General features: G+C 38.4%; 1 protein-coding gene across 1 annotated transcript; it reads left to right on the plus strand.

Moving 5' to 3' along the window:
- Nucleotides 1-25,150: 25,150 nt before the first annotated feature.
- Nucleotides 25,151-36,949, plus strand: LOC137296858 (chitin deacetylase 1-like). The gene is made up of 2 exons (XM_067828732.1): nt 25,151-26,042; nt 36,000-36,949. Exons 1-2 carry the CDS (start codon nt 25,151-25,153, stop codon nt 36,947-36,949), a joined length of 1,842 nt encoding a protein of 613 aa, XP_067684833.1.
- The last annotated feature ends 23,999 nt before the right edge of the window (nt 36,950-60,948 follow it).

Genomic DNA, 60,948 nt, shown 5'->3' on the forward strand with positions numbered 1-60,948 from the left:
CAAGCAATGATATTCTCCAAAACTCTTCTCTTGCTTTAAATTCTAACGACAAAATATCAAATTCAGCATTGCGTTTCTTCTTTCGGAAAAATCAATGTGAATTCAGCAGTCAACTGTGATTAAAAATGTGTTTACCGACTTTTCGCAATATTTCCTCGGCAAGGATAAACAAAGAATGGTTGTACGGCTTAGCTCACACGTGAAAACAGCACGAGGGACCTCGTTAAGGCTTTCAAACCCCATCCGACGTTCATCTCGTAACCTTGGCAGTGAAAAGAGAGTATGCACGTCAGTGAGATGACCCCAAATCCTAAATGCACGAGACAATTGTCCAATTGTCAATGTGCGCCAATATGTTAAACATTCAGACGGTTCCTTGTATTAAGAACCATGATAACAGACAGGTGAAAGAGCACCAGCATTGTTAAAATAAATTGTTAAAATGTTGAACATCGTGCTCTTTTATGCTTAATGAACTTTACGTTATTCGTCTTTCTAGAAAAACAATAAATTTCAAAATACAGCAAAAAGTAACTATTTTGATGTTTGAACATTCAGAAAAAATATAGACATATTTATGTACTTTATAAGGAGGAGAAAGTTATTAAATGCCGAGTACATCTCTGAATGGTCAACATAACCTTGAAAATATCCTAGCACCATTACTTTTGAAGTTCAGTGTTGCTGGGCATGAACACCCATTCAGCGTGTATGTAATCTACTTTTGGTGTCAGCGAGACTCTTGTGTTAACAATGCCTGGAAACGGTTTCTCAGTTTGTAAATCTATCGACATTTCGACAAGTTCTTCTTCAAACACAGAAAACAATATCGAAAAACACTCCGCACTAGATGTCTCTGTGGAGGCAAACTTTCTTGTTGCAAGACAAACTGACCTGTGCTGTTTTTGTGTTTGAGTGTAGTTCGCACCCTATATATCACAACACGTGCCGAAGCTGCTGTGGGCGTCGAGAGCCGACGTCTTCACATTCATGTTTCTCACTAGCAAATGTCGTCATTAAAGCAGGCCTTGTGATTTATGCGGTCACCTCATTATGTACTAGTTCATTAAAATTTGTGAACAGAAACCTGTTCTTGCTTTAAGGATGAACCATATAGATGGGTACATTGAAACCGTTTCAACATATTTTCTGATTCTGAGGGTTATAGTAGAGTGGCATTTAAATTCCACGTGATAATACAATTTTGCAGGTATCATAGCCATCCCCTAAAAAAATAAACTGAAAATAGCACTCCCTAAAATTGCGATGAGCGCAGCTTGCTGGGTTTCTTAAAACCCATTACCTTTTGTTGTGTCACGACGATTCCTATACAATTCCCTTGCGATACTAGCACAGAGACGACAGATACTTTACATCATTGCTTCAATATCAGACACCGAGTGCAAACATGTTCTAATCCCCATCATCTAATCCCCTATGTACAGCTGGTGACACTTAGTCTCTTCTAACAGGAATAACTTCAGGCTGGGATTCATGTACGACATCCCACAGACATGAATACATTTCCGGAATAGAAACTAACAGCTTCCAAGGCACGAGAGAAAAGGATACATACATTTGACGATATTTGGCCAGTTTGTTTACAATTATAAAAGTCTGTATTATTTTTTCCTTAACCCAAAGATTATGAACTCAAGTGCTACGCCTAGAATTCAAGACAAAAATAATCTGGATGCGTGATTCACATGTTTTATTGCACACCAAGACATTGCAGAAGGTGTTGATTGAAAGAGACGTTCATGCCAACGACAGACATGCTTCATTATTGAATCCTACAGGTTACCTGCTCTTGGTGTGTCATTGTAAACACAAAGCATGAATGTTATTTTATTGTTATTATTTATTCATGAGGCTTAGTCACGTCGCCCACATGCACGTGTAAGCATGCTCGTGCTACAATATCATTATTTACTGACATTTTTTTTTATTTTAGACACAACGGATCTATTTTAATTCGTGATTGACTTTATTGTCTGTATTACGGGAGGTGTGTTTGACCTGATCGGTCTTGCGGGGTGTGCCATCTCAGTGTTTTTATAAACTGATAATTTTTTATTGACAAACTTAGTAGGAGCAGTCAATTTAGTCATTGCCGGAAACTGGCAGTGTCAATCCTGAATCTTGTCAGTGCTAACGAAGAGTTCAAAAAGAAAAATGAACAGTTCGTGTCTTGCGCTGCCCCTCCAGTCGTACTTTTCATTGTCTTATTCACTGCATATTTGACTAAAAGACATTTAAAAAGATTACACCAAACGTCACATTTTGTTGTGTCAAGGTCGCTCCTGACAAAACAATATTCACTGCGGGCATTTGCTTCGTCAGTCCGTTGTTCAAGGATTCCAATTAACCTTTTCTTTTACTCTTCCGAAAATGTTTGCCTTGTTTTGTTCTTCAAATAATTCTGGGATGACGATCAATTTGGTTGGTGCTCACTTTGTTTGACTCCAGAGATACGTATCTACAGGTTTAGTCACGTGCTTGCAATTCTCTGAGAGGCCACATTAAAAACGACAGTATGTAAGCTTCTGCTAGACATTGTCACTGTGCACCAACGGTCCATCTGTAGTAAACACTCACACGATGAGTGCACGGAAAACTGAACGTGTGTCTGCGTTGGATTGTAAATCATAAAACTGAAATTGTGTGTTTATATCTTATTATGTGTGTGATACATATTGATAGGCAATGTGAAATTCTTTTCTCAAACACACAGTATCTGTGACTGCAGATTGTCACATTTCCATTATCGCAAGTACAAAGTAATTTGGAAAGCGATATGAATAGATGTGTGAAATTCAGACACCAGGAGTTAAGCGTATCCTGCTTTACTCCTGAATCAACTAATGTGGACCAGATAATCCCGTGATACAGCAGTTCGTTTACGTTTTAAAGCTATACTTGATTTTGTTGAAGCTGAAATACATATTGTCAGTTGGAATAACGTCCACTGTATTCACACAATTCTCACAATTTCTCTAAGTAATTCCCATATACAAACTCCTTCCCGTGACAACAAAAATAGCTACTTCATCACAGCTGAATACGTATCTCGACTGCCAAAACTTCTTTTAATGTTACACCTGTTTCGGCGCCAATTGTTTCAGTCCCTTTGGTCATTTGCTTTGATTCTTTGACACGTCGGTATTTGACAAGTGGCCTACCCCAATGACCTGACACACACTGAAATTGATTAACCTCACAGGAGTTCAATACCCCCAATGTGTTAGATATAGTCCAAGGTCAAATACCCATCTCACAACCACAGCGAACCTCCTTGGAGATTGCCCATGATGTGTGTCAACTGTTGCCAGGTGTAAAAAAGGCTCAGAGGTCAAACATTTGCATCTTCTTTTAAAATTGATTCATTCCCCCATCATCGCCATGTGCAACTGCCTCCACAACGAAACGCGGGGCAATTTACACTGCGGAACGATTTGTCCCATGTACGACATTAATGCCTTGAAGTTACATGTCCGCGTTTCAACTTTTGAAAGGTTTGTTTACACAACTGGATCATTATTTTCGATTTTCTCACACACCAGACTTGATGCATTACGGTTTGTATTTAAATACACTAATTAAATATTTTAAAACGTGTTTAACATTTTGGGTTTTTTTCAAATTCAGGATTTAGAGACATAAATCGTGAAATAATATATACAATGTTTACATATTTTTATGGCATATAAACTATAGTATATATGTCCACGTGAAAGAAGAAGCGGTTGGGGTAAGAGTTAGCTATCAAAACAGATTCCAAATGGTGTTAAATGCATGTTGAGCGTGCGTGAATCACATCAACGGTTGCTGATATGGTGTCCTCCATTCTGAGAACTCCCAGCTGTGCAACCCGCTAATGAATGGCAGAGTGCACATAGGTGCACTTTCATATCCCTACAATGAAAGTAGGTACAGCCCATTTATTGTAGAGTACCCACAGGATGCACAGTTCATTAATAAATTGTTTACCACACAGGACATTGTATGTTGCAGAGCTATTATTTTCACTAATGTACATCGATAGATACAGAAATGATTAAACAGATCATCAAAGATGTTACTTACACAAAAGAAATAGTTCATTTAATATTGTATTTCTACCGAAAATATGAAATTATGACAACATATTTACCTACGACAGACGAAATTGGTGATGACACCAGGTGTTCGTCAAAAGAAGTAATCCATGCATCCATTAATATCATCAAAACGTTTATGATCGCAACTGCACTATACAATAATACCACACAATCATTGCCAGTTTGGGTTGTATGTTCATATGAATTAAATTCAGAAGAACATTATAACGCATTCTTTCCTTATTTCGTTTTCTCACCTTCGTAATATGTCATTAACCGCGTCCGTATAAATAAAATAAAAATATATAAATTCAACCAAAACAACGCCTCTTTTTCCCAATGTAAGGTATTTCACGATGATAATCGTCGGTGCCTTTGGTCCATAAAATGCTTACAATGCTGGATTCGTCACCCACAACCGTATTGTGTACGACAAACGTGTTTATATGCATGATGTATACGTCAAATCCTACAGATGGGAATGTGCATGTTAATCTCCATATCACATGAGAGGAGATCTTCAAAGGCTCCACGACATGTAACGTCACTGACGTTGCACTCGGCTCCAAGAAGAATCTACCAAATCCAAGAACAAGTCACATATGAAATACTACAAATAGTCATACTTGACCGCTAACTTTGGTTCTAATGGAGGCCGGGGATATGTCAACAATACGAAGTAAATATAAACAGAGAGAAAGCTGTTTTGGGATTCTTTTTTTCTTTGGTCTGTAATATTACGTTGACGTGCTCCCCAACAACAAATTGTTTTTTTATGTGCTGTAACCACTGGCATAAATTTGGTTATAACATTCTTTTTAAATATAACCGTTTATCCCGTCTTGCAGTTGTGACGGATTTATGAGTTTAAATAAACAGATGCTTCGGGAGGTTGAAATTGCGTTATTTATCTAAGCTATTTGGTTTTGCATTACAATGTTCACAAACGGGTTTATGTTGTAAAAAGCATATCAACATCAGAGGGCGAAGAGTATTTACCTTATGCTTTTTGCATCCCTCGTCGATTCTGGTATATATACTTTGATTCCGTTCTGTAGCACACCGTGTATTCGCGAGGAGAATCTTCTTGTTTAACGCCACGCTCAGGAATATTCCAACTGTTACAGGCGGCGGTCTGTAAATAATCGAGTCTGGCACATACAGTCTAGTGATCAACAGCATGAGCATCGACCTACATATCTGGGAAACGATGCCATGTGTCGCCTTTCGCGACAAACATGAGCTGACCAGTTCTACCCGGATGTTCCCGTGTCTCAAACTCAATATACTTTGCTAACTGAACACCCACAGCTTACGACAGATGGATTGCAGAATGTAGTTAATTACGTGCAACCTCATGTATAGAAGTGTTTGGATGTGACATGGTGTTACCATGACTGGTTGCTTCCACTGACGGTGTAACTGGATTACACAAGTGTTTTCTGTACTAACTGGCAATTTCAGCATATACTTCAATGGCCATATCTGAAACGTTTACACTGACACAATTATGCATTAAATATGTACTGTGATGGCACCTTGGTGTTTGCAACATTTATTGATGACACCATGTTTTTGTAACATTTACTAAATACACCATGTGTTTGCAACATTTACTACGACCGTGGTATTGCAACATTTACTGATGACACCTAGTGTTTGTAACATTTACTAAAGACACCATGTGTTTGCAACATTTACTAAAGACACCATGTGTTTGCAACATTTACTACGACCGTGGTATTGCAACATTTACTGATGACACCTAGTGTTTGCAACATTTACTAAAGACACCATGTGTTTGCAACATTTACTGATGACACCTAGTGTTTGCAACATTTACTGATGACACCTTGTGTTTGCAACATTTACTAAAGACACCGTGTGTTTGCAGCATTTACTACGACCGTGGTATTGCAACATTTACTGATGACACCTAGTGTTTGTAACATTTACTAAAGACACCATGTGTTTGCAACATTTACTACGACCGTGGTATTGCAACATTTACTGATGACACCTAGTGTTTGTAACACTTATTAAAGACACCATGTGTTTGCAACATTTACTGATGACACCTTGTGTTGGCAACATTTACTGATGACACCTAGTGTTTGCAACATGTCATGTAATGACACCGGGTGTTTGGAACATTAACTGTAATAACACCAGGCACTTGACCGAAATCACATGGACGTGTGATTTCCGATGATCATTATGTTAGTAACACTCACTGATCTGACACCGGGCGTTGGAAAACTTACTAATGTTTTTAACATTAATTGTCATAGCATCGGGTTCTACTGCACTTACTGAGACGACACATACGTTCGTAACATGCACTATTATGACACCGGGTGTTCAAAATACAAATAAAGCCGTGCAAGTCAAGTCAAGTATTTTTATTCCGTACGTAGGCCACAGGCCCATATACAATATACACGCAATTGTTACAAATATAAGTTAATTATTACAGGGTATACATATTAATGGTACATGGGGATTGTATTAACAGATTCTTGTCACTATAAATATAACATTGTGATATAAACATATATACACACAAACGTAAATATATGGTTAAAATGTACGAACCTGTCGTTTGAAGAAAAATTATTGGAGTTTGATTGTCCTGCTTTTATAAGCATGATAAATATATTTACATAAATTTCTTAAAGTTGTTTCATTGTTCGTTGATAACAGAGACTTAAATTTATAGTAGTTTGGTTGTTTCTGATATATACATGGCAAGTATTTTAATCTTAGTGCGTTATATTCAGTACATATAAAGATGAAATGGTACTCGTCTTCTACACCTAGATTACACAGAGGGCAACTACGTTCAGCAACCTCAACATTCAACCATCTACCTTCATTATACTTTAGCCTTAATAATCCACATCGGAATTTGGTCAAAATATTTCGAAACTTTTTGTCCAATATACATGATAAATATTTTTCTGGAGTTAACAGACTTTTAAACTCACGGTACATATGGTATCGTGAACTGTTATTCAATGTACCGTTCCATGATTGAAAAAATATATTGATTGCAACAGTCTTGAATCTACTTAAAAATAAAGCTGCGTCACCAACTGTCTGGGACATGCAGACGTAACCAAACCCATGTGCAAAAAGTATTTCTCTTATATAAGAAGCATATGTCTTGTAGCCACAGTTATCGTAATACACTTGCATTTTGTACACTTTCAAGGGGATTCTGTCTTCATGCATATGAATAACCTTTACCCAATATTTCACAGTTTTACACAATGCGTTTATATAGAGAGGATATCTTCCACATTCGCCATATACAATAGCAGTAGGTGTTTGAGGGCTGACATTCAAGAAACGTTTGCAGGCTAATAAATGGACCGTTTCTATTTCATAAAATCTATGCATTCCCCAGATTTCTGCTCCGTACAGTAATATCGGCTGTATCTGGGCATCAAAAATTTTGAAGTACACACTGGGGTCTATTATTCTAATTCCATTTAAATTACTTAATACTTCCATTAAGGCCCGCTTGCCCCTCAATGCTAAATCAGTGATGCAATTTCTCATTTTGAATGTTGACGAAAATACAACTCCCAGATATTTATAAGTACTTAATGTTGTTATTGACTGGCCATTTAAAAACCACTTTTCATTCCTTGCTAAGCGCCCTCCCCTTCTAAAAACAACTATATTTGTCTTGTCTAAATTTACCTCTAGACTTGAATATTCAGAGTAATTGTGCAGTATATTAAGTTGATTCTGTAAGCCTGTAATTGTATCAGATATAAGAACAACATCATCTGCAAACATAAGTAACATTATTCCTAATAGGTCGGGAAATAACTGCACTCCATATTTGCCATATCTAGATATGTCATCTGATAATCCATTAATGAAAAAGGAAAACAATACGGGGCTAAGAACACAACCTTGCTTTAAACCAATTGGACAATCAAAATATTCAGTATACCCATTATAACCTCTAACACAGGCTGTTACTGAACTATATATACTCATGATAGCAGATAGCATTTTCGGCTGAAGACCAGATTTGAATAAGCACTTGTATAACTTCGGACGGTCAATTGAGTCAAAGGCTTTTCTAAAATCAATAAAAGCAACATATAACTTTTTCCTTTTCTTAATTAGACATTTTTCTATAGCACCATGTAAAGTAAAAATATGATCAATCGTAGAGTACCCTTGTCTAAAACCAGCTTGTGTTTCGGGAATTTTACTCTTTATATTTGCCCAGGTTCTGATGCGGACATTTAAAATGGACGTATATAATTTACTTAATATGCACAGTATTGAAATCCCTCTGTAATTATCTGGGTTTTTGCGATCGCCCTTTTTATGTAAAGGAATAACTATTGCTTTCGTCCAAGCCATGGGAAAAACGCCTGTATCAAAAATCTTATTAAACAATACCTTTAAAAAGGGCATAATAACATGCTTCGATGATTTCAACAGCTCAGTAATTACACCATCACTACCCGCTGACTTGCCATTTTTCAGATGGGAAAGACATGAACATATTTCCTCATCAGTGATAGAAGACTCAAGAATATAGCTATCAATATCATTTAAAGGAATATTCACATCAGGACAGAAAACATCATTCTCAGTGGTATCGTCAGCTAGATTTCTAGGTGTGAACAACCCTTTAAAATGATTATGCAGTAAAGATTTGTCTAGTGGACAACGTGGGCTCTTTGTATCATTCAGACTTCTCAGCTCTTTCCAGAACGCAGAAGTGTTATGGATGGAAGATTTTAACTTAGAACTTTTCTTTTGCTGAAATGAGACCTTAGCTTTTCTACATTCATATTTATAATTATTCCTCAGTTCACAGTATTTACGTCTACTGATGGCTGATTTAGTGTTTCTATAACGCCTAAGTTCTCTTTTAGCCTCTCGCTTAGCATACTGACATCTGCTAGTATAGAATCCACCTTTAGATTGCTTATAGGGTGTATTTTTAAACACATCTGCCGATTTCAAAACGTGTTTGACAAATAGATCAAGTGCGTTATTAACATCAACATTAACTAAATCTACTAAATCATCAAGAGCCGGTAGGCGCTCACACAGTGTGTCTAGAAACGTTTGTTCATTTTCTGTGTTCCATATATATTGAGTTGAACCACTATACTCTCTAAAACCAAAGGCCAAGAAGCCACTCGTAACTAGGTCGTCGGTTGGAGCTTCACACTCACTGGGACTGAATGACATGATTCTAATTGGAACTGAGAACTGATCATGAGACGTGCCCGCTGTGGCTAAGGCACAACCGCCATACCAACTTCATATGGATCTGACATTGTATCCGTGCTAATAATATTGGTAATGACGTAATGGGTGGCGGTGGGGGTGTTTCTACCTGACAAAACATGTAATTAACACTGTATTGTTACCTGTTTATGCAGTGTTAGGTAATGACGTCAATCTAAAATCACATTCACAAAACTCATGACCTATAAGTTGTCACTAGCTTATTTCACTGTATATCATGTTTGGCCTTCCGTATTGGTATATGTCATCTCCGTAATAAGAAGATAGACAATAAAAGTGCTTTCACCGTGTATAGCAGCTTGACTCCTGAGAGTTTTTAGGACGTCAGTCCTGCCCCACAACGAAGCACATGTGATACATGTGGTCTCGACTTAGGCAAGGTATTTTATCAGAGTCACTTGGACCAATCAAAACTCGACATTCTTACATGAGGCTAGATAAGTGAGTTTGTTCAAACTTTCCTCTGTTCACCCAGCAGAAAATGGGTACCCGGTTGGAAAAGGTCTGTGACTAAAACCTTCTAGCACCTAAGAGGCAGCTTGGGCCATCCGTGATCATTTTCATTTTATTATTTTCTGAATCATTAATAATTTTGTGAAACGTACGTTATAAAATTGTAGACGTTAGGTCACATGGTAATGGGCTTTCTGTTATCTAAACACTGCAAAGAATAGTTTACCAGTGCAAAACTGAGATAACAACACTTTCTTAATTATTCACGTTAAAATGAAAATTCACTTAGATGGGTTACAGGAAAAGGTTTGAACAGCTTTGCCTTTGTAATATATCACAGGCACCGAAAAGAACAAACGTGACAATGTTATACGGAAACATTAGAGGGATTGCCGTTAGTAAATCTATATAATGCAAAGAGGCTGCGTTCATCTCGTACCTGTCACAATATTTGTAATTAACAGGTGCGCTTAAGACGAGACGGACAAACACAAGGGGGTCATCTTCTCCGGACCCACGTGAAACCCTGTCTGTATAAACCACCAGTACAAATTTGTCCAAAGACGGAGCGATGGGCAAGACAATATGAAGAAATAGATATTTGTGTCGCTAGACAACAGTGCAGTGTCCTACCAGAAGCACGTGGAGTATGTCCAAGAGTCGCACTCCTGTCAACCAAGTGGATTAACACAATTAGGAATAAATATCTCGCACCCATTTCACACCAGATAGTAAATGTAAGGAATGTGGCTGATGACGGTGGTGGTTTCTGAGTAGCCTGAATTCACTTGTGTTTTTATTTACACGTAGTGGAGACTGTTCGGACATTTTGCCGTTACATACTTCGGCCAGGCTTCGATCTAACCTTTCCGTTCAGGGTTTTAGTGTACGAGGTGCTTATTCGTACTAATCGTTCTCTGAAGACATGACACTAAATTTTGAGGGCGTCTTGCCACAAATTGATTAAAATATTTAAGTTTCTCGTGCATAATTAATTGAAAATAGTTTTAAAATGATTCATTGAGGTCTAAGGTATTTGTCTGGACCAGACTCGAACATCGTACAGCTGTAAAACTGATGAAACAATTATATACCCTTGATACATTCACAATTGTACAACTGACTTCTAACAGAAATTTCTTCTGGATGTGGAAAGGGTTTTGTTGCTTCTGTTTTCATATCTAACGAAATATACGCAGATTTATTTTCTTATATGCCTTCATGAGTAGACAAACCATAATCATAAGAAATTATCGAGGTGGTCATATGGGTTACACAACCTAGATTTAGTTAACAATGCTATTAGATTTTGGGAGCAACGCAAATCATTTCGAAAGGAGTATCCTTGCAGGATAGCGTTATGGTTCGGGATGACGTTCAAATATCAAATTGTTGTGCACGGAAGTGAAAATAACGAAACATTTCATAATAGATGTGATGGGCGCAAAGTAATAAATTATTTTACTGTTTATTTTTCTGAATGATTTATAGAAAGTCTTTAAGTCTGTAGACAACCCAGGTAACATGAAGAGTGAAGGTTGTTGCGTGTAACATGGTCTTAACATTATCAAGGCTAGAGCACAAACGGTCCCTGAATTCAATGAAGGAGATTCTAAGACTATGAAAGGGAAAAGAGTGATGAAAAATGTAAAAGAATCATTATGATCACATAGATGATGACACTGGTTGTTCGCGGAGAGTTTAAGGTGTCTCTACCAATACATTTCAAACTCTGCTGAAAGAGTTCTTGTGCGATTAACAATATTATAAGCGTGTGTTTTTGAATCACCATCAAATTCATCACAAACAGTGTTAAGAGAGACTGCTGTTATCATGAACAAAGTCAATCTTGTCACCATACGTCAAGCAAGGACGCATCCGTGAAGATCCAGGTTAGAATTGATCTTAAGCAACACATGCTTGTCGTAAGGGGCGACTAACGGGATCGGGTAGTCAGGCTTGATGACTTGGCTGACACATCTCATTGTCTCAACTACGTAGATCTATGCTCATTTTGTTGATCACTGGATAGTCGGTTCCAGACTAAAATATTTACCGACGCCATGTTTCTCAGTGCAGCGGCATAAAACAGATGACTTCAAAACTATTTATAGCAAAGTCTGTACTCCGAGAAAATTCGGTCCAGTCCTAACTTTAAGCAATGCGCCAAAATAATGCACGTTGTCTCCATGAAATGACCAGTGGTGCAGAAAAGACTTTATACGTGAAAAACGTGTACTTTCTTGATTTCTTGACAGTTGAACAAATAACCGAAAACAGGTTGGGATGCAACGAGTCTTGGGCGTGATATACCCAACCAGCGACATCTAAACAAAGATGAAGCAAAGTTTGCTTCCAATTTGTCAGACAGCAACCTGCCACCGAAGGATACATCAGGCCAACAATTCCTGATCGTGATCGGCATTTCATCTGCTGTGAAACACTGTGGTCAGCAGATTTGGTTATTGTGACTTGACATTTGACTGATCAGATATGTCCTGTCGATGTTTTATTTGCTGCCAGATGTCAATGCCAGACCACGTCGCCCTTAGGATGTCACCTGGTATGTCCGACGAGAAGGCTGGACGCTTGACTGACCCTGTCGCCTGATGGATCCCCGGCGGGGTGATCTAGACCGCCCTGGGGCGGTCGGGCAGCTTAGTGATTAAAGCGTTCACTCGTCACGCGAAAACCTTGGTTTGATTCCCCACATAAGTACAATGTCTCCAGCTAAAAACGGCTACTGCTAATAACGGCGTAAAACCTCGCTCTAACTCGCACATCTAATATATAAAATACTTTACTTTACATCTAAGCTCACTCACTCAGTCGCTCTCTGTCGCCTGTGTCTCCAGCCCGGGAGTGGCAAAGTAAGGAAGAATGCACCTCCGGCGGAAAGGGTCAATGTGCCTGTATGTATCTCCCAACACGGTGGACCCACGAGACATTGTTCTACACGACAGATACTGGTCTGAATTTCTTTAACCCAGTTCCTTTATATTTATCATTTCATTGCGCATGTTATTTATTTAAAAGTCACAATTTATTTACATCATTTGGACGTGAATGTTAAAAATTAACTGAAGTACCTATATGCCCCTGTTCATTGGATAACCGACACTGACTGTTCTCTGTCGTTCACATTCTGTAGGTCGTCTCTGGTACTTGTTGCCAAGTCGTTACAGGTATAGTTCGTGCTCCGCAGTCCTTCCTGGTACCGCGCCAGCATCTCTGGTTGTCTGTATCCCCTTAGGATGAGCAAACCTAACTATTCGTGTCATAATATCTACTCTCCCTGCTGGTGACAAGAAATCTAACTTTGGTTATAGCATGATAAATATCGTTCGGTCTTTTTCCTCGTAGATTAACAGCAGCAAAATTACCCGATATTATGGAATAATAGATATTTAAATTATTCCATTCACTGGTTATTATGGAATAATTGATACCTCAAATTCTCCTTATGTATATGGAGTAAATTCACTTGTAATTATGGTATGATACATATCTCATGTTGCGACTATTTTGCAGCGGAATTCACTCGACTTTATGAAATGATAGGTATCAAGTTTTATAGCTCGGCACCATAGCTGGTAATAAGGGGTGAGTATAATTGTCTAAAACGCGGTTCAGCACAGTAAAGCAATATCGGGAATGATTTTCTGTAACGTATATAGTCTTCTCTAACGACCCACTGTAGAGAAATAGTACATAATCGCGGACATTCAAATATTCTTAAGAAATATCATACATATTATAAACAATTACAATGGTAAGACTACAGTATACCGGATACCTTCCGCCTTCCAAGTTTACATTAGGTTACGGTAAGGTGTAGGTTTAGGGTTTGAGCTGGGGTAAGGTGTAGTGTCAGGGTAAGGTGTAGTGTCAGGGAAAGGTTTGGGGAAAACATTAGTGCTGAGGGGACTTGACACTAAACAATATGGTAGGTAAGTGTCTGGTTTTCTATAGGTGTACCTTACAAATTTTAGCAACATACTATTGAATCGTGGTAGATTCTTCTGTTGTTGTTTTTTTGTTTTTGTTTTTTATATTTACATTTTGTTTTATTTTGTGTGCTTTTTTCTGCTTTTTATTTCCAAACAGAAGGGGTGTTAGGGTAAGACAGAGGTTAAAGCTTTCGGTCATCACGCCGAAGATGGGGGTTCAATTTCCCATCTGGGTACAATGTGTGAAGCCCATTTCTAGCGTCATCAGCTTGAATGTTAATAAAAGCGGAGGAAAACCATACTCATTCACTCAAGCAGAAATGGTTTTTCAAGACCTATGAAGGTCCCCCCCATACCCTACCCCCCCCCCCCCCCCCCCTTACACACACACACACACACACCACCACCACCACCATCCCCGGACCCATTAAACCATGCCTCTCACTCCACTAGTGGCAAACGCGCTCGCAAAGAAATGATTTAAATGTTTTAACCCTTTTTAACCCACCAAGCTGTCCTCATATCCATTACCGCCACGAGGGCCTATGAAGCCTGGTCAGTCAGTTTTTATTTATTTAATTTTATTTTATTTAAGTAAGACTAGTACAAAAATGTGGAGGTCTGCATTTGTTTCGGGTTAATTGGTCACATTCTCGTGCTTTCACCTATTAATTCAGAATAGGAAAGGAATAGGAAAATGTCACTTAAACTGATGCATTAATAATGCAGAACTTCAAGCGAAGTTTGAGGGATAAAAAGTAAGATTTTAATTTTTTGTTGTTGAAATATCTTAACGCAAGCACATTTTGCAACCTGTGGTGAAAAATCTAAAAAGCATCATTTTTATAATAGTTCGTGTATAATGCGCATTTCTCCATGCACAATGAATGCTCAAACGCCCAAACAACCTGATTGTTATTTTCCCTTTTATGTACTGTACCCTTATAGCTACAGTACTCCTAATGCACATGGCGCTTCATCTTGGCGCTAGTCGTCGGGAGGTTGAGAAAGCCATGCACGGACAAATCACCTTATGTACAAAATAGCCTATTTGCATTGTATTAACAGTATGAATATGGCACGCTAACACTGATGACCTTCTCTTTCTTTTTCAGTATGGTGGAAGACAGGACAAACCTGGGAAATTCTTGTTTACCCAGGTACCCAGGAGATCGTGCCTTCTCAGTAACAGCTCCTACCTTGTGGAACACGGTGCCCCTCGACATCAGAAACAGTGACTCTCCCAAAAACTTTTAACAGAAAAAACTCAAAACTGACTGAACTGAAGCAAAGTGACTACTATCGTGTAAAGCACCACTGAGCAGCTGCATATAGGTGGAAATAGGGGCTTTATAAAGCAAGTAGTAGTAGTAGTAGTAGTAGTAGTAGTAGTAGTAGTAGTAGTAGTAGTAGTAGTAGTAGTACTACAGAACTGAATTGGACACCTCCTCCTGCTGGGTGCAAACTCTGGAAACCACTGTCTAAAACGCCGTACTAAACTATCAAAATAGCAATAAAACATTACTGTTCAACATTGTTGTCTTTTCGTGAAGACAGTACTACACATCAGTAAATCTAAAATGATACACGATCAGACCAAAGGAACAATGTTACAGGGACCCCTCTGCGCACCTGAATACTGCATAGCATCTACTCTTGGCAATCTCTCCAAATGACGTTGATGCAGTGACCTTTGCACACATTCTTATGACATATGCTGGACAATAGTTGACATATTCTGTCTTCCCTTGATGGTCAGGCACAGCATCGCCTTCTCTTCCCTGGCTATATATAATCGGAGACCTCATTCGAAGCAGAGAGTTGCTGAAACAGGTTTTATGTTCGTCCTGACGTGAGCACGCTTCGGAAGTGGAACATCTCTCCAGCTGAGGTCGTATAAGCACTACAAATACAACAAAGAGTCTTCTCATTACTGTTGCCTCTCCACTCGTAAGGACGCGCGTCTTCCAAAATACACATGCTGCTACGTCTGCAACATCGACGCCACCGTTTGTTGAGGTGTAGTGTAGACCCATCCCTGGCTTATGCTTTGCAATTTTGTCGACATACTTGGTAGAATGTATTGTGCTCAGAGGACAAACGCATCTCTTCATTTTTCACTGATAAGAAACAATCGTGCTCTTGCTTTGAACCCTAACAGAGGGTTCCCAGTCTTTTTGACTAACTCTGGTGGCTGAGAACGTCTCCATGCGTAAGGACGCAAAAGACACATACTGCTACTTCTGCAACATCGACGCCACCGTTTATTGAGGTGTAGTGTAGACCCATCCCTGGCTTATGCTTTGCAATTTTGTCGACATACTTGGTAGAATGTATTGTGCTCAGAGGACACACGCATCTCTTCATTTTTCACTGATAAGAAAAAACCGTGCTCTTGCTTTGAACCCTAACAGAGGGCTCCCAGTCTTTTTGACAAACGTTGCTGGCTGAAAACGCTTATTTTGTCTGACATTGCCCACAACGGTTATCCCATTTGATAGTAACTCTGTTGCAAGAACCATATCAGTGAAAAAGTTGTCAGTTGTAACATTTCTGTTTGTCCAAAGGACAAGCCCAAATGAACCAATCTGTCTTTGTCCCCTTTTCCAAGATAGGGAATACGACTGAGTGGGAGAAATGATCCAAAAACCACGATCCAAAAACCAATTCAAGCCATATGTACCTGGCCTCAATGACATGCACTGGATGAAAGAGCATTTGCCTCTGTATGGCACCAACTGACAGGCAGACTGACAGGCAGAAGTCAAAGGTTAAATGCATTACGTCCTGTACAGCATGGTAACTGACTGTTCCATCTTTACCTACACAATATCTGAACAGTCCCTGATGTTACTAACACTTTCATCAGTAGCAGCACCACCACCTACATCAGCAGCAGCATCGGCACCACCACCGTCATCATCATGCAGCAGAAGGTTGTAGCAAAACATCGCGAAAATTGTTTATCAAACTTGCTATATGATTCACCTTTGGCTGGCATTTACTGTGCAATGTATTCATAAGGAAGCTTCATCTAGTGGTGTTGACTGAAATCTGGTGGGTTTGAGCGGGCCTGAGAGACCCGGCATAAATTTAATGATAATTATTTCAAAATGATTAAACTGAAACTTTTTCACGGCAACCAGTATTATAATGTTCAGGAACACAATGAATATGGAACATTTATATGAAGAAATAACGTTTTGGTATACCATCAAAGTTCACTCCGGGCCTCTAATGACCCGCTTGGTGGGATAAGGGTTAATCCGGTTCATAAAGCCTAAAGAATTAGACGTCGTCGCCCTGTGACATCACCCCTTCGAACTTATGCGACATCCCCTACAGTCTGGGAGTATGACACAAGCTTGCAACCCAGTCTAATTAAAGCAGTGATTAGCACTGCAATGTCACTACAGACAAACTCCCTCTACGAAACTGACGACAATAAAATATTTACATCTTCTTTGACATATTTTTAATCTATTTGCTGAATTCTTACAGGGTTCTAATCAGACAGAATTAAAGATTTCACCTGTGCACCAAGTCCAAATTACCACACAAACATGCTCACTAAGAGGTTATATAATGCTGGCAAGTAAATGAAACGTGCGCTGAAGGATCTATAGTTAAACATGCTTAATAGAGCAAAGCTCCCAACAAACACTCCCATGGTGGAGATGTGTAGAACCTGCGCTGGATGGGGACACGGGACATTCTGTTTGGGGGCCGAATTATTACCAGCTTAAAACATCTCACGTGGCCCATCAAACAGCCGCATGCTAATTAACATTGTATCCGGGGAATACAATTGAAGCGGATTTCATCACGGAAACAAATTAGAGTTGCTGGGAGGGGGTATTTTTATACAAAGACTCATCCAAATATTCGGATTATTCAAATATTTATCTGTATTTGTGCTGCGACTTCCAAAATGCACCTTGACAACTGGGCTCACGAATAGATCATCACCATGTGCATTACCAGTGCATCATATGAAGACGCTAAATCATGAATGCAAGTATGCTCACATACAATAAAACGTAAATGTTTTGTTGCAAAATATGTCAAGTCGTATGTACTTCTCAATTTTCGTTTTCGTCAGTTCGAAGGTCGGGGTTTGAATTTTAAACATTTGGACGTTAAGACACTTACACACACGAAAAGTCAGATATTTGTAGCGGTTAGTGGGTATATCGTTATTTGTTCGTGAAGGAGCTTTCGCCGAGAACTTGTTTTTATTGGCAATAAAACTCTACCTTGTAGCAAATACAGCAGTTTAACTAAGCACCAAGGCAGGCTTAGAAACCTATTGATGTCTATGTTCATCCTTTTTAAAACCAAGTGATCAACACACTATCAAACATTTCTAACATTCACAGTATCGACATTGACGAATCTAAGATATTTGTGCCCCAAATATTCCACCTTGTGTTAAAGGATGGGAAGTCAGCTGTATTTCCACACATCTATCTTTGAGGTTTTTTTTCAGGAAACAGGATATCCAGTGCAAATACTAGTATCAGTAGAATGTTTCGCACCCTGAAGCACGTTGTATGGACCACTGGGCCATTGTCATTGCGTGTGTGGCCAACATATTATCAACTGTTTATTCGTCCTGTAGAATTCAAATTATCAGAAAAAATAACCCATCTTGAACATCGTTTACACGTAGAGCATAGCTGTAATTCTGATGTTTAAAAAGGGAGAATATTTTACAAAGAATTTATCTCTAAACATCTATTTAATTTTCATCTGATGATAATGTTTATATTGTCATGCGTGTTGTTTAAATGCAAAATCGTACTGTTTGTTTTCATCACGGTTTGTATGCCCACGGTTGTCAAGAATTTAATTTAACTGTTCTTCACATATCATTCCTCAAACAGAAGCCTGGTACAAAGAAACAGTGTGTTGATATCATACATTGTAGCAGGCAGGGATATGGGATTAAAACGGAACGTTTACACAGTCAACGTTAAAAAAAAAGAATAATACTATTTTTTTAATAGTTGTTTTTATGGTGATTTGTAAGGCAATTGGTTATGAAAACATATTTCTTGACGATGTCTACTAGGATGCTATATGGATGAGAATGCTGTTAGTATCCCATGTTTTCTCATCGGACGAAACTCAATAAGACTAATTGAGTCTGGACCAGCCAATCGAATGATCAATAGCCTAACTATCGGCCTACTCTCAAGTAAGTCAGTAAGGCTAACCATCCGAACACCGTAATTACATTAGAATATACACATGATTCAGGGTTATATAAATGTGAATAAATTAGGCCAGATTTATTTTATTTTAAATTATTTAAAATGACCACGCATTTCTAATTCTTATTGTACGACCGAACATAGTGGTGGGTGTTATAAAATAGTCAACGAAACACAAACACGTGTTTCCTGTTTGGGAATATAAAACATAATATACAGAAATATATAACAGTGATGATGATGATGATGATGATGATGATGATGATGATTTTGAGATATAACGTGAGCTATTCGACTTATGCATATTTGGCACATGGTATAAATCAGTGTATGCTGCCTAAGAATGTAATGGCTTTTTGTATCCTTTCATTCAAAAACATTTTCTAAAAAAGAAAAATATTACCCTCGTGTATAGTGTATTGCTGCGTTGGTTTGTGCATTTAATCAGAGAGAAAAGAGAAATGAAATGATGTTTTGCAAATATGAAAATTAACAAAGCTTTGATATTCATTTCTGTTTTATATAATCATACAAGGTGGCAAAAAGCATGTGAGTGTGTACTCTAGTTAATTTCATACGAATCTCTTTTATTATTTTTAATTAAAGTAAAAATATCGTCACGTTATAAGTAAGCACATGTTATAAATTAATATATATATGTGCTTAAGCGTCCTCTCAGACCCATGTCTGAAATATGTCCTGTATCAGTTTTCCTTTCTAATTTTTAACACCCGCATGCTGACGTTGATGAATTAGACGTATAAGAAAGCAAGGGGTTTCTTTGTTGCAAGTCCGCGATGGAGTTAACAACGTTCCTTAAACAGCACAGCTCATTTAGCAGAGTTAAAAATATGAAGGATGTCACTGCCTGGTCTCGCGTCTAGAGTAGTCTTTTCGACAAATATCGCTAATGAGAACAAACATGAAGGATGCCAAGCTTGCAATAGAAAATGAATGCTGAAAAAGATATGGAAATTTAAATATGGACCAAAGCTCAACATCAAATGACACCGGCTGGACGGCGGCAAAAATAAATATTCAATTTTAACGTCTATGTAACCGAAAAATAAGGGTCCAGATAATCTGGTCTAATTTCATTTGATTTGTTCTATTTCTTGTCTTGGAAGGCTTGTGTTAGATGACAACATGACAAGTTGGTGTCGGGTGCCACCGTTGGCGCAGAGATTTACCTTCTCCCACCTTTGATGGAGATTCACACCAAAAAACCGCACAATCGCCTCGTTTAGGATAGATCCCGTGACCATAACTAACGCTTTCTAAACATGCAGATATTGCGAACATAACACATGTATAATTATCACAGTGCCGATATTGTTATCCTTGAGATACACCAGCAGTATAAACATGTTCTCGGGAGAAGAAACTGTGTCTGATATCGATTATATATCGATCTCTGCTTGTTCAATGGGTAATATTTTTCTAGTGCATCCAAGCTATTTAGATGTGTGTATTGTTTCTATACTTGCAGATAGCATTATAACAGTTACCATAACACGATAATTAAGCTGTTTGTAAAGTTAATGCAGCTAGTAAGATACAATATTCAACATCAACAATTCTTAGAATTACATCACATGTTATCACTAATATTACCTTCCTTTTCTTCACATTGCAAATACCATAAATCAAGAACAGATTCATGACGCTCTCCAAAGACTCGCGTGAAATCATTGTCAATCTTAAACGGGAAACAGGGATAATAAACTCTACAAAGGGATACATGTTCCTCTAAGCGTGAACATACATCCATCCTTACCTGTCATCCACGGTGCAGACACTGCCATCCTTAAATTCACATGGTGAGTATATCAGATTCTGTAGACATCTCCAGTCATTTTTTCCACCTCTGTATGGCAGGAATGAGAGCTTCAGAACCTCCCACTGGCACTTCACCCCGTAGGCGGCGAGCAGCATCGTCACATGGATTACTACATGTTGACAGGTTTCGAATCTTTGGAAATCATTCCGAGGTAAGTTTTCTATTTTAGGCGAGTAAGCTATTCATGGAAACAAGAGTAGCAATGCACCCATTCCTACTTTTTTCGAATACATTTCATTGGAAAGGTGATCATACTATGAGGTCTCGTAAAACTGCAACTGGTGTGTGGAAATAAAAATAGATAGGTTTATATAGATTTCGTAATATTTATCAAAGATTGTACCTACTCTACTCAATCGGACAATTGTTTGTGATTTAGAAATCGCTCCAGTCCTTTGAGAGTTTTGAACCAAATCCTCACCGTATGTCTATGAAGTACTACTCAATAGTGACGACATCTGTTTTTTTTTGTATAATCTGACACGCGACACAAACAAATTCATTACTAGTTTGTCAAACAGACCTTCAACAAATATAGCCAGTGCAGCCCATGCAACTCTGGAATGTGGCAAGGCTTGATTACCAAAGTTTCTGACTCCTTCTTATTGAACTTTAATTTAAATAAAAATCCGATTTGTTTCTTTAAACATAGCTACAGCAACACTGTACGTATTCGACACTGTGTCAAATTCTTCACTTACTGTTCAAACTGAATTTCAAATGGTAATGTCTCATTTCTATGATTGGAAATCGTTCCAGATGCTATTAAACAGTGTGAACACAATAATTAAAACCGAAAACATGTCTCTTATAAGGAATGCAAGAATAAAAGCAGAAGAATATAATACAGTACGTTTTACGTAAGACACATTCGGCCTGTGTTTTGGTATCTTTCATCTCCTGAAACATTACAACGCAGAACAACAAATATGATCGTGTTGCATTGCTGTGTTGATTTGAGCATTTAATCAGTTTAGGAGAAGTGCACTGAAGTTGTTGTTTCGCAAATCTGGAAATCCAAGAAAACACCTTCACTACACATGTCTCCGCCACACGCCAAAACATCCAGACTGCCAACACAAAAATGTGTGTCGCAAATTTCGTGTTGCACTTCTTTTTTGAAAAAAATGATTAAAAACTACGATTTGGGGGCGTTTCCAAAGAAAACACGTCTTACTATGTATAATGAACATAGAGACCTTTCTGGACAAAAATGCGGGTTTTGCCACGTGTGAAAGGTTTAAGGTAAACAAATAGTGCTGATATTGATAGAACTTAGAAGTCTAAATACAAGAATTTCCATATCCATGCACTTCTCCTAAACTGATTAAATGCTCCAATCAAATTTTGTAGACTGACCGTGTATGTTATGCGCTTTCCTTTACAATATCAAATATGTGCTTTGTTGTTGTTTTATGCACTCAGGTATGTTTCAGGTATATGACGACATTAATTCAAGTGATTGACGTTATGAGCATCGATCTACGTAGTTGTAAAAAGAGCATGGGTCACCAAGGTCAGCGAGCCTGATATCCAATAGAGATGACACCAGGTGTTCACGGACAGAATACCACCATACTCTAGTAAAGTGAGGAACATCAACACCAAAGAACAATCGGCAGCGATTATCTGCCCAAACAGATTCTTCTGGGCGCAAAGGCAACGATCAATGTATAATTGATGGAGATGCTTAGATGCTATTAGTTTTTCTACGTTTTCTGTTGTTTTGTTGTTGCTGTTTCATTTGTTTATTTGTTTGTTTTTTTTAATTTTGTTGTTGTTGCTTTTTGCTACAGATAATGTTTATGAGACACACACACACACACACAGAGAGAGAGAGAGAGAGAGAAATCCGTGATACTGGATAAAAAAATTAAAATAAAAAAAATGAAGGAAGCAATCGTATCGCACGCAGTCATTTATCTGCGATCGGGTAAGGTACTATATACTGACACCAGGTGTTCATTCGTTACGTGATCAGGATATATTGTATTCCCATGAGTCCTTTGACTAATGAAAGGTGATCAACGATAAGGCAGCGTAGAAGCTCGTCACGGCATCAGAATTAGTCTTCACCAACCCATGCTTGCTGTAAGAGGCGACTAACGGGATCGAGTGGTCAGACTCGCTGGCTTGGTTGGCACGTGTTATGGTATCCCTCTGGCGTAGATCGATGTTCATGCTGTTATTCACTGGGTCGTATGGCCCAGACTCGATTATTTACACACCGCCACGTCAAAAAAACAACCAACGCAGCTTCACACAATTACAGGAATGGTGACTGCAGTGAATAAACAAAAGGGTTTGGTAATAAATGAGATTTCGTGTTACGTCTCTTACAGCATTTTTCTGCAAATATCAACAGACAATGTAAGGAGTCGAATCTTGGACCCTGGTGTTCGGCATGACGAACGAATTCTTAACCCACTGGGCTACGTTACCATACTGAGACACGCAGCCTGCGCCACAGTAAACACAGTGCATTTATACACATGGTGGGAATGATGCCACACATCGCCAAACCGAATCTCATTAGTCTGGACGACAGTTATGGATGGTGCAGAGGTACATATGTAGCCTGGTCACATAATAGTATGTACTCACTGTAAGTCCGGTCTCTAGATAGAAAGTATGTACATATTGGTCATCTATGAATCTTATGTGTCCAACAAGGAAGCATTTGGGGGTATTCGATACAACGCATATTGCATCATTCTCGATGACGCATTTCAACTGAATTCTCCGGGAGTCTTATGTACAGGCACTCCCTGAACAGTAAGTTGAAATAAATTTATATAAAGGATTGAAGTGAAACACGCATAGTTTTCACTGTATGCCCGAAGGGCCGTTGGACGGCGAAATATATTGTGCAGGTGTGCGTGTGTGTGCGCACGCGCGTGTGCGTGTGTCGTTTGTGTGTATTTGTCAATGTGTATGACTACTGTTTACATATACATTGTTTTACATACAAGTCATTCCACGGTTGCAACCCTGACACGTCCCTGTTAACACTTAACACGGCAGAAACATCAGATCGTGGGGAGGAATCTGGGCTTTGTTTGTGGGTTTGACAGCACAACGTCCATGTTCCGGACCTTCTGTTGAATGTCATTGCATTGTTTTCAACCGCTAAAGGTCCCAAATGAAGCAAGACAAGAGGGTCTTCTCCCATCTCACACGGGCTCTTTCTTAAATCTAAAACCAATTATTAGTTTCTGTCAAAATTGTACGTATTCAAAGACCATGAGTTGGTGTGTGTAAATGTGTACCTCTCTATCACGTTTTAGTGTAGGAATACAAAATTAATATTCATATTGTGACACACAACGGTAATGCTGTAATGTCGATGTTTAATTATGAGTTATGAATCATACGCAACAGCAATAACCTTGTCAGAACTCATGTCTTGAGTCAGAAGATGTTCAATAAAAACGTTGACGTGACGAATGATTAAGGTTTCAATAAACACTGTTTAATTACGTGTTTCTGTTTCCGAGAGAAGAAACTGACATATGACGTGGTCCGCCTGCCTGTCGAACCCCATGCACAGATAGGTAAAAAAGTGTCACTTTAACAACCTCGTTGTTTTCAAACGTCACTATTTTACAGTGGAAATATTTGAAATCCAAGAGGTCAAACTTTCATTTTTTTAAAGTCAATCAAGTTTGTCACACAGGGATCGTTAATTGCTAAAGAAGCTTTGTTTTAATCAAAGCTTTTATTGTCCAACGTGAAGACTGGTGCCGTGCAAACATTTGTAAATATAGAGCTATTTAGGGTCACCTAGGGACGTGCCAACCTCCTTACATCTCATAATAGCAATGGGCGGACTCTTTTGTTTTAACTAGGATTGTCAAGAGGGATGAGACGAGCGATCTCATTGGTCGCGAACGAGCGCTCTTGGCATCGGTTGACCTTGTGACCTGCGCAGTGACGGAGAAGCGGCGGGGGCCGATGTTTACGCTTCTCTGATCACATGTTGTTGTTTGTGGGTGACAGAACGTGTAGCCAGAGAGTTTTTATTCTTGCTAGGAGGATAGTATTTAAGCCTTCTGTCCAAGGGATTGAACATCAGTTACAACTTCTCGGTCGATGTGGGTAGACACTCGTTTGGTCACCGAGTTGTAGAGAGGCGAAGTCTCACATAGGGAAACAGTGTCTCACGTCTCTTGACAGAACACGTGGGCCACAGTATTGCTCAACCTGTGGTTCGGTAGCAGCGACGTGTAATTTCCTCGGAATCATTTGTGGACAATACATTGGGACATTACTTTTGTGAACTGAAAGTCATCAGCTACAATGATTCCTCTGTTGATGCTAACTGTGGCATATCTGGGAACATCATCAGCCCAGGGTTGCGGTGGGGTACAGAACAAGTATGTCTGCCACCCGTCCAATCCTCGCCAGTTTATGATTTGTATCGGAGACCAGCAGTATACAATGAAATGTCCAGGCAACCTCCACTTCAGTACAAAGACCCAGACTTGTGACTGGCCCAGGAACGCTGACTGTGGTCGACCTGTTCAAGTCATCACTCAACCACCACCCCAACGTCGAACCCCACAGGTATCACAACGCCAGTACGGCGGTCAACGTCGCCGTCAACCGTCGTACACCTGGCAAAACAACAATCAGGGTGGAAACGTCAACAGCGTTGCCTCTAAATCTCGGGGTGAACCTGTCAACGCAGTAGCTGCTCTGACCGGCCCTCGTAAGTACAAGAATCCCTCGGACAGGGAACGTAATGTCGTCGATGAGCTTTACAAGAAGAAACACTCATACCACACCCACAATAATCAACTGAAAGACACTCGAACGGTAAATTCAAATATTAACCAGAATCGAGACAAATGGACCCTGGCTCATTACCCGTGGTGGGCAGCGAAGTCAGCTACACCTGCTAACCGTTCACGTATGTCTCGCCGACCTGTCACACCTACCCCCGGGTACCGGTCCGGGTCTCCCTACACCCCACGGACCTCCAGGACATCGCGGATCTCGAGGACAAAGACCTCCAGAACGTCCAGGACTAGATACAACCCGATCCGAAGTTCATTAAAACGAGTTCCGATCAACAGTGTGGCTTCCAGGCACGTTCCGCCCCCAGCGAAACCTCTTATAAAGAAGACGATCAAACAGAAAGAAGTTAAACAGGAGCCAAAGCCTCAGAGGAAAATCATCAGAAAGCCAGGTAAGACAGCACCTGTAATTGCATATGGCTACCGACAAATTATTCTTACTGGGGACGCAATACAAATGTCAGTATCTCCTTGAATGCTTGAAGGTTTTTAAACGCGTTTGGAACTACAGTTAGGAATATCCTTATAAAACAGAATGTTTATAGAAAGGTTAATCGGATATGTGACATTGAATTATACAAACTAAAGCAACACGAGATTCTGTAAGAAGCCAAGTACAACGATTTTATTTCAAATTGAGTGACATGCTGTATTTAGCTTGTCAATGTTAGTGAGGTAAGAACGAAATTTAAGAGTCAGGGTGACATTTATAACGGTTCACGAGTCTAATCTTTCAATAACATGCATAAAGCTAACCCTAAATGTCTAAACAAAATGTGATCAACGAATGCAATAACTGATATTTTCTTTCTCTATAGGTGTCACACTAGTAAAATAAAAAATACGATCATAAGCATACAGTCATATTTGATGGTGGCAAAAATAGGTTATTCGATGGTACTGTGTTTGATGCTCATGTCCTTGTCAATATTGTAGGCACCATACTGCAGTCACCATACTGAAGGCACCATATTGTAGGCACCATACTGTAGGCACCATATTGTAGGCACCATACTGCAGTCACCATTCTGTAGACACCATACTGTGGGCACCATATTAACAATATCTAACAACAGCTGACGTTCACGACTCCGGGTGCAGGGGAATTGAATGTTTACAGTACACGCCAATAAGCAGAGTGAGGTGTTAGTTAAGGTTGCTTTCTTTAACCCTGTATTTTATCTACAGTCACTGAATATCCATCACAATGATCTCGAAGTGAAAATGGCATTTTGTCAACAATTCCGTTCTCATATGCGTAATAGAAATTCCTGCTTGATATTTAATACACGTAATTACGCTCAATTGCAACAATGCAAGGTTACTTCAAAAACTGTAACGTTTAATTTTTGTCCAGCATTGTATTCGTCTTCTGCTGTCAGCTGGTTTCGGATTCACTGTAAGCTTAGCAAACATTTCAAGTTGGCGATGCTGTATGATATGGCTAGAGATGCTGTTTCATAAAATTGTCTTCTACAAATACAACATATCCCCATAAAGCGGGGAGATTTCTGTATCAATAGGCATCGACATGTGTCAACGATATAACGTGACTTTAGCCGAGATTGCTTATGATTACCCAAGGTTTTTGTGGTTTGTATTTACCATATACTTCTCTGACTGACGTCATATTCCACAAACAAAAGGACATATATTTTATTATCTGTTTGCTTGAGTATTACATCATATAGCTTTGTAAAGTGAGGGCAATGGTTAGATTTTTGGTAACAGTTGTCATGTCTGTCCCACGCTTCACACACGGTTTCTATACATACTTCTGCTGGTTGTGAGACAAAGTGCTTCAGTATTGAGGGTACGCTAAATACACATAAGCACATGTCATGACACGTGGACCGGTGCACAATCTTCAGGTAAAATCATTCAAAGTTAAGTAAAACGGGGACTTGCCTTGTGAGTTTTAGACTTCGCCTCTGTCCCACACTGAAGTATGTGTTACAGGTGATATCTCCTTAGGTGAGTGAAGTGGTTCTCTATATGCCACAATTGACACATCAGTCAATGGGTACCCAGTAGGATGAGAAGGTAATGTGTCTGTTAACCTCACAACGCGAGTTTGAGCAGAGAAATACTCATTGATCACACATTTGTAGCATGTTTCAAATATGCTTCGGTCGCTTTATAAATACATAATATATATGTATGTATATAATGCAGAGAATCTACTAACGAACCGACCGACTTGGTACTATCTGTTATGTATATAAACTTGAGGGGTAATTAAATGGTCATCGAAAAGAATACCCGTGATTAAACATAGTTTCGTAATTAACTCATACCTACAAGACAGCATGTATATATGGATAGAGAGGGGAGTGATAAACCATGGTCCATTCAAACAGAAATCATGAAGTTCAGTTTTGCTTGCTGAGTACATGTTAGGTAGCTCCTGCCTTTTTCTTTCCAACCAATATCCCAACTCAAACATGTATTTAGATAAGGCTGGTCTGTCAGTTGACTATCTTCACCCGAATTTGAAGGATTTGGGCAACTAAAAGCGTTACGTTGTTCACTTGGGTGACGGAGTTCAATAACTCACTGAAACAACGACCCCCACCCTTCAATAATTACTGAAATGGATATTTGATCTTCTGAAATGTCTTTCGGAAGGTCTAAGGTAGATACATCAGAATGTATAGAATGAAGTCAGCTGTGTGAGCTACCCTCTCCAGATATGCTCTCAACCCTGTGAGTCGAATGCTTCGTGATGTTTTCTGATTTGCTTGTCTCAATAGGCATGCTTGGATGTATCGGGAAGGGTTGCAAATACGTAATGACGACAGATACACTGAACAACGGCATTGTTCATCTGTACTAATCCACTTTTAAACGACTCCTTGTGGACAACAAGGGTGCAAATCTATTTCATCCATATTCATTTTGGCAAACTAAAACCAGAAGAAAAGTATGTTTACCAGTTAGAGGTAATTTAACAATAAGCTTGTATATTCTCCTGTACCCTATGCAATACCATAGATACCGTTCATGTGGATATTTGCATGTTTATGCGTCTTTTTGCCAACACCTAGTGTCATCACTGATGTCCAAGTATCCACTCATATAATTTTCACCGCTAATTCTTTGCTTTGCATAGAATATGTTACCATGGATATTCAAGTCTGGGTATGCTTGAAGGGCGCGGTGGACGAGCTGGCTAAAGCGCCAGGCTAGTCATCCAGCGACGTTGAGGTGTCGAGGTTGAGAAAACCTTTGACTGGGTTTAAAAACCTTGGAGTCACCTTTATGTGCATACTCTTTCCGTATTGTTACAACCCCTAGTGTACAGTACACAACCTTGTGCACTTAAAAGAACCAACGAATCCGTTGGTATATGACCAGATGGTGGCCACATGAATACGTGCATACACCCAGTTGCGGGTACAGCAAGGTGCAGTAAACGTATCCCAGTCCACCCAGCTGTCAACTGGATACCTTTTTAGGATGAGGGAGCTACAAAAAAACTCGGTGCACCTAGTGGCAGCAAGAGTTGCATACTCCCCAGGGAGTTGAGACTGATAATACGATGTGACGTTGAGACTGATATCCAATGATCGAGGGGTACAAATACCAGCGCCTTGAGCAAGCAGTAGTTGCGTGGAGATGTGCGCTATATATATCCTATAATAAATATTTTGCATTGACGTTCTATATTTGTAAATGGCATTTGTCTTGACTCGTCAGATAATTATGGAAAGGCGTTCAAGTTCAATACGCAGTTAATCAACGAGGATTCAAATATGCCTCATGCTAATTAATTAAGCACAATGGCAAGCCTAGGGATTACAGTTTGTATCAGAAATGCATACCTTATCACCACAAAATACACATTCAAACAAGCATAGACTGACACTCATCTAACATGGGGGAGAAGCGTTAGCATTGGATGCTTTTAAGGGGACGATTTCACCTCTGGAAAAAATAAACAATGCGCCCTATGTTTATTCAACAGCAAACGTTCCTCTAAAATACACACTTGGACGACACATCAAATTATATCTGTCCTGGTTCTTGACAGACAATATTTGCAGGTAGCAAAGTTAAAAATATTGTGGCACATTTCAAGTTCATATGTTTGACTGTTTTCGATGTTTGGTTTTAAGAAACACAATGTTAATGTTTTGAAACAACGTGACTGAAGAATGATGACGAATCAATATTAAAGAAATGTTTCATATTTTTGTCCCGGGTACTTTTCCCTTTGAAAAAATAAACTCCATGTTAAAAAATGTGTATACACATTCTGAGAAGGACATGGCGTGACAACATGCACCATACCACTTCCCGTACCCATTTCTTGTCAAAGTCTGGATAATGCAATTGACATTGTTTCTGAGTAACTGGAGCAAGTATTACTGATATATTAATAGTTATCATTAATACGAACTTGAAGTGAAATTAAATATGCATGATCATCTTAACCAAAACTAGCTAAAACAGACATTGGATCCGCGTCTACACACTCTTTGGTTTCCAAGGGTCTGTAAAGGATACATCTTAGAGACATTAATCGTCAGACCCAGAGTTTCCGTGGAAACAGATTTCATTTGGCTGAAAGACAAAATTAGATTTAAGAGATTTACGAATGAATGACCAAAAATGTGATGATACCGTTGATTCGCTGTTGACTGTGCACATTCTCTCGTGAACAGTTGTTTTTCACTTTGCAAAGGTGACATATATTAAAATATCACGAATAATTTTCTATATGAAATTATCAATAAGAGACAAACCTTCAGAATTCCTCATCAAGCAAAACGTCTAAGAGTGACACACTGAACTAATTCCACAGCAATGTATGTATTTCTATAACAAATGGTAATATTTATGAAAAATTTGTAGAACATTATTCGCCTTCTGACTCCACATTTTAAGCACGTCGAAGACTTTGTTCTTCTCTCAGCATGTCTCACGTCGGCTTTGGCAAGTAGTCTTTGCGTGATTCACCTGCTTGCTTTGTGAGATTGTGTTTGAGTATCGGGACAAATGTACATTCACCCAGTCCTGAAAGGTCGGACAGAATCAATGCACTGACAGGTCGACCTTCGACATTCAAAATTTGATTATTCGAAATTGATCTTTACCTTTTCAGAATGTTTGCTACACTACATTCGACTAATACCTCGTATTATGGCCAACTCAATCCAATCTTAGGTGTTCGTGATATGTCAGCTTTTGAAATCAGTTTCTTAAGTGTTACAAGGAAACTAAAGGGTTTTTTTTTTTTTTTAAAAAAACAACAAAAAAAACCAAACCCTTTTTAATCCCATACACAGTAAAATGCGCTGTTCTGTTGATGCATTTTAAGAGGTAGATGTTTCTATATTTCCCAGCATGTACATTTTACTGTCCGAGGAGGAATCTCTGCAATATCATAATTTGACAATTTATTTAAATGACATCAATAATGACACGTTTCCTAAAGCTGGCTAGGTTTACTTTCTACGCTCAATATACTGCTTCTTCCTCTTTAGCAAAGTTCAATCAACGATTTTGGATAATACAAATATCCAGGCATTCTTTTAACATCAAATATAACACTCGTCCATAAAAGTAAGATCCTCTCAACGATTCCCGAACACCAACTTTTATGGTGCTGTGTTAGATTATTTCAAAATACATTGAGGTGAAATTCCTTTTTCATTGAAATATTTCAGTATATCATAACAGTACCATTTTTTCGTTTCTTCTAAACTACATTCCTAACTGTGTTATGTTTGGTAAGTTTTGACACAAATGACAATAATGCATGTTAACACAAGCCTTCTTTTCCCGAAAGACCGAAAGACCCCCACTGTCGCCTGTACACAACGACAGGTGCTGCTTCAAAGTGGAACAACACCTAGGTTTGAAGCATGCAGAAAGCTGGGAATTCTTCAACAAACAGCTACACTCTGCACAGATAATATTTGCAAGCATATAATACACACAAACAATCACGTCTTGAAGTTTGTTCTCAGATTTAAGTGTTAAGGCGATGTTACAAGTCGCACGTCATACACAAACATGTGGGGGAGCAGTATTTAACATTAAATGAATGCCAAGGGCTGAAATGAAAATTAAACAAAAAACGCATTGATGTGATAAACATATATGATAAAATATTGATAAAGAGTAGCCTGATTTCAAGTAATCGGATTGAGGATAAATCTCAATCTCATACAAAATTGCTGTTGAAACACCCTGATTATAATGTATGTTATGACGAAGATGTATTTTGCCGGTTTTGTGGTTTGAGTCCTCATCAAGTTATCCCGTACATGGCAGTACTTTAGTAATGGCACAACTGGCCATATTACAGCATTCAATGTTTGAGCTGTATAGTCTACTCCCTACACACGCTAAAGAGCTGTAAATGACTTTTTGAAGTATGCCAACTCAGTAGAAATCGCTAAACAAATATTGGAATATACGTACTTCGTAAGATGTGTCCTAAGATGATCAAATATCAAAATAGATTCATTCTCTAACATACCTCGAATATTATACAGACTTATTCCGATAATAATCATACATAGGCATGGCCGGAAATCGCTGTTTTCATAATATATTTGTGAAATATGTAAGCACGTTACGGTTTCACCTTTCCTTCGGCTTGTGTCAAAAGCTTGCGTCCTTCCGCTTGTGTCAATGATTAAAAGAACCAAGGTAAAAGCCAGAACGGGTGTTCGTGAAAGGATGAGACAACACAGTTCCAATCACATTCATATATCAGTATCCACTGATGAAAAAGACAACGTGCCATCGAGTTTCTAAATGAAGGTGAGAGTTTCCAGAAACATGGAATAAACTACCTTTGCAAATGTTTTAGTATTGTTTGATGTTCTTCAAACCCCAGTTGTAATTCAAGCTTTTAATCCATGAAAGACCCCATCCGCAGGTTAAAAACGCGTACCATTTCTTCAACATACATTACGTTACTCGAAACCCAAACCCCAAGTGACGGACAACGTGCGACAGAGGGTCTTAGTTTAAAAAGAGATGTGACGAATCATTACCATTCTTTCGACAGAGAATATGTGGAATTTCCAGGGCAGATTACAAGTCCTTTCAAGCTTAACAACAAAAACCAATTCAGTGAACCCCGCGTACTTTACAAGATGATTTAAAGTTCTTTCTATACGCAAATTCAGTCCTCTTGTTGAAGATACACAACACAACTTAGACATGTCAAGAAGACCCGGCAGCAGTGGTCATCAGTTAAATTACAAAACATCAAACCAACAAATCCTGCACTGAAGAAAGATGATGATTTTATGGATTTACAACTTCTCTGTTATGTTAAGGCGACGTTTCGATTCGATTCTAAAGTGGTTGTCACCAGTCCTGCATTCCCTGTAACCTACGCATGCCTCTAAATGAATAGACAAGCCACGATTACTCCCCAGAACTTCCAACCATCTGTAAGGGACGTCTATGATTCGTCCTTTCTTCATTGTTGGCATGGGTCCTACACTTGAGACTACCGCGCACTCCCTCACCCCTCACATGTACATCTGTGTTTATCTATGTGTCTATAAGTCCTACGTTCAATCAACGTTTAAAGACTCGGTCGGGATTACTGTAATCTGGGATTGGCACCTGATGCATTTGTCTGGGTTAGATGACGTTTACTATTAATCACAATTGCCAATACTTGGGGTTACAGAGGACTCCATAGAGGTGTAATTAAAATTCAGTTAGCAACTGTCTGAAACTTGCTTTATGCAAGTGTCATTTGTCGTTGTGCATTTCATGTTTCTATTTTCTAACGTTTTGGACGTGATTATTAAATGACATTTATTGTATTACATTAAGGAGACAAATTCGGCTGCATAGCATTTTTGGTCTGAATGAAAGAATTCAGCAAGAAATAACAACAATATTTTTGTGTTATTTATTGTGTCATGCAAGGACGAACCGTATTGTGCAACTCGTATTTTCAGTAAAATGAGTTAATATCTCAGCATAATAATTGTGTGACCATTTATATAGCACCGAAGTCCATACCAGGTATGTTTATTCTAACAATGAGTAGCACAGACATTATTTCCCCGGAAAACAGTATCTGTTAGGTGCTAGTTGGCTATAGTTATGTGACTTATCGCACCACGTACTCATTTTCTGCTTGGTGAACTGAAGCAATTTTCAACAAACTCATTAGCCTAACACACATTCCACACGTGCTTAGTTATAGGGCAGGACTGAAGTACTGGAAAATCATAAAGATTCTCAGCTTGGCTAAACATTGCTTTATAATTATTAGGTCGAGGATGCATTGTCTTCTCAACGTCAACACCAAGTCAAAGAATAGTCAGAAAGAACACTTTTTTATATCCCGATGAGCGTTAAAGGCAGAATAGCGGATAACATTATATGAATTGCTCTCTAAAAACGACAAGCCGAGGTCTCAGAGTATTGGGCGACAGCATCAACCACAAGGCCACAACATCGTCCTTCACAGTGTGTAGCTTTTTGTCGTATGAGCAATGTTTGCCCCATCCCGTCGTCAACATCCCTTGGCGGGTGTGTAATTAGATTATGCCGATAAAACACAATCACGAGGAACTGGAAAATACGTTAACCAGGTGGCATCGCGGATACAGGTTTCATTAAGTATTTGGCAGCATGGGTAGCACAAATTAACCAGTTCACATGTTAATTCAGGCTATTTCACAATGTTGTTCAAGATTTAAATGTCGAAAATAACACCAAAGTTGCTTGTACACCGAATAAATTAGGAGTGTAAATATACGTGATCCATTCTTTAACAGAGCATTCCAGACACTCTATGTCCTTTATCGGGGACTGTTAAGACTTTCTGGAGTTTTTTTTGTCAGTGCGTGTATATGTAGACAAAACATGCCCTATAATCTCCCGGCGTGACGAGTCAAGTCGTTGGTTCTTTTCTGTAAACCATTCTTGCTTTTCTTGCCATGTTGGTCGTTAATAAATATTTGTTTATCATTTAAGCAGAATCACCAATATAGCCCTATGTTGACCCGAGATGAACTGTGTGTTGAACACTCGTCTTTCCAGATTTCGGGTACTAAAAATGAAGGTGGCACATCTGATTTTGAGTAATATCGACTGCTCTTACTCTAGAGCATCTCATAATCTTGCAACTGCCATTATACCAGGGAAAAACAAGAAGCTTTCTTTTCAGAAAACCCACTTGTAGTGTTTACTTTTCAGTCGAGGAACTTCCTTCGAAGAACTTTAGGTAAACATTGGACCTTTAACTCAGGACATGCACATTCTCTTCTGAACTTGATTGTTGTATACAGGATTGACTTCTACAGGATATTTTGTAGAAAGAAGTTTAACACAATGTTTGAAAAGGCTTTACATGACGCTGTTTTGTAATCGACATGTTACATGTTAAGCCATGTTTAGGTCGGTGCACCTGTACTGACAGGTGACTGAGGTTTCGAAAGAAGGTGACTTCATATACAGATAAGCATACCTCGAGCAGTTATTAAAATTAATTAAACCCTTTCATAAAAATAAACAATAAAGACGTACATAATCTACTCTTAGAGCTACTTTTGATTTAAAGGAAGACAGATATTTCTTCAATGAATACTTCTTTTCATCCTCTTATTTTTAACACTTAATTACTTTCCTTGTAAGCGTTCACAATCATTATAAAGGGACCGTTCTGTCGAAGCTGACGGGACTTCGAGTTATCAGTGGTTCGACACAAACACAGACTGTATGAATACACGGAGAATGCAAAAGGACGAGGCGATTACTTTGAGTGAGTGAGTGAGTTTAGGTTTTCTCTGCTCTCAACAATATCCCAGTTACATGGCGGCGGTCTAAATATTCAAGCCTGGGTCAGACAATCAACAACACGAGCATAGATCTACGCAGTTGGGATACGGTGGCATGTGTCAACTATGTCAGCGAGCCTGAGAACCCTGTCCCCTTAGACAAGCATGGGTTGCTGAAGGTCAATTTTAACCCGGATCTTCATGGGTCGTTTACTTCGAGAAAGCCGTTGTTCGACAAATCAAAGCTTGACATAACTGTATTTGAATGTTTTTATTGTATAAGAAAACAAGCCAGAAAAGGCATTTAAGTAAGGATGAGATCGTATTTGTGATAAGCTACTCAGGTGTTTACAAGCTGGGTCAGAATTGGTCTTCAGCAACCCTTGCTTGCCGTAAGAGGCAACTAACGTGATCGGATGGTCCACTCGATGACTTATTTGACATACATATGAATGCTGTTGATCACTGGCTTGTTCGGTTCAGACTCAGGTGCCGGGTTTAGCGTTAAACAAGGAAGCATGCCGTGTTTCTAAAGATGTGGTTTATCAAATACCGTATACCCTCTATTTCACGTTCCAGGTAAATGTGACCCTACCACCTGCCAACTCCCAGACTGTCGCTGTATCAGTTCCGACATCCCCGGCGGTGTCCCCGTCACTCAGACACCCATGATGGTCATGCTCACCTTCGACGACAGCGTCAACATTGCCAACTTTGACTACTACGAGAAACTATTTGATGGGAAATTCAAGAACCCCAACGGTTGCCCCGTCAAAGGAACCTTCTTTGTGTCCGGTGATGCAACCCAGTACCATCTAGTGGAGAAGCTTTACAAGAAAGGCCAAGAAATTGCGTCCCATAGTCAGTCCCACCGGTCACCAACAACGTGGTGGGCTCACGCGGGCTATGAAGGCTATGTTCATGAAATAGAAGGAATGCGAAAGAAGTTGTCCCTCAAGAGCAATATCCCCAAGGATGCCATCAAAGGAATGAGGGTTCCGTTCTTGCAGATCGGAGGCGATGATCAGTATCAGATGCTGCAAGACTACAAATACCTCTACGACACGTCCATGGTGACGGGTCATTTATACCGAAACGAGAAGGCCCCTGTGTGGCCCTTCACTCTTGATTACCCTCCAGATTCCAAAACCTGTTCCCTGACCCCCTGTCCTCAAGGCTCCTACCCTGGTCTCTGGGAGGTTCCCCTTATCAGATGGTACGGCTCTAACAAGATGGCGTGCGCCATGCCGGACGGTTGTATGATAGGTGCCGGGAGGAAGGGCACATTGCAGTATTTGCATGAGAACTTCAACAGGCATTATAAAACCAACCGATCTCCCCTCGGCATCTTCCTCCACGCTTCCTGGTTCCGCAGGAAGACCGGCAACTTCGAAGCACTCATGGATTTCCTCCAAGAGCTGTCCAGAATGGAAGATGTGTGGGTTGTCTCAACATCACAAGTCATAGATTGGATTCGCAACCCTAAACCACTCTCACAGATTGACAGTATCGACTCATGGAAGTGCTAAGATTTAAGTAAATTAATAACGCAGGGGACAATATATTCTACAGACAAACTGAATCGCTGATAATAGTTGTCTCTTCTGGACATGGTTTCTGTACCATACGTGGTGTTTCGGGGTTCAGCCAAATTAATCCTGAATACTATCTACCCGCCATGTATTGAGTGTACGTATGACCACCCAATGTGAGCTGAAGTCGATCAAGTTCTGCCACTACACCAGTATTAACCTCCAGCTATTGCGAACATGCCACCGGGTGTCACAGACAAGCTGTAAGACAGGATATGACGCCAGTTACTGGCATGATGACCTCTACAGACACCATGTGTCAAGAGCACGTGTCAACAGGAACAGCTTGTATGATAACCCGTGCATATGTATATAAATCCTGTAATCTGCTATGTATACTGACAGCAAAAGAAACGCAATTTTCGACAGCATGAAATCTCAGAACAATAAACGTTCATTTTTATGTCTTCTAGGAAATAACTTGAAAAAAGCCAGAGTTCCGTTTCTTTTGCTTTTCAGAATATCATCAAGGTGCTCCAGACATCTTTGTACATTCGCATAAGAAACCAGTAGTTATCATATGTACAGAAGCACCTACAATGTATATCTTAATGATATAATACCGTGTACATACGAATCACTTATCATACGAATTACAGATCAATGTTATTGAAATATCATATACATATATATATATATATATATATATATATATATATCTCAGATTCATATTGAATATTTTTGGACATTGAAATTGATTAAGTCCACTGGTATGGTACAGCATTATTGCATACATCACGTTTTGTATTCAAGCAGGCATTGATCGGTAGAAATGTGAGTGTAATAATTGTATATATGTACATAGTTCATACTGTATGATATTCTCATCATCCCAGTGCTATCCATGTGTATAGACCATTGCTCACGGCTGTGTGTACAGACTTACTGGTGTGAATAAATATATTTATTGCGAACCGTGGTTTGTTAATCTTGCTGCATTGGATATTCTGTTAATTCATCACATCTGAGACCTGGCCTCGAATTCTAGAAACAAACTTAAGTCTGAGTTTTGACTTGAGTTTGAGTTTTTACTCAAATGTGAGACAACGTATTTCACAGAAGGAACTGAAATTGGTATAACAGTTTGAGGTTGGGGAATAGAGATTGTTTAAAATTGTTTGGTCTTTTATCTTTTAAAATACTGTTGAATTAAAAATTCAACTGTTTCTAATTGTGAAACTCAGTGTGTGATCTGAGTAAAAACTTAAGTTTGTTTCGAGAAATCGGGCCCGGGTTTGGTTCCATATCATGTAATCTGACGATTTGTTAAATCGTTTTTCCAGTACATGGTGACGAGGGGCGGGGGGTAGCGTAGTGGTTAAGGCGTTCGCTCTCACGCTGAAGGTCCGGGTTCGATGCTCCATATGGACACAGTGTGTGAAACTAAATTCACTCACTCACTCACAAGGTGGTGAAATATCGCTGACAAGCGAAATTGCTTCTTGGCTTGAAGTATCGATTTCGAAACCTAGTATGAGACAAAAACTTATGTATGTCTACTTCTTATTATTGTATTCACGATGTTTCTGGGCTTTCCGTTGTGCATACAATATCAAGAAGTTGACATCCACAATATTTTGTCTTATGCTTCTATATCAACTTCTATGTGCATCTCAAGAACCTCAGTTAATAACCTGTTCCAAAGGGAGTTTCGTTGTTGTTTACTACAATCAGCAATATCCAAGGCTAAATTACTGCGGACGATCGAGTCTGGACCAGTCAAGCCAGTGACTGAGATAATGAGCATCGATCTTCGCAATTGAAATACGATGATGTGTCATCGCAGTCAGCGAGTCTGATCATCAGATAGCATTAGCATGAGCTGTACAGGACAGTAGACAATGATAAAAGACGTGACTAAATGAATGCTGAGATTCATGTAACTGATTAATGTGGTTTGGTAAAGGATATTAATTCTGTGAAATTTAATAGTACAGAAGCGATAGATAATTGTACATCTGCACAGAAACATGTGGGTGATTCGATTCCCCAAATGGGTACCATGTGTGAAACCCATTTCTGGTGTCCCTCGCCGTGATATTGCTGAAGTACTATCAAGGCGGCGTAAAATCATACTCACTCACTAGACCTAGACCTCCCCTGCCACATCACAATGCAGGTGTCCAGAGCAGCTTTGTAATATTGTTTCATATTACATGGTCCTTGGTTTATCGTGCAATCCTGATGAACACGTCTACAACAACACCACAGGCGCTGCACTGTATACAGGGTTGATATTTACATCTCGAAGTAATTACGTTCAACAGTAAATGTCACATAATAAACATGACAGGTTGGTTAGTTCAGGTGTTCTTGACGTTTGAATTTGAAATGGAAATTTTCTCCTAAACGTTACACAGTTACATTTATGTTATCGCATGAGTCGACAAGTGTATTGGTTGGTCAGTATGTCGAACTGAGTACACGTCATAATGTGTATTCCTCCCTTAGTGTTCAGTATCCGCTGGAATATGATTGCGGCGTTTAACAACATTCAGTGGTATTCCCACGTCTCATGCTCACACCTTATTGGGTCAGAGTTAACATATCGAGGCCATAGAGAAGTACCCAGAGCATTTTACAGTAAACATATCGGAGGTATTTCCATATTTGCTGCGTCAGTGACAAATATATTGTCTGAAGAAAAACGTTTTTCAACACGGACCTTGCCTTCCTCTGTTTAACCAGACGAGCATGTGTTAATGCCGTGTGCCCCTGGCTATAAAGAATGCACAAATGTTTGTTTTATTTTATTTTATTTTGTTTTACTTTATTTTATTTTAGTAATACACATTCTAATAAGCATTATCCATCACTGACAGTGAACTTGCTACTTCCTCCCTTACCCTCACAACAACAATCAAAACTGATGTCAAGCGGTGTTGTCACGGATGTTTTCACATTCTAAATGGCTATTTGCACGCCCGTTACATACTAATGGGTTGGATTGCTTTATAGTGCAAATGGAAGCAGATCACTTAAAGTGTTTTCATAAAAGTGGTATTAAATTGTATTGTAAAGTATTTGAAGTTTTTCTTTACACTAAACATTTTCAAATCCACAGAGAACTTAAAAACGATGGTTAAATGAGATAAACGATGAGTGGTGACCGATAAGATAATTAGAGTTGATAGTAGTCTGGCGCTTTCTGCAGTTCTAAAACTCTAACTGAAGTCTACATTTTCTGAATCTCCCTTCTGACATTGACTCTTTTTCAATATAAGATTAAAAGAAATTGATATTCAGAGACAAGGTGTTCATAGCAACAGGCACTGTTCCAAGGTGCAGGATATGCTGACATTGTTGGTGTGATTCATTCTAACAATAATTAAGTATATACAAGTATACACCGCCAATGCCAGTAACCCATGCCGAAACTGATTTCAATTGACCAATGACAACCAGAAACACTGGAAACCTGCCTCTTGTTGTTTGCTGTTCAACGCCACAACCACTAAGTTCCAGATATGGGGGAGCGGTCTGTAAATAATCGAGTTTGACCTAGACAGTCCAGTGAGTGACATCATGAGCATCGAAATACGTAAATGGAATATGATGACAAATGCCGTTGGTAACCAGCCTCTTTCAACAAATGTGGTGTGCAACACTGAAAGTCGGGAATCTGTTCTAATATCCATGATTAAATTGATGATATACTTGGACACAGTGTGGTCCATATCGACAAGGACATATATACCCTAGACCGATTTGAAGGTTCCTTTGAAACATACGTGGGTTCGGGATTTGCTGGCCGTGTCATGTTTCACCTTTCACGTTTTTTCTGAACTGAAAAAAAGTTACAATAAAGTTGTCGTTACATGTATGGGGGCTACCTGGGACAGGGAGTCATGTCGGTGTCATCCCATAATGTTGAATGAATGTAACCGATCATCCAAAATATGAAAATGTTGTGTAGCAGAATACTCTTTTAAATGCCAAACTTAAAAAGATTGATTTGTTTGACTGGCATTATTAGAAGTTGATGTGTGATAAGAAAGTAAGACTACTATGTGTGATAAGAAAGTAAGACTACTATGTGTGATAAGAAAGTAAGACTACTATGTGTGATAAGAAAGTAAGACTACTATGTGTGATAAGAAAGTAAGACTACTATGTGTGATAAGAAAGTAAGACTACTATGTGTGATAAGAAAGTAAGACTACTATGTGTGATAAGAAAGTAACAACTTCTTTTTCACATATGATGCGACGTTTCGGTATGGAACCTTATACCGTTATCAAGCCTTGCCATTGAGCCTTACTGGGGTTTTTTAATAAAACGTGTTATCTCAAACCATATGTATCTGCCATTTGCTGTTCAAATATTTTGAAACAACTGTTTTCGACAGGAAACGATTGTGCCTTTTCGTTACGTAAAAACTTAAAAATTCAATTAATGTTTAAAGACAACTTTTGTTATTTTCATAAAATATATTTTCTATTCTATTTTCAGAAACATTTTCAGTCCTTCATGATAATCCACCATGAACATGGTATATGTGATGGCAACACGTATATGTGACATCAATGTTAGAATCTTGAACAAATGTACATTGAGAGTAAATATTTAGAGAAGAAAGATAATTGATGCGTTTAAGTTTTTCAGATTTTAACACTTGAGCCTAACATTGTACGTTACAGTGAAGTACATGTGAAGGTTGGCGGTTGTTTGATCTTAACTTGTAACAACAGGCAACTCCTTGCGACAAACAGACAAAGAATTGATTAACCGTTGTTATACAGAGAGTTTTGTTTGCAGAGAGTAGTGTTTACACGAGTTCATCCAAATTTCTCTATTCACGAAAATGTACCTTTTGACGAATCAGTGATTTGTTAAGAGAGATCAGAGAATCAAACGGTTTTAAGAACAAAACATGCTCACAAGAAAGGATGACATAAAGTAAGATGTTCCATATAAGTTTAACATATCATAATATTGCAGTTGTATTTTTCATAACAGATGGAGTTCCCTCAACTTTAACTATTCGCAACATAGATATAAGGAATATAACAAATGTTAGCCATAAAACAGAAAGAGGGATTTTAAATTACTATAGAAAATAGTTCAAGAAACATTATGAAAGTATTCATAGTGTATCGTGCAACCATACTGACATTTTTATATATTGTTAGGTTATTTTCTAGGTTTTAGATTTATTTGAATTGCTATTGTTGAGGTCGTCACATAAATTCACTTGTGAGGACATGAGACAGAATCGACATGTTTGAGCATAATGTGTAACTGAATTGTATTGTTTATAGTTATTCGCGTATGATTAAACATTCAAAACAAATGAAAGCGCAAAACTCCCATTTTTATTAGACATCTTTGCCAAAAGAGATTTCGATTGAACGATTACGATAATGTTAAGACACGTAATTTATCTGTCAATCACGATAGTGATGACACCATATGTTATAGCGCATCCTACACCACTGATATCACATATCACAAACACACGCAAAGGCAAATAAACATTCACCTAAAAATCGAAAAGACCAATACCAAAGATATCTTTTCACAAAAGAGAGTAAATCCTGTTACAATAATGTTAGTGATATTGATTTTGGAACTATTTTTATGTATTTATGTATATTTTCATGATTGGAATAATAAATAACAATAATAATACGTAAACAAACAATGTCTTGTCATTTTGACAAAACCCTGGTTGCACATGATGCTTATGGCGTTAATTCCGGGAAATGTTCGAGAATAATGAAGAGTAATGTTAAAAAATTACTTTTCAAAGGTTTTGTCCGGTGTTTCCTGTGGTAGATATAATAATATATAATCTATAATTAGATAAATACACTCTTCTGATGGTATTTATGTCCACCGACAGACTACCACCCTCCTGTATTTTTCTACGTGTAAAGTCAAGATTTCGAATGGTGCAACTCCCTACTCTAGTTTAATGCAAACACCCCGACAGTTACATTGACCGTTTGTTCCTCCTCACCTGTTGTGGTCAGTTTAAGACAACACAGGTCAGTGCCCGGTATTGTCTCTTGACCAACACAAGTGTTCCATGGATAGATCGTTCATCGTGGACAGGTATTAGGCACCCACTTTCTGACATTTCGCTAAGTCAGTCAATATTAGGAAGTCGAGATTTTACAAACATTTTGATGAAGTCAAGGCAACACGGCTACTTGGAATGATGACCCAGAGTCAGGTATCATCTGTGTCATTGACAACATCATAAAAACCTTGACACACGTATCGATTTTAGATTAAATCAATTATTGCCAAATTCTCAGCTTAACTCCACAGCTGTTGAAGTCTCCATCAAAACAGATGGAATTTGACCAAGCAGACTTGGTCAATTTTGAACTTTCACGATGAATTTCTTATTTGTGATTAGCTGGGGCACTGTTTATTGAGGATTAATCAAAACCGTAAACTGTTCGTGTTTTGGGATTGCTTTCTTCGGTATTGTCAAATTTTGGCTTTTCAAGCTAATGGTTGTCCATTTAAGGATAAACATTTTTCGGAGTTGATACAGAAAATAACCCCAGCTCTACTTGGAACCAATGACTTAAATAGTTCTGAAAATATGGAAAGACTGCAAGTTGTATTTTTAGACCTGAAAACTTTCTGTGAGGTAACCACGTTCAGACGATGAACTCAAAAGTTATTTACACTACCTTTACACGTTAAACATCACTGTAGTACCTGTTGGGGAATTGCATCGTGACTGACAACATTCGTTTCAAAATGTAGGCGATATTTGCATTATCCTTGAAGAAAAAAGAGACACAGTTCTTCTTTCAGTTCTCAGAGGAGATGGGGTGTGGGGGTGGGGCATGTTTATGAAACAACACCATTGAAAAATACTTCTTATTGTGATACTCAGCAGGTTTCTAAAATAAAGAAGACTACAAAAGAACAAGTTTTGACATGATAAAGGTCTGTTCAAGGCTGTGTTCAGAAGTGTTTGACGGACAATTACAAATTAACTGGTAAGTAATAATAAAATAAAAGACGAGATAGGACGAACTGGGTAAAAATCAATCCTAATGTTTTGATTTGGATAAACAAGTTCTCGTATATTTGGTCGCAATACAGGTGTTCGGTTATAAGGTATCTAGGTAATGCTCTCTGAAGTGATGTCAATGATGACCAAATGCAATTGACTATAAGGAAAGATTCACCTTCTGTCATCACAATAAGGCGTTGCATGAGCGACTGGTGAGTGTGCATTTCTCAAAGCAAGCTGTACAGCGATCTCCAGTGGGATTCACAGGATGTACAAAATTCAAAGCCACTCACCCTAAAGCGTCCATAATGGAAACTTGCGCTTGATAAATAAATTATAAACATATAATCAATACATTAAACTCGAATAAGCCTTTATTTGTTTTGTTTTTGTTTTTGTTTTTTTTGTTTTTGTTTTTTTGTTTTGGTTTTTTTTGCTTGTTTCATGTCATTTTCAAACATGAATAGCAACATTTTCACGTTTCAGTGTAAATGGATTTGAACTCGAGTTCGATGAAACGCGGCTTAGAAATGCGCAGACAATATTGCAATCATGCGTATTAGATAACAAAGGACTTTTATGGCGAAGACCCGGCTAGAATTAATCTCGTCGCTTGTCGTAAAAGGCGACTAACGGAATCGGGTGATCAGACTCGCTGACTGGGTTGATACATGTCATCGGTTCCCAATTGCGTAGGTCGATGCTCATGTTGTTGATCACTGGATTGTCAGGCCCAGATTCGATTATTTACAGAACGCCGTCATAGAGCTGGAATATTGCTGAGTGCGGCGTAAACAACAACCAAGCCACAGAAAGCGTATATAACAAGCGAAAACAACAATATGGTATTATATCTTAACACTAAATATGTACTTATAAGTACGTACATAAAAAAGTATATATATATTCGTTAATCATTCCAAAACGAAATCTCTTATATGCCTCTTCAAGGACATCATTGCCATTCCTGTGCGTACGCATTAACAAAATATTCCCGCTGTTGTATGTGCAAATATGACAGAAGCAAGCTCAAGATCTTTATTTGAGACTTTCTTTGTTAATACAAACGCATAGTTTTCCTGCACAGAACATCTGTGAGAATATTTTGATCTACAAAAAAATGATTGTGTAAACTGACTTCATTTGGATACCTTTTTCCAACTTTTTACATCTCGATCAAAATGGAAGCCGCGAAAGACACCATCCTCATCCCGTTCTCAAGGATGACCATCTAGACTGTCTTGATAAGGAAAGAGTATTTGAAGTGTGTGGCACGTTTGATAGGATTGATAAAGCGAAAGTAATATATTTATACATAGAAATGAACTGGCATCCCATCAGTTTCATACATGACAAGGGTTACACGCCGAATACTGGGGTTCAAATCCGGAATTGGGAACAATGTGTGAAGCCCATTTCTGGTGTCTCCCGCCGCGATATTGCTGGAATATTGCGGCGTAAAACTCACTCACTCATGCATGACCAAAACAGACCAGTCAAGACGAAAATTATCGGTCTTTCTTTTCACCTCTTTCTTTACGCCTCCCTGGTAATAGAAAACTACACACCACGCTGTTCCGGTTGCATACTCGGGTGCGCATGATGACCTTGAGTTGAATAATTTCCAAGTTATCAAAGGCCTTAATGAGAGCAAATGGGATTTTTTCAAGCCTCGATAAAACAGAAAACATTGTCAGATTAAAGTGAAAACATTAAGATAGAACAACGATTGCGTTTCTTCAGCTTCAACAAATGTCATCGGTGTTTGAATAACCCGTTAGGTTTATGGTCTAACGCCCAAGGACGACTTTAATTTTACAGGAGTTTCGTAACGATTTTACTCCATGGCAGGCCAACATTTTCTAACGTTTCGCTAACATTTAAAACTCTCGGCAAATTTTAAGAAGCTTAGCTCAGGTTTGGTGGAAATGTCCCACCTGGTCCGCAACAAACAGCTCGATACGAAGATTCTTGATGGTTGGACTTGGGACTGAAGTTCAGAACGCGGTCAATTTCATGTCTAAATTTAAATCAAGTCTATGTTATTTAATTTAGAGTTAAATCATATTATACTGTATGAATAATATTTTAATAATGTTTTGATCCACTGCTGTGCAGCACATGTGACAAGACTCCACATGAGGCAGCAGTGATGACAGACATGATATTGTGAAGGAGAGTTATGGCTGCGATGAAAGTAAGACCTCGGTGAGACGGCCTTTACACTGCATCTAAGCTTGGTCAAGGAAGCGCAGCACCAGCTTGTTTGTATAGATCCTTGTGCTAAACCAGTTTTGTCTCCCAACTAAGACCATAAGAATTACCCTGAAAGAAACGAGTAAATATGACATATATTAGATACAAAAAGGGTATTTAAAATGTTTGACGTCAAGGGAGATAATCAACAACGTGATAATGCTACCAGATTTCTGAATGGTGATAACGTGTTGAAGGTCAGATCTAGCATTTTTACATTTATTTTTCATTTTTCTGATACAAAATATTCAAATTTCAATCTTTGATGAACAGGATAGAGGAAATATGGAAACTGCTAATACAAAGATCAGCAAGAGGGTATTTATTCACACACACGCACACACACACACACACACACACACACACACACACACACACACACACACACCTCCCCACCCAACAAACCTGCACCACATCCATTTTTCCCTTTTTCACTACTGTCATTCCTAATTGCCAGTTATTCATCAACACATTTGTCACCATGTTGTCTTTAATCCCAGAGTAAACTGTTTCGGTAGATATTCATTGACTTTATGATTTGCTTGTTTGTTTTTTAACATCACACACGGCAATATTCCAAATAGTCGAATGTGGACAAGACAAACCAGTGATCGATCCGGTGAAATGCATCAGCCAAGTCAGCGAGTCTGACCACCCGAGGATAGGTCGCTGAAAATCAATTCTAACCCAGATCTTCACAGGTAGACAGGCATGGGTTACTGAAAACTAACGGGTAGTTCACGTTAATAATGCACTGTGATAACCAAACGTTTTGCAGAATACGCTGAATTGGAGTAACATTTGACCATACTGAACATCAGTCGAATGCCACACTCCTTTGTATGAAATTCCTTGGTTCATGAGGTACCCTGTGGATGTTTGAAATGGAATCGTGACTGCCGCAGAAATATTCAAATTTCATATTTCTCGCATCAAACAATAACGTCCAAACGACTTTGCATGCCGACACGAGACAGCATAAGTTTTCATAATCTAGAGTTTGCATTTGTCATATGTGTGCAAAGCTTTTAAGGACAAGATAAAAGCTTAGGTGTTTCTTTTGAATGCGTTGAGATTGAACTTTGATAGTAACAGGTAATGTAAGGCTGACGACACTCAGTCGTATCTGGGCACACAGCGCAAAGAGCACTGAAGCGTTCCATGAAATACTGGATGTCAGTTCAATGAGTGAGTATTGGTTCCTGCCAGTTTGGTCAGTGTTTGTGTTGCCCCAGTTGTTATGTGTGTCTGGTGTGAATGCTGCGTGTGTGCCTTTGTGTGTCCTCTGTGTGCGTGTGTCTGTACGTGCGTTTGCTTAGGCTTTAGAATTCCAAAGAATAAGGTTATAATAAGGCGAATCTGTGACAGAACCAAGATCGCAGGAACTTCCGTGGTGGTAATTCAAATATCATTTTAGGAAAAGAACATAGCAAAAAAATATTTTGGGACTAACATTAGGAAGCGTAGGTTTCATGTGTTACAATTCTCCACTGATAAATACCTATAAGGAAATGGGATGGAAATGACATTTTTTAGAAAAAGGAGCCCAAACAAATACAATTTGTAGTGTAAAAAATGTAGTGGAAAGGCGTCAAATGTTAAATTAAGGAAGAAGGAAATCCTGTAATTGTAGTGATTATTATATTTATTTAATTGTTAACTGATGAAGAAAAAAATATCAAAAGTTGATTTCTATTACTTAAAAAGTGCACGTCGATACCTGTAAAGGACAGGGCAAACACACCGTGGAAGCGGCGGGCGAGAATCACGATTGCATCCATCACGGCTGTTGTGTGACACGATAGAGAGTTACACACAGGACCGTGTGGTCAAACATTCGTGTTTCTCTTACACTTAACCAACAATAAATGCCTTCAATATTGTCAACACTTTGCTGTTGTTCAGTTTCGATTGGGTGCGTTGTACATGCGCTAACGGAGAGGTCACTCAGTGTGACCCAGAAGTGTTTATTCAAGCGGGATTAATTAATTCGCAGTCACACGTTTTGTTTGCTTGTTAAAGCTCATGTCATGTAGTGTGAGATCGAGTATATATAGATTTCACGTATAATATTTAACATGGAGAGCAAATATTCAAGTGTTTTATGAACTTAATGTTGGTGGAAGTATTCGGGAAATTGTTTCTCAACGCAAAAGTATTTTCAATATGATCGAAAAAGAAGTTCAACACATATGTACCATTCGGTTGGTGTTTTTGTTGAATTTATTATTTATAATTACATAAATACTATATATTACTGATATACTTAACACCCGGTGTTATTCGGTCATGGGAGGATTCCATGACTGAAATATGTAACACCCGGCGTTAGTAGTTCAAAGGAGCACTTAGCACTACGTACCGATACACCCAGTGTGCCTCTTTAACACCCAGTGTGTCTCTTTTTACACAGTGTACCGTCAGTTATGTACATAACACCTGGTGCCATTCGTTCTACAAGGGGTGACTGAAACATTTAGCAGCTGGTGTTACTCGTTCAAGGGACGATGTTACTCGTTCTCAATGCCTATTGTCATGCGATGAAGTCAAATTTGATATGTTCTCTCTGTAAGTTTGAAATTACTTGTTTTCAGGAATTGGCACTTTTTTTTGTTTACAATCGTTTATCATATTCGTGTACCCACGGTTCTTTGTGATGTATATATGAAAATGTCTTTATGCTGTTATTGCTTTAAAAGGAAATCGTGGTCGTGTGTATATTCTTTGCTACTGTAGTGCACTTAACCTTCAATCAAATCAGGTTTGTGGACAGGTAAAAACACGCTTCTCACGAACACCAGTGAGTCGTGAGAGAAGGTGTTATGTATTTGTTGCTAAATGTTATTTAGGTAAAAAATGCTTTACTACACACTTGGTCGAACGTGACTCTCTGTGGCACTGCTGGAGAACATGATGGCGTTCATTGTAGCCTTGACTTTAGAAGACGAATTGCAGCAGTGCCCCTAAGGTTGAATAGTAGAGTTTGCAATAGCTGCATAGACCCAGTGACGGTTGTACGCATGATATACATATGTACCTCCCTGTGCTGTACTATCTTCACAGTGTACTGGGTGATGGTTCCCGCATTTTGAGCTCTAACAATCTTTTTTGAACTTCTCTTAACATGTTTTTCATGAAGTACGTTGAATATATTGTCAGCGGGTGGGCGTGAGAGTTAAGTAGATATGTTTGGATGCTTGTCTAATTTTTGAATGAATATTACACATTTTTATTTTCATGTCCTTTCCTTAACACTAACATATTATTCAAGGTTATAAGGACATGATAATTTTAGAAAAAAAACATTTAACATTAAAGAAAGTAAGTACCCACCTTGTTGGTGCTTAAACTTGTAACAAACAAGACACTTTCTACATCTACTTCTCCAAGGTGTTCTAACGTGTATGATTACAAAGTTCACAATTTTACTTCCACGTGCCTCCCAAAGTCTTGCAGTTTGTGTGGTATTTATATCCGCTTGTGATAAATGTCTCGATTTCCCCCATAGAAGCGAATACAGCAGAAGCCATTTTAAAGAACGACTTCATTAACTGAAACACCACCCTGTTTATACATGTTGTTGAATTGTTTAGTTAAACGATTGGTCAATTTGTAAAGTCATATTGTCACCCGTATCAGTACTTATTTGAGACCATACAGATACTTCTTCTAAAATACTAATTACAGTCCTGTTTTTGTGCTGATATAGTTAATCTGAAAGAATTGTCCTGTCCGGACTCGACTATGTACAGATTACCACCAAATAGTATGGCTGTTGCAGCTGATGTCGTTAACAAACAAACAATAAACAAAAACTGTCATGGAATATTGACTTGAGTAATATGAAAAAATAGCTCGAGCTATATTTCTTTTAAGGTATACACAGTTTGCAAAACAGCCACTGGTCCGTTAGTCCGTGGCTAGAAAAAATCCAGTCGGGGCCAGTAATTCTCCACTGTCACTAGCTCTACTGGCTGGTGAATTTTCATGTGGTCGTTTTGAAAATATATAACTGTCTCCGACATGCCAAGCTATAATACACTTTAAAATCACGATTATGGCCTGATAAAATGGTTTATCATATTAGCAGTTTAACGATGAAATCCATGTCTACATTCAGATTTGGGCTTGTGAATTAATTTGTTGGCTAGAAACTTTCGCATCTTGACACAATGTGTTGGCAAGGTACGCTGACCGCTGGCTAGTGTCCTATCTGATTCATCGGTGACGTTATGTGGCCAGTTTGTCGAGAATCCCAAAAGTCAACACTGGAAGACGCGTGACCACTCAGTTGATCACATGCAAACATTTCCAGATGTGGACACTGGATGAACCAGCGCCATTTACCTGTATGTACACCTGTAGACATACGAAATCCTCGTCATTAACAAACTGACATAGGTATTCTTCCGACAGACAAATAGGTAATGAGACGTCGCTCGTGACGTCGTCCATGTTGCGCTGCCAACGTCGACAGAGTCTGCGACGTTGGACGTCAGGAGATGACCAATATCGACGTCAGTAAACATTAACTTATTACACGTTGACCAAGGTCAAGTGTCGAGTGTCACGCAGTCCGTGGTAAGAGATCCTGTTATAGGCAGTATGAGTGTTGTGGTTGTATTGTAAAGCATATGGACACACAGGCCTTAACCGTATGTTGTGGCACTACACAGAAGCGAGATGTGTCTAGGGTGGTTGAAATAGGCCTTTTAAATAAATTTGGACCAATGCAATAACTGACTGGGGTGAAAGTCATGAGAAACGTCTACCCCAGTTTTTAGTGAGTGAGTGAATTTTTATGCCGCACTTAGGAACATTCCAGCTATATGCCGGCGGTCTGTATATAATCTTTTAGACAATACAGTGATCAGCATCATGAGCATCGCTCTACGCAGCTGGGATGCCATGACATCTGGCACACGATCCCATTAGCCCTTTTACGACAGACATGGGTTATAAGGATCTCTCAAATGAAAAATAACGCGTTGTGTTGATGACATACTAATCCTTGTCCATCCCATCTCAGATGTATCTTCACAGTGTCCAGTATTTGATGCTGACTGCATTCTGAGCCGTCATCATGTTTGTTGAACTTCTGTTAACATGTTTGTATGCAGCACGTTGTTTGTATCGTCATAGAGTAGACGTAGATGCTATGTAAACATGTTTTGGAGCTTGTCTTATTTTACATGAATATTATACATTTTCACATTTCAAAATATTGTTCAGTGTTTTCCTTTTGAAAAGCGTTTAATATTAAAGGAAGTATACATTATACCTACCCAGTTGAAACAAGACATCCCTATTCACTTAATCAAGAATAATCACTGCAGATTATGAACAATCTAAATCCAAGGTTTGTTGGCATATATTTATAAACTGTATGTTTATGTTTTGAAATTCTCGTTTATTTCTAGTAATTCTTGTACATTGAAAAGGCTGAATGAGTTAAAGGACCCAATCCCGTTTAACAAAATTTCACAAAACAGTGAGATTTCACCACACACTCCCTTCGTTTACAAGTCCACGTCACTGTGTACACACCGACTTTGACGCAGACGGGATGGTCGTCACCGCTGCAGCGTTTACAATGACGCCGTACAAAACACCCCTTCCTTGCGAAATTACAGGATAGATTGTATGTGTCTGTTAGATGTTGATATGAAGGCATGCAAAGAATTGGGATGTGTCCGGGACAAAAAAGACCCCAATAGTTCGACGTAAAGGCATTCGTCACAAACGTAGCTTGTGTATTGACAATAGCAGGTGGGTACCCAGTGTGAGCGTACAGTGTCGTTCAGGTCCACATTAATACCTATTCAAGACACACATTCTACATATTTAAACATGAATTTTAAAAAGGACAAATAACTTTCCACTTTCAGAAGAAATCTCAGTTAAAAAACAGTGTCGATTGAACACTTATTACTTTTATTTAACTATGGAGGTCCAGCGCAAAATAGGTGCCTATTTTATTATATGTTTATCGTACTTCTGTAATCGATAGGTTATTGCATGTTATCAAAGGTCTCTGTTCCATGAAACGAAGCCCAAGCTACCAAAACCTATGATGGTCGCTTGGTTAGCATGTTGTTCTATGCCGCACCCAGCAATGTTCTAGATATTTCGCGGTCTGTAAATAATCGAGTCTAGACCTGACAATCCAGCGTTTATCAGCATGAACCTCGATCTACACGGTTGGGATTCGATAACATGTGTCAACCAAGTCAGCGAGCATGACCACCCGATCCTTTTGCAATCATCACGGAATACTGAAGTCCAGTTCTAACCCGGATATTGGTGAGTATGTAAACGTATGGGAACAGCTCTCATTATGCCAGTGACGTGACACTGATGATTACTTCGTGACTGTTTCCAATCTTACTCCACCGGCGTGGATCGTTGTTCAAAGTATTATCCACTGGTTAGCATGATCCACTCCACTATCTCCCTTTGCTGCGTTAATTTTTATTATTAATACCTTTGTAGTACATGGGTATCTTGAAAGACACTGCAACATATATAGCCGTCCACACAATCCTCAAAGCCAACACTGGACATATTCTTATCACGCTACTTTGTATTTGCGCAACGCCAGGTAACGACCACAAACACATCTTGTTCAAATGAATCAACGGATATATTGCGCAAGTCATGAGTAAGTACAACTGTCACTGTCTCATGACGTGAGCGAAGTATTACACTGCAATCTGAGCGAACAAAGTCAACTCCTTAACGATGTTAAGCCCACTCTTTGCACAGGGCTATATGCACTCCCGTGGCTTGTTTGGCGCGCATCTCTCGACCCCGCTCCTCTGCACTACATACACCAATACACCCCATCGACCCAGCTTTAATATACGAATATAGTACTAACGTTCTGAATATCTACCAAATCTATCCTCAACTACACAAATACTTTTCAAAAGGTCACTCAACGCCGGTGGCTGAAAGATCTTCCTGATTCCATGACTTGAATGTGCTCAGGCAATTGCTGATGGACGTTCTTAAGATGATAGGACTGTATCTGCTCTTTGGTTACGTGTTGTCACAGACGTTGACGTTGATTGGACCCTGTGTGTAAAGTTGCAAGCCTTGATCTAGTTTGTCTAATTGATTGACTTCACTAATTCATACAGGTTAGTTCTGGGGTTGAGGATTGGAAGGTAAACGAAGTTGCAGGTCAGGAGTATTTCTTGTATTTGTTGTGTAGTAAAAAACAGTCATTTTTTTAAGAAAAAAAAACAAACTCCAAAACAAACAAATCAATATTGCATAACTTCTTTATGTGGCATTTGAGATTTGGGTACGACAAGGAAGAAGGTATATGGATTAAAACTTCTTCATCACAGTGGGTGCGGCGTGTCGGTGTATACGCTAAAGCTGCACCAAATGTTATCACCTACAACGAAATGTCACATCTCTATGAAAAAAAGTTTGCCAATCCTTAAAATCAAGGAGCCGTCACAGGATATGTTCGCAGCCCTAACCTAATCCTAACCCTAACACTAACATAATCCAACCCAACCCTGATCCTAATGCTAATCCTTTGATTATCATTTGCTTTCTGTAGCATTTGCCTTTTTGTAGAACACGTTAAACTTACGAGAACTGACAAATAAAATACAATCACCTCCTACTCTCTCTCTCTCTCTCTCTCTCTCTCTCTCTCTCTCTCTCTCTCTCTCTCTCTCTCTCTCTCTCTCTCTCTCTCTCTCTCTCTCTCTCTCTCTCTCTCTCTCTCTCTCTCTCTCTCTCTGAAGCTAAAACACCTAAAGAGACAATGCAGTCGGAATATAAAATGTGAAATAAGCCAGGGATACTGGACTGGGCTTGCCGTCGTGAATCAAGCCTGATGCTGGTCGACACTGACATACGATTACTGTTCACAGAGACATTAATCACCCCAACAGGATTGCCTCTCCCTGAAATTTGACATTGTATTTTTAGATGCACATATTTCATGTGCCAAGAATTTAAGTGTGTCACATGTGCATATTTTTCACTACATTCTAATTTGATTGATTTAATTTAATCTGCATTTAACAACTGAATTCTATAAATGAGTTATAACATAATTCATTATCAATGTGTGATTTATGCATTACAATTACATTTGCAACTCTATATGCTAGTATGCATGATTGTTGCGGAGATGACACAGGTTACACCATTTATACCATAGGCAACTGGCGAATATTTGTAATACAGACTAGAGGTGAAGACAACTGATATACACTATTGGAGAATGGTATTGATATATACTACTGGTGAACACTAATGATATACACTACTGGTGACTACTTCTCGTGTACACAATTGGTGAATACCACTGATGTGCACTCCTGGTAAATACTACTGACATACACTACTGTTAAATACTACTGACATACACTGCTGATGAATGCTACTGATATACACAACTGGTAAATACTACTGATATACACTACTGTTAAATACTACTGATGTACACTGCTGATGAATGCTACTGATATACACAACTGGTAAATACTACTGATATACACTACTGTTAAATACTACTGATATACACTGCTGATGAATGCTACTGAAATACACTACTGGTATATGTAACTGGTGAATACCACTGATATACACTGCTGTTGAATACTACTGACATACACTACTGGTAAATACTACTGATATACATTACTGGTAAATACTACTGATATACACTACTGGTAAATACTACTGATATACACTACTGGTAAATACTACTGATATACACAACTGGTAAATACTACTGATATACACTGCTGATGAATGCTACTGACATACACTACTGGTAAATACTACTGATGTACACTGCTGATGAATGCTACTGATATACACAACTGGTAAATACTACTGATATACACTACTGGTAAATACTACTGACATACACTGCTGATGAATGCTACAGATATACACAACTGGTAAATACTACTGATATACACTACTGTTAAACACTACTGATGTACACTGCTGATGAATGCTACTGATATACACAACTGGTAAATACTACTGATATACACTGCTGATGAATGCTACTGATATACACTACTGGTATATGTAACTGGTGAATACCACTGATATACACTGCTGTTGAATACTACTGACATACACTACTGGTAAATACTACTGATATACACTACTGGTAAATACTACTGATATACACTACTGGTAAATACTACTGATATACACTACTGGTGAATACTACTGATATACACTGCTGATGAATGCTACTGACATACACTACTGGTAAATAGTACTGATATACACTGCTGATGAATGCTACTGATATACACAACTGGTAAATACTACTGATATACACAACTGTTAAATACTACTGATATACACTGCTGATGAATGCTACTGATATACACAACTGGTAAATACTACTGATATACACTACTGTTAAATACTACTGATATACACTGCTGATGAATGCTACTGATATACACAACTGGTAAATACTACTGACATACACTACTGGTAAACACTACTGATATACACTGCTGATGAATGCTACTGATATACACTACTGGTATATGTAACTGGTGAATACCACTGATATACATTACTGTTGAATACTACTGATATACACAACTGGTAAATACTACTGACATACACTACTGTTAAATACTACTGATATACACTACTGGTAAATACTACTGATATACACAACTGTTAAATACTACTGATGTACACTGTTGATGAATGCTACTGATATACACAACTGGTAAATACTACTGACATACACAACTGGTAAATACTACTGATATACACTGCTGATGAATGCTACTGATATACACAACTGGTAAATACTACTCACATACACTACTGGTAAATACTACTGATGTACACTGCTGATGAATGCTACTGATATACACTACTGGTATATGTAACTGGTGAATACCACTGATATACACTACTGTTGAATACTACTGATATACACAACTGGTAAATACTACTGACATACACTACTGTTAAATGCTACTGATATACACTACTGGTAAATACTACTGATATACACTACTGGTAAATACTACTGATATACACTACTGGTGAATACTACTGATAAACACTGCTGATGAATGCTACTGATATACACAACTGGTAAATACTACAGACATACACAACTGGTAAATACTACTGATATACACTGCTGATGAATGCTACTGATATACACAACTGGTAAATACTACCGACATACACTACTGTTAAATACTACTGATATACACTGCTGATGAATGCTACTGATATACACTACTGGTTTATGTAACTGGTGAATACCACTGATATACACTGCTGTTGAATACTACTGACATACACTACTGGTAAATACTACTGATATACACTACTGGTAAATACTACTGATATACACTACTGGTAAATACTACTGATATACACAACTGGTAAATACTACTGATGTACACTACTGGTAAATACTACTGATATACACTGCTGATGAATGCTACTGACATACACTACTGGTAAATACTACTGATGTACACTGCTGATGAATGCTACTGATATACACAACTGGTAAATACTACTGATATACACTACTGGTAAATACTACTGACATACACTGCTGATGAATGCTACTGATATACACAACTGGTAAATACTACTGATGTACACTACTGTTAAATACTACTGATGTACACTGCTGATGAATGCTACTGATATACACAACTGGTAAATACTACTGATGTACACTGCTGATGAATGCTACTGATATACACTACTGGTATATGTAACTGGTGAATACCACTGATATACACTGCTGTTGAATACTACTGACACACACTACTGGTAAATACTACTGATATACACTACTGGTAAATACTACTGATATACACTACTGATGAATGCTACTGATATACACTACTGGTAAATACTACTGATATACACTGCTGATGAATGCTACTGACATACACTACTGGTAAATAGTACTGATATACACTGCTGATGAATGCTACTGATATACACAACTGGTAAATACTACTGATGTACACAACTGTTAAATACTACTGATATACACTGCTGATGAATGCTACTGATATACACAACTGGTAAACACTACTGATATACACTACTGGTAAATACTACTGATATACACTGCTGATGAATGCTACTGATATACACTACTGGTATATGTAACTGGTGAATACCACTGATATACACTGCTGTTGAATACTACTGACATACACTACTGGTAAATACTACTGATATACACTACTGGTAAATAATACTGATATACACTACTGGTAAATACTACTGATATACACAACTGGTAAATACTACTGATATACACTACTGGTAAATACTACTGATATACACTGCTGATGAATGCTACTGACATACACTACTGGTAAATACTACTGATATACACTGCTGATGAATGCTACTGATATACACAACTGGTAAACACTACTGACATACACTACTGGTAAATACTACTGACATACACTGCTGATGAATGCTACTGATACACACAACTGGTATATGTAACTGGTGAATACCACTGATATACACTACTGTTGAATACTACTGATATACACAACTGGTAAATACTACTGACATACACTACTGTTAAATACTACTGATATACACTACTGGTAAATACTACTGATATACACAACTGTTAAATACTACTGATGTACACTGCTGATGAATGCTACTGATATACACAACTGGTAAATACTACTGACATACACAACTGGTAAATACTACTGATATACACTGCTGATGAATGCTACTGATATACACAACTGGTAAATACTACTGACATACACTACTGGTAAATACTACTGATGTACACTGCTGATGAATGCTACTGACATACACTACTGGTATATGTAACTGGTGAATACCACTGATATACACTACTGTTGAATACTACTGATATACACAACTGGTAAATACTACTGACATACACTACTGTTAAATACTACTGATATACACTACTGGTAAATACTACTGACATACACTACTGGTAAATACTACTGATATACACTACTGGTGAATACTACTGATATACACTGCTGATGAATGCTACTGATATACACAACTGGTAAATACTACTGACATACACAACTGGTAAATACTACTGATATACACTGCTGATGAATGCTACTGATATACACAACTGGTAAATACTACCGACATACACTACTGGTAAATACTACTGATATACACTGCTGATGAATGCTACTGATATACACTACTGGTATATGTAACTGGTGAATACCACTGATATACACTACTGTTGAATACTACTGATATACACAACTGGTAAATACTACTGACATACACTACTGTTAAATACTACTGATATACACTACTGGTAAATACTACTGATATACACTACTGTTAAATACTACTGATATACACTGCTGATGAATGCTACTGATATACACTACTGGTATATGTAACTGGTGAATACCACTGATGTACACTGCTGTTGAATACTACTGACATACACTACTGGTAAATACTACTGATATACACTACTGGTAAATACTACTCACATACACTACTGGTAAATACTACTGATATACACTACTGGTAAATACTACTGATGTACACTACTGGTAAATACTACTGAAATACACTGCTGATGAATGCTACTGACATACACTACTGGTAAATACTACTGATGTACACTGCTGATGAATGCTACTGATATACACAACTGGTAAAAACTACTGATATACACTACTGGTAAATACTACTGACATACACTGCTGATGAATGCTACTGATATACACAACTGGTAAATACTACTGATATACACTACTGTTAAATACTACTGATGTACACTGCTGATGAATGCTACTGATATACACAACTGGTAAATACTACTGATATACACTGCTGATGAATGCTACTGATGTACACTACTGGTATATGTAACTGGTGAATACCACTGATATACACTGCTGTTGAATACTACTGACATACACTACTGGTAAATACTACTGATATACACTACTGGTAAATACTACTGATATACACTACTGGTAAACACTACTGATATACACTACTGGTAAATACTACTGATATACACTACTGGTGAATACTACTGATATACATTGCTGATGAATGCTACTGATATACACAACTGGTAAATACTACTGACATACACAACTGGTAAATACTGCTGATATACACTGCTGATGAATGCTACTGATATACACAACTGGTAAATACTACCGACATACACTACTGGTAAATACTACTGATATACACTGCTGATGAATGGTACTGATATACACTACTGGTATATGTAACTGGTGAATACCACTGATATACACTACTGTTGAATACTACTGATATACACAACTGGTAAATACTACTGACATACACTACTGTTAAATACTACTGATATACACTACTGGTAAATACTACTGATATACACTACTGGTAAATACTACTGATATACACTACTGGTAAATACTACTGATGTACACTACTGGTAAATACTACTGATATACACTGCTGTTGAATACTACTGACATACACTACTGGTAAATACTACTGATATACACTACTGGTAAATACTACTGATATACACTACTGGTAAATACTACTGATATACACTACTGGTAAATACTACTGATATACACAACTGGTAAATACTACTGATATACACTACTGGTAAATACTACTGATATACACTGCTGATGAATGCTACTGACATACACTACTGGTAAATACTACTGATATATACTGCTGATGAATGCTACTGATGTACACAACTGGTAAATACTACTGATGTACACAACTGTTAAATATTACTGATGTACACTGCTGATGAATGCTACTGATATACACAACTGGTAAATACTACTGACATACACAACTGGTAAATACTACTGATATACACTGCTGATGAATGCTACTGATATACACAACTGGTAAATACTACTGACATACACTACTGGTAAATACTACTGATATACACTGCTGATGAATGCTACTGATACACACTACTGGTATATGTAACTGGTGAATACCACTGATATACACTACTGTTGAATACTACTGATATACACAACTGGTAAATACTACTGACATACACTACTGTTAAATAGTACTGATATACACTACTGGTAAATACTACTGATATACACAACTGTTAAATACTACTGATGTACACTGCTGATGAATGCTACTGATATACACAACTGGTAAATACTACTGACATACACAACTGGTAAATACTACTGATATACACTGCTGATGAATGCTACTGATATACACAACTGGTAAATACTACCGACATACACTACTGGTAAATACTACTGATATACACTGCTGATGAATGCTACTGATATACACTACTGGTATATGTAACTGGTGAATACCACTGATATACACTACTGTTGAATACTACTGATATACACAACTGGTAAATACTACTGACATACACTACTGTTAAATACTACTGATATACACTACTGGTAAATACTACTGATATACACTACTGGTAAATACTACTGATATACACTACTGGTAAATACTACTGATGTACACTACTGGTAAACACTACTGATATACACTGCTGATGAATGCTACCGATATACACTACTGGTATATGTAACTGGTGAATACCACTGATATACACTACTGTTGAATTCTACTGATATACACAACTGGTAAATACTACTGATATACACTACTGGTA

Source organism: Haliotis asinina, chromosome 9 (assembly GCF_037392515.1).
Source record: "Haliotis asinina isolate JCU_RB_2024 chromosome 9, JCU_Hal_asi_v2, whole genome shotgun sequence".
Classification (NCBI taxonomy): Eukaryota; Metazoa; Mollusca; class Gastropoda; order Lepetellida; family Haliotidae; genus Haliotis; species Haliotis asinina.

Coding starts and splice junctions, on each gene's coding strand:
- LOC137296858 (XM_067828732.1), top strand. CDS start 25,151: ATGATTCCTCTGTTGATGCTAACTGTGGCATATCTGGGAACATCATCA. Junction 26,043..35,999: donor GAAAATCATCAGAAAGCCAG/GTAAGACAGCAC, acceptor TTCACGTTCCAG/GTAAATGTGACCCTACCACC.